The sequence below is a fragment of the Pseudophryne corroboree genome, chromosome 11, assembly GCF_028390025.1.
Source record: "Pseudophryne corroboree isolate aPseCor3 chromosome 11, aPseCor3.hap2, whole genome shotgun sequence".
NCBI classification, from domain to species: Eukaryota; Metazoa; Chordata; class Amphibia; order Anura; family Myobatrachidae; genus Pseudophryne; species Pseudophryne corroboree.
In genome coordinates this window covers 252,595,372-252,667,460 of record NC_086454.1, presented here as the reverse complement: position 1 = coordinate 252,667,460, position 72,089 = coordinate 252,595,372, and positions in this window count along the sequence as shown.

Sequence of the window (72,089 nt, the reverse complement as noted above, 5' to 3'; positions counted from 1 at the left end):
GTCTCCACCCCCCCAGTGTTCTGTGAAGTTTCACCCCCCCATTGTTCTGTGAAGCGTCACCCCCCAGTGTTCTGTGAAGCGTCACCCCCCAGTGTTCTGTGAAGCGTCCCCCCCCCCCCCCGTGTTCGGTGAAGCATCACCCCCCCCAGCAGGGTCGGTGCTAGGGTGTTCGGCGCCCTCCTGCAAACGATCAATTTTGCGCCTTTCTACAAATACAAATGTGACCGATCTCATCCTCAGAGCTATAACTAGACATTCCCCCCCCCCCCCCCCCCTCAAGATCCATAAATACAAGGTCATAAAAAAATTACATAAAATATAGGGGCGTAAAATAATTATGACGCACAGTAGTCTCCATCATTCAAAATTACACCACACAGTAGTACCACTTATATACATTACGCCAGGTAGTGCCCCTTATATACATTACGCCAGATACAGCCCCCTTTTACATATTGCACCAGGTAGAGCCAGTCACACATTATTCCAGGTAGAGCACCCTTTTACACTTTGCGCCAGGTAGAGCACGCTTTTACACATGCCACTTCCCCCAGCAGGGGGAAGCGCCAAAAATATAGGGGCCACAGAATAGTACCAATTCACATTACACTGCACAGTAATGTTCGCTAGTCACATTACACTGCACAGTAGTGTTCGCTAGTCACATTACACCTCATAGCAGTGTCCATTAGTCACATTACACCGCACAGTAGTGTTCGCTAGTCACATTACACAGCACAGTAGTGTTCGCTAGTCACATTACACCTCATAGTAGTTTCCATTAGTCATATTACACCGCACAGTAGTGTTCGCTAGTCACATTACACCGCACAGTAGTGTTCGCTAGTCACATTACACCGCACAGTAGTGTCCGTTGGTCACAGTACACCGCACAGTAGAGTCCGTTAGTCACGGTACACAGCATAGTAGTGTCGGTTAGTCACATTACACTGCACAGTAGTGTTCACTAGTCACATTACACTGCACAGTAGTGTTCGCTAGTCACATTACACCACATAGTAGTGTCAGTTAGTCACATTACACCGCATAGTAGTGTTCACTAGTCACATTACACTGCACAGTAGTGTCCGTTACTCACATTATACTGCACAGTAGTGTCCGTTACGCACATTACACTGCACAGTAGTGTCCGTTACCCACATTATGCTGCACAGTAGTGTCCGTTACTCACATAACACCGCACAGTAGTGTTCGCTAGTCACATTACACATCATAGTAGTGTCCATTACACACAGTACACTGCACAGTAGTGTCTGTTAGTCACATTACACTGCATAGTAGTGTCCATTAGTCACATTACACCGCATAGTAGTGTTCACTAGTCACATTACACTGCACAGTATTGATCGCTAGTCACATTACACTGCACAGTATTGTTCGCTCGTCACATTACACCACATAGTATGTCCTTTAGTCACATTACACTGCACAGTAGTGTCCGTCAGTCACATTACACAGCACAGGTTTGTCTGTCAGTCACATTACACAGCACAGTAGTGTCCGTCAGTCACATTACACAGCACAGTAATGTCCGTCAGTTACATTACACAGCACAGTAATGTCCGTCAGTCACATTACACAGCACAGTATTGTCCGTCAGTCACATTACACAGCACAGTAGTGTCCTTTAGTCATATTACACAGCACAGTAGTGTCCGTCAGTCACATTACACAGCACAGTAGTATCCGTCAGTCACATTACACCGCACAGTAGTGTCCGTCAGTCACATTACACAGCACAGTAGTGTCCGTCAGTCACATTACACAGCACAGTAGTGTCCGTCAGTCACATTACACCGCACAGTAGTGTCCGTCAGTCACATTACACAGCACAGTAGTGTGCGTCAGTCACATTACACCGCATAGCAGTGTCTGAAAAAAAGAAGAAAAAAAAAGGCGGCTGACATCACAGCCAGGGGTCAATCTTACATCAGATGCATCGGCAATGTAATTGCGGATGCATCGGCAGGTGGCGCTACACATGCTGGGCAGCCTTGCTTTGTGCTGGGCGGCCCTGAGCATGTGCAGAGATGAACGCAGATCCGGCTGCGTATTCAGCGATCTGCGTTCATCTCTGAATGACCCCCTATGCCAGGTACAGCCCTCGTTGCCTCCACAGTGCGGCCCCGGTACCTGCAGGAGGTCCCGGCTCGGGCGCTGCTCCTCCTCTCTCTTCTTCTCCGGTTTCTTGCAGGCTCCGTTACTCCAATGGCTCTTTAGTATGCTGTCAGTGACGAGGGGAAGGGAGCGGGTACTAATTACTTGGGCCTGGGACTGATGGAGGGGCCCGGAGGGGGCCCTGGTCCCCTACACTCCCACCTTACTGGACAGCAGCAGCAGCTCTCATCTTGGCAGCACAGCACATGCTGCAGTGTGCTGTGCTGCAGTGGGGCAGAGAGGCTGCTGCTGCTGCTAATACTGATCCACTCACTGTGTGTTCCTGTATGGGTGAGTGGGGGGAGTGTGATCACAGTGATCACACCCCCCCCTCTAAATGATCCTGGCTGAGGGCTGGGGGGCTCAGGGATCGGTCACTGCACCCACCCTGCACTGTGCAGCAAGGACTTTAAAAAGAAACACCCGAAAGGGGCGTGGCCACGGCTCCCGCGATTAGGCCACGCCCCCACCCTCTAAGCAGACCGGGAATCGGGATGTCAGCGGCGCAGTGTGTGGGCTGAGGCCGCACACTGCATATACACTTTGGGGAGGAATACACATACTCTAGGGAGGAGGAGGGGGAGGGAGCCGCTCTGCACGCTGCCAGCGCCGCTACCTGTCATCCACTGTGACAGGCGCAGCGGCAGCTGGCAGCAGCAGGGATGCAGAGCAGGGAGAGGTTGAGCGCCTCTTCAGTTTGGCGCCTCCCTGCACTGCATCCCTTTGCTGAGCGGCTTGCACTGGCTCTGCCCCCCAGTGTTCTGTGAAGCGTCACCCCCCCAGTGTTCCGTGTTCTGTCACTTTGTCACCCCCCCAGTGTTCTGTGAATTGTCACCCCCCAGTGTTCCGTGTTCTGTAAAGTGTCACCCCCCCCAGTGTTCTGTGAAGTATCTCCACCCCTCCCAGTGTTCTGTGAAGCGTCACCACCCCAGTGTTCCGTGTTCTGTCACTTTGTCACCCCCCCAGTGTTCTGTGAAATGTCACCCCCCCAGTTTCTGTGTTCTGTAAAGTGTCACCCCCCCAGTGTTCCGTGTTCTGTAAAGTGTCACCCCCCCAGTGTTCTGTGAAGTGTCACCCCCCCAGTGTACTGTGAAGTGTCTCCACCTCCCCAGTGTTCTGTGAAGTGTCACCCTCCAGTGTTCGGTGAAGCGTCAAACCCCCAGTGTTCTGTGAATCGTCACCCCCCCAGTGTACTGTGAAGTGTCTCCACCCCCCCAGTGTTCTGTGAAGTGTCACCCCCCCAGTGTTCTGTGAAGTGTCACCCACCCAGTGTTCTGTGAAGCATCACCCCCCCAGTGTTCTGTGAAGCATCACCCCCCCAGTGTTCTGTGAAGCGTCACCCCCAGTGTTCTGTGAAGCGTCACCCCCCCAGTGTTCTGTGAAGCGTCACCCCCCGAGTGTTCTGTGAAGCATCACCCCCCCAGTGTTCTGTGAAGCGTCACCCCCCAGTGTTCTGTGAAGAAGTGTTTCACCCCCCCCAGTGTTCTGTGAAGTGTCACCCCCCATTATGTTAGTGTCACCCCCCCCAGTGTTCTGTCACTGTGCCTCCCCCCAGGGCCCTGTCACTGTGCCTACTCCCCCAGTGTTCTGTCACTTTGTCACCCCCCAATGTTCTGTCACTGTGCCTCCCCCCCAGTGTTCTGTCACTTTGTCACCCCCAGTGTTCTGTCACTTTGTCACCCCCAGTGTTCTGTCACTGTGTCACACCCACCTCTGTGTGTTCTGTCTCAGTCACTGTGTCACCCCCCCCTGTCTGTGTTCTGTGTCTGTACAGGTCAGGGCCGTAACTAGGTGTGTGCCGATGGTGCCTTGACCATAGCGCAAGTGCAGTGAAGGCGCACCATCTGGCAGCACACCCCTACCAACGGCTGTTTTGGTCAGTGATGGAGTAGTGAAATTTACGCTGTCCGCCAGTGCCTGCCTCTGTAAGCGTCGGGGTGTGCGCCATTTGGTGTTACCCTTTGTGCAGTAATTCTGGTTGTGAGCTCCGCCGCCACCTCTGAAGTGGAGAGGGAGCGCTCCTTCAGTCACCTGGTCCCATATAGGAGCCGCCGCTGCCTCTATTGATGCTGCCAGGGAGACCCGCCGCCGCCACCTCTGAAGTGGAGAGAGAGAACGCTCCTTCAGCTGCCTGGTGCCATATAGGAGCCACTGCTGCCTCTACTGTGACACCTGCCGCAGCCTGAGCACTGGAGAGGGGACTGTGAGCGCCAGTAAATGAGCGTCTGCGACTGGTAGTCCTGGATGCCGCATCGCCCTAACAGGTGACTTGAGACGCACACACATACACACTCTTACTCACTCTCACTCTCTGTTGCTGTAATATGTAACAAAGGGTGACTCTGCTGCTATAATGTGTAAAACGGGACTCTGCTGCTGTAATATGTAAAATGGTACTCTATGTGCCGTACTGTGTAAAATACCTGCCTAATGTGTAAAAGGGGACTCTACCTGCCGTACTGTGTAAAAGGGAGCTATGTGGACACGCCCCTTCCCCATAAAGCCACACTCCTATATTTTGGCGTGCGCATTGGCCCAGTTTTATATTTGGGGGGAGGGGGCGCCGATGCTGTTTTTTTGAATACCGCGCTAAAATGTCTAGTTACGGCACTGGTACAGGAGCCTCACCCCTCCACGTCATGCGGGTCAACCTGCCTCACAGGCACCATGCAGAAGCAATGCCTGGCACACGCTGTCAACTCCGGCACGCTGTCCCTTTGTGAAGTATGGGAGGTAGGGCGCAAATTTATAGTTTGCAGGGGGGCGCCGAACACCCTAGCACTGGCCCTGCCCCTATAAGTCTAGATCCGCCACTGGTATAAGTCCACTCTGACCTCTGCCTGCACTGTGCTCCCGGCCACCACCAGACTGTAATGCCAGCCTGTCTGCAGGGAGGGGGAAAGAAGCTGGAAGAAATGGTGACATGGAGCCTGCCCTGATTGCAGCAGTCAGACAGATCTCTGTGTACCACTATCAGGTACTGCAGTTTGCAGGACATTTTTTTAAAGATTGAGAGCTGCAGTGCCAGTGTAACATGGAGATCTGGATGGGGGGTGTAACAGTATGCAGAAGAGGAATACTCTCAGTTCAATTTCCTCCACCCCACTTTGCCGACCATGAGAATTATTTAGTGCAGCGCTGTAGTATAGCCACAGCTCCCACACAAATAAAAGGGACAGTGGGCAGGTGGCGCTAGACTTATACCCTTAGCCCACCTCCCCCTGTCCCCCTCTAATGGTGCTGGACTGCGGAGGGAATAAGGAGCTGGTGGCGCACCGAGAGCAGACACCACTGAGAGATGAGGCAAGTGGGGTGGGGGTGACATTTATTATGTGTAAAAGGGGCATTGCTTCCATGGACATGTGTATAAGCAGCACTGCTACAATGGACATTATTATGTGTATAAGCGGCACTGCTACCATGGGCATTATGTGTATATGCAGCACTGCTACAGTGGGCATTATGTATACAAGCGGTACTGATACCGTGCTAATTATGTGTATAAGCACCACTGATACTGTGCCCATTATGTGTATAAGTGGCACTGTTACTGTGGGCATTATTATGTGTTTAAGCGGCACTGCTACCGTGGACATTATGTGTGTATAAGCGGCACTGCTATCGTGGCTATTATGTGTTTATAAGCGGCACTGCTACCGTGGCCATTATGTGTATAAGCGCCACTGCTACCGTTGGCATTATTATTTGTACAAATGGCACTGATACCGTGGGTATTGTTATGTATGTAAGCAGATATACAGAAATGGGTTCTCTGCGCACTGAGGTGTTAATCTGAGGCGGGGTATGCTGCTGGTAATGAGGGTATATATTCGGTTTAAAATTCAATCAGTGATTGGGGCACGCTCCTCTGGGAAGACCCTAACAGGTCGAAACGCGTTGGAGCTACCCATCTATACTACATTGGACTGAGGACGAATGTTCACTGCAAAGAAGGACAGTACTGCTAATCTTTTCCGCAAACCATCCGGTCACGTGATCTGGAGTTCCGGAAGCAACCGGTTGCCAGGCGACGGAAGAAGCCCGAGACAGCGTAGAGTGGAAGGCGGAGTGGAAGGGAGAAGGTAAGTCCATGTAGGAGGAGGAGAGGCGCGGCCAGCCGCTCGGAGAGCTCCGGCCGGGTCCACTTCGCCTCCGTGACAGGCGCACACCCCAGGTCATCGGCCCCGCAGAGCGGGCCTGATTCGGGCGCTCTACTGTGGGACGTGCTGCAGGAGGAATAGCGCCAGTCCAGGGTCCTTATTCTCCACTCTAACCAAAGCATACACTACCGCTGTCAACTGTTCATCACTTCACAAGAGAATCCTTCACTTCAGAGCACAGATTAGCGGGACGCCGCAATCTGTATAGACTTGTAAACCGTTTGGACTTTAGTACATAATATCATTATTATTTTTTTGTGGCATTTTTCTTTTTCTTTTTTTCTTTTTCTTTTTCTTTTTTTTGACTTTACAAAGATTACAGCATTTGTTCTTTCAATTGAACCTTGCACTTCAGAATTTAAGCTCAAACCAGGAGCGTGCCCCAATCACTGATTGACTATTAAACCGAATTTATACCTTTTGGGAAAGAAAGTATCTCAGCATCTTAGAACAAACAACCTTAAGTATATTACCTGCTTTTTCATTATTGATTTTAGTTTCACTTTATAACCGTATCATTCAGTGGCGTGCAGTGAGGTCAGTGGCTGGTGAGGCACTACAGCCATAATGTCCGCCGAATCCTGCCGATGACCCCTAAAACTTTGGACAGGGGTTCCCCGTATTTAGACAACCAGCACCGGGCTCTTAGTCCGGTCCTGGTTCCAAAAATATGGGGGACAAAAGATGTAGGGGTCCCCCGTATTTTTAAAACCAGCACCGGGCTCCACAAGCCAGAGAGATAATGCCACAGCCGGGGTACACATTTATGTAGGTCCCAGCGGCCGTGGCATTACCCCCACAACTAGTCACCCCTGGCCGGGGTTCCCTGGAGGAGTGGGGACCCCTTAAATCAAGGGGTTCCCCCCCTCCAGGCACCCAAGGGACAGAGGTGAAGCCCAAGGCTGTCCCCAGCACAAGTGTGTAAAAAAAAAAATATATTTTTTTGTTGTGGAACCACAAGGCCCAGCAAGCCTCCCCCGCTTGCTGGTACTTGCAGAACCTCAAGTACCAGCATGCGTGGAAATAACGGGCCTGCTGGTACGTGTAGTTCTACAACAACAAAAAATATCCAAATAAAAACACAACACACACACCTTGAAAGTAAAAATTTATTAAAACACGCTTACACACTCACACATACTTACCTACATCCCACGCCGATCACGTCCACTTGTCCATGTAGAAACCAATAGGGGTACCTGTAAAAATTAAAATTATACTAAAAATGAGAGAGAGATTACTTACATACATCTCACGCCGATTACGTCCACTTGTCCAGTAGAATCCAATAGGGGTACCTGTAAAAATTCAAATTATACTTACAAACTTTAACACAGGAGGGGGGAAGAGAGAGAGAGAACGAACACACACACACACACACACACACACACACACACACACCACTGGACCCCTCGGATAAAGGTGCTGTTTCTGCCCTGCAACTGCTACGGCGGAGGGAGCTTACCAGCAGCTCGTCTTCATCGGGGCGGCGCGGGGAGACAGCGACACACGAGGGGGAGGTGGAAGGCACCAAACATGCGTGTTGGTGTCCAGGAACTGGCCCCCTCACATCCCGCTGGGGTCACGGAGGATGTTGATGTGCGGCCAGGGGCGTATCTATACCTTCGTGGGCCCCATAGCAAAGTTTTGAAATGCCCCCCCGTGCTCCGCGATAGCTACAAGGAAGTGGGAGGGGCAGCAAGGGAGATGGAGTGGATCAGAGGCTGGAACTTGATGAAGAAGGGCAAAAGTTGGATCTAGGAGCTCACCCCCGAAGCTCCTCCTTCCCTCCTGACCCCAGGAGCTTAAGGCACACTCACCTGGGGATACAACCTGTAAGTCCCACTATCTCACTGCCAGGTGAGAGGTGTAGGTCCCGTCCCGGGTCATCAGTGGAGAACTGGACGACAGTACAACCCGTCTCCTGCCTTCCGTATCACTTCAACTCCAGTGGCAGCGGACAGGTCCAGAGCCGCTGTGGAGTAGGTCTCACCTACAGATGGTGAGATCGGTGGTGGTCACGCCGCACAGACAGCCAAGATCCGGGCTCCCTCACAGCTCACCGCTTTGTGAGGCCAGCAGTTAGACGGGAGCAGCTAGAAGGAGCGGGCCGGAGGAGCACACCGCGGGTGGACAGGCAGCACTCCACTTTCCAGAGGGTCAGGAGCAGAAGACTGGTGTGCGGGTCCGGTGTGGGGAAGGTGTTCAAAGCCCGGTGAGTGCTGGGTTGCGGGAGTTTGCAGCACAGCTTCCAGATCAGGTGTCAGCAAGATTGGAGGCGCTCAGGGCCCGCTAGCGGCTTGCGGTGGGTCGGTAGCGGCGGCATCTCTGGCTGGTCTCAGGGACTGGGCACCCGAGTGGAGTCATGCACTGCAGCTTGATTGGGTGCAGGGGAGCAGTGGGCCCTGCAGACATCTGGGGCACCATAGCAGCTGTACCTATGATGGTTAGGTTACGCCACTGCGCGCGGCTGCTGCTGGAGTCACTGAAGCAAAATGAGGACAGGAAGGTGAGAACTGCTGATGCTGCATTAGGTGATTGGACCAGCGGATCCAGCCCTGGATCCGCTGTCCAATCACATCTGCCCCTGTCAACGCGGCACTAAGACTAGTGCCGCTTTGTCGACTTTTTTCAATGGGCTTTTACAGCCCAGTGCTTGGCCCCGCCCCCCACTTTATTCACATTCCTACTGGCAACGGGAGGCACTGTTATCAGTGCCTCTGAAACTATTACCTGTATTAAAATGAATATAATAATATAACAAAGATACTTATGACACAGAATATGTGTCATAAGTATCTTCCTTGTATTATTTTACTCCTTAATGACAGGGGAGGCACTGCCTCCCCTGCCTCCCCTGACTGCACGTCCCTGGTATCATTCACCACTACAAATAGGGTTTGAGCGCTGGTTCCCTGTGGATTTATCCACATCTGTATACTTACCATGTATGTAAGCAGCACTGATACCGTGTCCATTATTATGTGTATAAGTGGCACTGTTACCTTGGGTATTATTTTGTATATAAGCGGCACTGATACTGTGGGCATGTGTATAAGGGGCGCAACGGTGTAGCATAGCGTGAATATAGGGCACTACTCTGTGGTGTAACATGAAATAGAGGCACTATGGGGTTCATTCTGAGTTGATCACTACGGATTTTCGCAGCGCAGCGATCATGTCAAAACGGGGCTGATCTGCGCATGCAGAGCAATGTGCATGCGCATCGTACGGGTACAACAGCCGACATGCTTTTGCACAGGATCTAGCGACGCTTTGAGTCGCACTGGCGGTCGCAAGAAGATTGACAGGAAGTGGGAGATCCTGGGTGTCAACTGACCATTTTCTGGGAGTGTTTGGAAAAATGCAGGCGTGGTTAGGCGTTTGCAGGGCGGGTATCTGGCGTCAATACCACGTCACTCGTCGCAGCAATCATCGCACAGAATAAGTAATTACAGGGCTGGTCTTGTTTTGCACAAAATGTGTTTGCAGGCGCTCTGCTGCACAAGCGATCGCACTCCTGCTATGTTAAAATACATTCCCCCGTGGGCGGCGACTATGCGTTTGCACGGCTGCTAAAACTAGCTAGCGAGCGACCAACTCGGAATGAGGGCCTATGTACAGTGTAATGACAATAAGGGGGAAATTCAAAGTTTGAAAAGTCGGTTGGGTGTTTGTGTATTAGATAGGAAAAAACAGACACCCAACTGACTTTTTAAACAATTGAATATCCCTCTAAGAGTGTGCTACTGTGTTGCATAATTTGTATTGGAGGTACTATTGTGTGGCCACGCCCTTTCAATGTGATGCCGCACACCTTTTTTGTGACACACGCCTTCTGCGTGCACTATTCCTTTAGACAGTATGGGGGTTAGGGCACAAATTTGTAGTTTACGGGGGGTGCCTAACACCCTACCATTGCCCCTGCCTCTGCTCAACGGGAGGGGAGTCAGTGGCGGGGGAAATGAGTTCCACCACCTCTCCAGAACCACTTTAAGCCCTGGTAGGGACAGATAACACACAAAGAGGAGGGGAATGGGGAAGAAATTGGAGACAAGAAGGCTAACAGAAGGTGAAAGACAGACAGGTGATTGATAGATGAAGGCATACACACAGATAGGGAACAGACAGTAGAAAGTGGAACAATTGTCAAAGCATGGGGAAGCGAATTGCTCAGAATTGTTCACCCAGTGGAAATGCAGTAAAGGTAGGGTCAGGTGGTACAGCAGTAAGCTGTGCTCCCTATTTAAACAGGGTGGCAGCATGCTTCCAATTGTGGCTGTCCCATTGGTGCAGAAGCCCTGCATCAAGTGACTGGCCGAAGCTTGGCAGATAAAAGGGGAGAGAGGCAGAAACTGTGCAGAAGGAGAAAGGCAGAAGGTGGTCAGTGAATAGACAGAAGGAAACATGCATAAGGGCAGTGGTGCAAGTGTGCGGGAATTTAGCCATGGGTACACTGTACCCACACCGACGGGCCGCCGCACCTTGCCGCTCCCCGTCCCTACCTCCCTCTGCACCTCCCTGCCGCTCACTGTCGCACCGCCGCTGATGTGAGGGGAGGAGAGCGCAGCCTGCGCCTCTCCTGCCCCTCAGTGTCTTCGTTTAATTCAGCGCCGCCCGTGAGCCAATAAAAGCTCACGGACCAGCAGCCAAGGCTGCCGGACCGCGAGCTTTGATTGGCTCACGGATCGGCGCTGAATTGAACTCAGCCACCTGCACCCGCCGGACACTGAGGGGAAGGAGAGGCGCAGGCTGCACTCTCCTCCCCTCACACACGGGAGACAGCAACGGCAGCAGCAGCGGTGAGCAGCAGAGGGGGAGCTTCATGGGGTGTACCTGGCACTTGGGGAATGTATACCTGGCAATGGGGGCATATCTGGCAAAGGGGGCATATCTGGCAAAGGGGGGACATGTGTATCTGGCACTAGGGGCATATGTGGCACTGCGAGGACTTGTGTATCTGGCACTGGGGGCATATGTGGCACTGCGGGGACATGTGTATCTGGCACTGGGGGCATATGTGGCCCTGCGGGAATATGTGTATCTGGCACTGGGAGCATATCTGGCACTGGGGGCATATCTGGCAATGGGGGGACATGTGTATCTGGCACTGGGGGCATATCTGGCACTGGGAGGACATGTGTATCTGGCACTGGGGGCATTTCTGTATCTGGCACTGGGGGCATATCTGGCACTGTGGGTGCATTTCTGTATCTGGCACTGGGGGCAATCTATATCTGACACAGTGGGGGCATTTGTGTATCTGGCACTGTGGGGCAATGTGTATCTGGCACTGTGAGGCATTGTGTATCTGGCACAGTGAGGCAATGTATATCTGGCACTGTGGAGCAATGTATATCTGGCACTGTGGAGCAATGTATATCTGGCACTGTGGGGCAATATATATCTGGCACTGTGGGGCAACGTGTATCTGGCACTATTGGGGTCATATGTGTATCTGCCACTCCCCCCATATGTGTACCACGCCCCCATTTCATTGGCCACGCCCCATATGGCATTCGGCCACACCCATTTATTTGCGCACACAGTACCTGTAAGACATTTTTTCTACTTGCACCACTGCATAAGGGAGAATGATATAGGTGTGAAAATGAGAAGAGAGGCTGGGAGAAACATGCAGGAGATGGACTGAGAGGGAGGAGGAGACGCACGCAGAAGATGGACTAAGAGAGCAAACATATTCAGAAGATGGACTTAGTGGGGGAGATAGACTAAGGGTTTCATTCAATTCAACGCGGATTGTATAGCACCGGGAGGGAGCTTCTGGAGCTATTCAATGCAGAGTGATGCTAAGTCTGAGAATACATGTATTCCTGGACTAAATAAGGTGTTTAGTCGCGAGAATGGGCATTCTCCGACTAAACTGCCTCGCCGTGGTGCTGTTTGCACAGCGTTAGATAACAAAGCAGCACTGCCGACCTAGTTTTGTTGATTTTTGGCTCGCACCCTTAGAAGGGTGCAAGAAGAAATCCTCTAGTTAGGGACAGCATCGCTCTGAATTGAATAGCACCAGGAGCTCCCTCCCAGCGCTATTCAATCCGTGTTGAACTGAATTGACCCCTTAGAAGCAGAGACAAATGAAGAAGATGGACTGAGATATGAGTGTGCAGAGGATTAAATGTCACCCCAGTTTTAATTTAACTACTTCTGTTACAACACAATACTTTCTAAACTTTTAATGTGTTAGGTCCAGCTAATTTGACATGCTCTGCCTTTTGTTGGTGTAACTCCGCCTACATTCAATGTTGAAGTAATCCCGCCTACTTTGGTATTGGCTCCGCCTGCAGTTAATTTGGTGCCGCCCACATGAGGCCACTTCTAGAAACTTTTCCAGGGCCACTTTTGTTTCCCAATCCGTCCCTGTCTCTATTACATATTCAGCCACACATATAGGCACATAATTATACACATCTATACAATACACACTGTAACACACATAGGGGGTAATTCAGATCTGATCGCTGGGCTGCTAATTTTACTGTCCTGCGATCAGATAGTTGCCCCCTCCAGGGGGAGTGTAAATTCACTGTGCAAGTGTGCGGCCTCTTCCTGCAAACACCTTGCAAACGCCCGTGCGACCGGATTTTTCTCCTAACCCCTTCGCTGACCAGCAATGCCTGTTGTTGTTGTCCGACGCGCGTGTGCATTGCGGTACATACGGATGCACAATTAGGACCTGATTGCCCGCTGTGCGAAAACACACAGCAGAGAGCAGATCTGAATTACCCCCATAGTCATAAACATATACACATGCAGCCACATGTTTACACATATATACGCGCTGTCACACATTACACCTACACTGTAACTGTAGCTGTTAACTGTAGTGATAAAACTGTATTTACTTGTGAATGATCGGTGCTCAGCAAGACTTCTGCAGCATTCAGAGATAGTACATTATCATGTGATGGACAGTAGCGCAGGAAAATAGAAGGAATTTTATAATGGGGTTGCTGCTTGTAGCTTTATACAGTGAAGAAATAGAGTTTGCATTGTGCATTGCTGGTTTTAGACTTTTAAGGCTCCATTAAAAGTCTGATTCTTAATTTGTACAATAATTTCTTGCTTTAACAATTATAATGTCTGCTCACAGAATAATTGGACAGGAAGAAGTTGGGAAAAAAGAGCAAGTGTATCACCTGTCTAGAGCACCATATGTCGAGTTGTTTTTCCAAGTTTGTTACACTCGTGCTTTTGTATACAGCACAGAATGGCTAGATCCATTAGATGTCTATAATTATAATTGTAGGTGGACCACACACAGCCTAACATAAATAGTAAGGCCATTCAGGGTTACCCTGATCAAGAGAGAATAATAAGAAAACAATAGGCGTGTTCAAATAGTGTACTATGGGGGTAATTCCAAGTTGATCGCAGCAGGAAATTTTTTAGCATTTGACCAAAACCTTGTGCACTGCAGGGGAGGCAGATATAACATGTGCAGAGAGAGTTAGATTTGGGTGGGTTATTTTAATTCTGTGCAGGGTAATACTGGCTGTTTTATTTTTACACTGCAAATTAGATTGCAGATTGAACACACCACACCCAAATCTAACTCTCTCTACACATGTTATATCTGCCTCCCCTGCAGTGCACATGGTTTTGCCCAACTGCTAAAAAAATTCCTGCTGCGATCAACTTGGAATTACCCCCTATGGGCCAGATTTCTCAAGACTTGGAGAGTGATAAATTATACGGTGATAAAGTACCAACCAACCAGCTCTTAACTGCCATGTTACAGGCTATGGGGCAGATGTATTAACCTGGAGATGGCATAAGGAAGTGATAAACCAGTGATATGTGCAAGGTGATAAAGGTAGCAGCCAATCAGATCCTAACTGTTAATTTACATATTGGAGCTGATTGGCTGGTGCCTTTATCATCTTGCACATATCACTGGTTTATCACTTCCTTATGCCTTCTCCAGGTTAATACATCTGCCCCTGTGTTTGAAAAATGACAGTTAGGAGCTGATTGGTTGGTACTTTATTACTCTCCAAAGTTTGATCATTATGGGCCTATGGGGCAGATGTATTAACCTGGAGAGGGCATAAGGAAATGATAAACCAGTGATATGTGCAAGGTGATAAAGGCACCAGCCAATCAGATCCTAACTGTTAATTTACATCTTGGAGCTGATTGGCTGGTGCCTTTATCACCTTGCACATATCACTGGTTTATCACTTCCTTATGCCTTCTCTAGGTTAATACATCTGCCCCTATGTCTTTAATATTTTTCCAGGTGTTGGAGTAAATTATATATACCATGAAGGCAGATTTCCATTGTAGTGTATATGAATTATTGTTAATGGGGCAGTGTGCTGGACTAGCATACGCAAACATCTAGCATGTGAAGTCATTTGCGGAATATGTAGCAAACTTTGGAGATAGATAAAATTAAGAGATAAAGGAGTCCAGGTACAGTACTATGCTAAAATAAGGGGTAACAAACAAAATAAGTAGAGAACAAGCATGTACACCTAAAACTTCTCAATACGTACTAAAGCAATTTCTCTGCATTTTGGCTGTTGCACTAAGTGAATGCTAGATTTTCATGCTGCCATACACCCCTATGGCAGCACTAAGGGGGTAATTCAGAGTTGATCGCAGCAGCAAGTTTGTTAGCAGTTGGGCAAAACCATGTGAACTGCAGGGAGTGCAGATATAACATGTGCAGAGAGAGTTAGATTTGGGTGTGGTGCGTTCAAACTGAAATCTTAATTGCAATGTAGAAATAAAGCAGCCAGTATTTACCCTGCACAGAAACAAAATAACCCACCCAAATCTAACTCTCTCTGCAAATGTTATATCTTCCACACATGCAGTGCACATGGGCCCTCATTCCGAGTTGTTCGCTCGCAAGCTGCTTTTAGCAGCATTGCACACGCTAAGCCGCCGCCTACTGGGAGTGAATCTTAGCTTATCAAAATTGCGAATGAAAGATTCGCAATATTGCGAAAAGACTTCTCTGTGCAGTTTCTGAGTAGCTCGAGACTTACTCTTCCAGTGCGATCAGTTCAGTGCTTGTCGTTCCTGGTTTGACGTCACAAACACACCCAGCGTTCGCCCAGACACTCCTCTGTTTCTCCAGCCACTCCCGCGTTTTTCCCAGAAACGGTAGCGTTTTTTCACACACTCCCATAAAACGACCAGTTTCCGACCAGAAACACCCACTTCCTGTCAATTACATTACGATCACCGGAACGAAGAAAAAACCTTGTAATGCCGTGAGTAAAATTCCTAACTGCATAGCAAATTTACTTGGCGCAGTCGCACTGCGGACATTGCGCATGCGCATTAGCGACTAATCGCTCCGTTGCGAGAAAAAAAAACGAGCGAACAACTCGGAATGACACCCATGGTTTTGCCCAACTGCTAACAAATTTGCTGCTGTGATCAGCTCTGAATTATTCCCCAAGTGTCTTAGCTGTTGCTAAAATCTCAGGTCACTTATTGTACTGTCAGCTGCCTTTTCTGGTGAAATAGTGCAGCCATTAAGGCAATCCTGGCTATAGTGTGCTATATTCTAAGACACCATGTAGGAAAGTATAGTGATGTCAGATTGTCAGAAACACAGGTGCCCCCACAGTGCCAGATACACATAAAATGCTCCCACAGTGCCAGATACACATAAAATGTATTATTTATTTATTAGCAGTTTCTTATATAGCACAGCATATTCCGTTGCGCTTTACAATTAGAACAACAGTTATAGAACAAAACTGGGCAAAGACAGACAGACATAGAGGTAGGAAGGCCCTGCTCGCAAGCTTACAATCTATAGGGAAATAGGCATAGATACACAAGGATAGATGCTACTTGTTACATGGGTGATCTTCAGTATGCCGAATGTCGGGATCCCGGCGCACAGTATACCGGCGCCGGGATCCCGACACCCGTCATACCGACAGCTATTCTCCCTGGTGGGGGTCCACGACCCCCCTGGAGGGAGAATAAATAGTGTGCGTAGCGCGCCACTGTGCCCGCAGCGTGGCAAGCGCAGCGAGCCCGCAAGGGGCTCCTTTACGCTCGCCACACTGTCGGTATGCTCCCGGCGCCGGTATGCTGGTCGCTGGGAGCCTGGCCGACGGCATACCACACTACACCCCTGTTACATAATGGTCCACCAGATTGCTAGGTTCTTAGTGGGTTGTATGATATGATCACCCAGCAATGTTGGAAGACAAAATGTGAGGTTATGTGGACTGTACAGAGAGGATGTAACTGGATAGGGAAGCATTGAAGGTTATGTGGGTGGGTCTGGAAAATGCTCCTACAGTGCCAGATACGCAGGTGCCCCCCAGTGCCAGATACACATAAAATGCTCCAACAGTGTCAGATACACATAAAATGCTCCCCCAGTGCCAGATACACATAAAATGCCCCCACAGTGTCAGATACACATAAAATGCTCCCCCAGTGCCAGATACACATAAAATACTCCCCACAGTGCCAGATACACATAAAATACTCCCACAGTGCCAGATACACATAAAATGCCCCCACAGTGTCAGATACACATAAAATGCTCCCCCAGTGCCAGATACACATAAAATTCTCCTACAGTGCCATATACACATAAAATGCTCCCACAGTGCCAGATACACATAAAATACTCCCACAGTGCCAGATACACATAAAATACTCCCCACAGTGCCAGATACACATTAATACTCCCACAGTGCCAGATACATGTGCCCCCATAGTGCCAAATATACATAAAATGCTCCCACAGTGCATATACACATAAAATGCTCCCATAGTGCCAGATACACAGGTGTTCCCACAGTGCCAGATACACAGGGTCCCCATAGTGCCAGATACACAGGTGCCCCCAGTGCCAGATACACGTGCCCTAAGTGCCAGATACACGTGCCCCCACAGTGCCAGATACACAGGTGCCCCCACAGTGCCAGATACACAGGTGCACCCAGTGCCAGATACACATAAAATGCTCCCACAGTGCAAAATACTCATGCCCCCTGTAGTTCTGCTCACCGCCGTGGCCTCTCCTGCTGCTGCCACCACCTCCGCCACTGCTTCTGTGTGAGGAGAGGAGAGCACAGTGTACGCCTCTCCTTCCCCTCACTCCCATCTGCAGTGGCCCCCTGCCTGAATCCAGCCTCCGGTCCATCAGCTCTGATTTGCTGACAGACCGGCGGCTGATTTAAAATTACGGCCAGCTACCGGTCGCCCTTATGAGTCAAGGAACATGCCTGGAGCTGGCCCTGTGGCAGCTGCAGTACTAGTAGTTAGAGTGACGCACCAATAGAGATATATTTTTTGCTTTGGATCACATACAGAGGATATATAGCAGTAGTGTACGGCAGTACACAGCCCCTTAGAGAACAACACCTGGTCCTATACACAGCCACAGTGTACTATATGCAGTTCACGGTTTACTATGCAGATCCCTAACACAATGACAGTCACAGCACACCTACACAAGCAGCACCCCAGGTTAACTACACTCTCCTGCTGCAACCCCTCTGCTCTCTCCTGCCCCCCTTCCCGATTACAGCACAGAATACAACACATCCGTACTACGCACTCTCCAAGTCCGATGTAAAGATTGAGCCAATCACCAGGACTATATATAGAATCCAAAACCCACGAGAGCCGACAGCGGGATGATGACGTTTGCCTCGTTTTCGGATCCGAGTTATGCAAAAAAAACAAAGCCTTACTCGGATCCGGGCTCGGTTCTCAAAGTTCGCTCATCCCTACTTTCTAGACATGTTCATTACCCCAAAATGCTTATTTGTAAAGTTGGAAAATCTTGCTACCCTACCAAGTTAAATTACTGTACTTACAGCTATATCTAAATTAACAATACATTTAGTTAGAATTAAGTTTAGCCATGAGTTTGTGTAAATCTAGAATTTATGTACTTGCAGTGGTGCAAGTAGAACTTTTTTCTTAATGGTACAGATAGCAAAAATGGGCGTGTCCAAGTGTCATGAGGGGGCGTGGTCACATGAAACTAGGGGAGTGGCTACATGACAATAGGGGCATGGCGACATTATGCCACACACCGTAATGCCCCTTACACATTATGCTAAATACCATAATGCCCATTACACATTATGCCACACACCGTAATGCTTATTACACATTATGCCACACACCCTAATGTCCATTACACATTATGCCAGACACCGTAACACCCATTACACATTATGCCACACCCCGTTATTCCTAGTACATGTTATACTACACACCGTAATGCCTATTACATATTATGCCACACACAGTTATGCCACTGACACCATTTTACAAAAATGCTCCTTATAATTTATGCCACTGTGGTGGGCTGGTGGTACTGTGTACCACCACCATATTTCTTAATGGTACTCCGTACCACCCCATGCCACCCCACTTTCAGCACTGTGTACTTGTATCTTAATGTGGTGATTACTTTATTAAGTGGAAATTTACTTTGAAAAACTTCTCTTGAACAAATAGGGTTGGGATGTGAGCCTGGCAGATGGGATGCCAGCAGTCACAATACCGATGCCGGCATCCCAATGTTCACAATCCTGACAAGGGTGAGGTAATGATTCTACCTCCCCCCACTCAACTATCCCTAACACTCTGTTACCACAGCCTAACCTGAATCTCACCACTTAAAGCCTAACTCTAACCTCCCATGTAGCGCCTAAACCTAACCCCCCCTTTCCGCAACTTAACCCCCCCCCCCTTAGTGCCTAAACCTAACCCCCACCCCCCAATGGTGCCTAATCCTACCCCTACCTCCCTGCAGCTAACTCTAATGCCCCTGGGTGACACCTAAACCTAACCCTTCCCCCACAGCCAAATCCTAGCCCTCCCAGCTATACTTATCTTCTTTATCCCGGCTGTCGGTATCACTGCATCAGGACGCTGACCTGATTGGGATTCCGGCGTCAGTGTTTTGATGGTGTTCTGTTGGGATTCCTGCGTCAGTATTTCGGCTGAACATATATCGAACAAACCTGCAGTTGCTCAAACCACATATTGGGATTTGAAAACTGTGAGATTAAATAGATGTCACAAATCAAATCTAACCCATCTGAAACCACATTCATGTTTTTTACAATTGGCAAGCAATCACATTAACCAATGTACTGTATAAATCTATGGCAAGGTGTTGTTTTTAGCATGCACTATAGATCAATCTGCATGTTGTTTGAGGCAACTGACCTGTCAGAACTAACAAAATAATAAACTGTTAAATAAAGAAATAAAGGGGGTAATTCCAAGTTGATCGCAGCAGGAAATTTTTTAGCAGTTGGGCAAAACCATGTGCACTGCAGGGGGGGCAGATATAACATGTGCAGAGAGAGATAGATTTGGGTGTGGTGAGTTCAATCTGCAATCTAAATTGCAGTGTAAAAATAAAGCAACCAGTAATTATTAGAGATGTGCACTTTAAATTTTTCGGGTTTTGTGTTTTGGTTTTGGGTTCGGTTCCGCGGCCGTGTTTTGGGTTCGACCGCGTTTTGGCAAAACCTCACCAAATTTTTTTTGTCGGATTCGGGTGTGTTTTGGATTCGGGTGTTTTTTTCAAAAAACACTAAAAAACAGATTAAATCATAGAATTTGGGGGTCATTTTGATCCCAAAGTATTATTAACCTCAAAACCATAATTTCCACTCATTTTCAGTCTATTCTGAATACCTCACACCTCACAATATTATTTTTAGTCCTAAAATTTGCACCGAGGTCGCTGGATGACTAAGCTAAGCGACCCTAGTGGCCGACACAAACACCGGGCCCATCTAGGAGTGGCACTGCAGTGTCACGCAGGATGGCCCTTCCAAAAAACACTCCCCAAACAGCACATGACGCAAAGAAAAAAAGAGGTGCAATGAGGTAGCTGTGTGAGTAAGATAAGCGACCCTAGTGGCCGACACAAACACCGGGCCCATCTAGGAGTGGCACTGCAGTGTCACGCAGGATGGCCCTTCCAAAAAACACTCCCCAAATAGCACATGACGCAAAGAAAAAAAGAGGCGCAATGAGGTAGCTGTGTGAGTAAGATAAGCGACCCTAGTGGCCGACACAAACACCGGGCCCATCTAGGAGTGGCACTGCAGTGTCACGCAGGATGGCCCTTCCAAAAAACACTCCCCAAACAGCACATGACGCAAAGAAAAAAAGAGGCGCAATGAGGTAGCTGTGTGAGTAAGATAAGCGACCCTAGTGGCCGACACAAACACCGGGCCCATCTAGGAGTGGCACTGCAGTGTCACGCAGGATGGCCCTTCCAAAAAAACTCCCCAAACAGCACATGATGCAAAGAAAAAAAGAGGCGCAATGAGGTAGCTGTGTGAGTAAGATAAGCGACCCTAGTGGCCGACACAAACACCGGGCCCATCTAGGAGTGGCACTGCAGTGTCACGCAGGATGGCCCTTCCAAAAAACACTCCCCAAACAGCACATGACGCAAAGAAAAAAAGAGGCGCAATGAGGTAGCTGTGTGAGTAAGATAAGCGACCCTAGTGGCCGACACAAACACCGGGCCCATCTAGGAGTGGCACTGCAGTGTCACGCAGGATGGCCCTTCCAAAAAACACTCCCCAAACAGCACATGACGCAAAGAAAAAAAGAGGCGCAATGAGGTAGCTGTGTGAGTAAGATAAGCGACCCTAGTGGCCGACACAAACACCTGGCCCATCTAGGAGTGGCACTGCAGTGTCACGCAGGATGGCCCTTCCAAAAAACACTCCCCAAACAGCACATGACGCAAAGAAAAATTAAAGAAAAAAGAGGTGCAAGATGGAATTGTCCTTGGGCCCTCCCACCCACCCTTATGTTGTATAAACAGGACATGCACACTTTAACCAACCCATCATTTCAGTGACAGGGTCTGCCACACGACTGTGACTGAAATGACGGGTTGGTTTGGACCCCCACCAAAAAAGAAGCAATTAATCTCTCCTTGCACAAACTGGCTCTACAGAGGCAAGATGTCCACCTCATCATCATCCTTCGATATATCACCGTGTACATCCCCCTCCTCACAGATTATCAATTCGTCCCCACTGGAATCCACCATCTCAGCTCCCTGTGTACTTTGTGGAGGCAATTGCTGCTGGTCAATGTCTCCACGGAGGAATTGATTATAATTCATTTTAATGAACATCATCTTCTCCACATTTTCTGGAAGTAACCTCGTACGCCAATTGCTGACAAGGTGAGCGGCGGCACTAAACACTCTTTCGGAGTACACACTTGTGGGAAGGCAACTTAGGTAGAATAAAGCCAGTTTGTGCAAGGGCCTCCAAATTGCCTCTTTTTCCTGCCAGTATAAGTACGGACTGTGTGACGTGCCTACTTGGATGCGGTCACTCATATAATCCTCCACCATTCTTTCAATGGGGAGAGAATCATATGCAGTGACAGTAGACGACATGTCCGTAATCGTTGACAGGTCCTTCAGTCCGGACCAGATGTCAGCATCAGCAGTCGCTCCAGACTGCCCTGCATCACCGCCAGCGAGTGGGCTCGGAATTCTGAGCCTTTTCCTCGCACCCCCAGTTGCGGGAGAATGTGAAGGAGGAGATGTTGACAGGTCGCGTTCCGCTTGACTTGATAATTTTCTCACCAGCAGGTCTTTGAACCCCAGCAGACTTGTGTCTGCCGGAAAGAGAGATCCAAGGTAGGTTTTAAATCTAGGATCGAGCACGGTGGCCAAAATGTAGTGCTCTGATTTCAACAGATTGACCACCCGTGAATCCTTGTTAAGCGAATTAAGGGCTCCATCCACAAGTCCCACATGCCTAGCGGAATCGCTCCGTGTTAGCTCCTCCTTCAATGTCTCCAGCTTCTTCTGCAAAAGCCTGATGAGGGGAATGACCTGACTCAGGCTGGCAGTGTCTGAACTGACTTCACGTGTGGCAAGTTCATAGGGCAGCAGAACCTTGCACAACGTTGAAATCATTCTCCACTGCGCTTGAGACAGGTGCATTCCACCTCCTATATCGTGCTGAATTGTATAGGCTTGAATGGCCTTTTGCTGCTCCTCCAACCTCTGAAGCATATATAGGGTTGAATTCCACCTCGTTACCACTTTTTGCTTCAGATGATGGCAGGGCAGGTTCAGGCGTTTTTGGTGTTGCTCCAGTCTTCTGTACGTGGTGCCTGTACGCCGAAAGTGTCCCGCAATTCTTCTGGCCACCGACAGCATCTCTTGCACGCCCCTGTCGTTTTTAAAAAAAATCTGCACCACCAAATTCAAGGTATGTGCAAAACATGGGACGTGCTGGAATTTACCCAGATTTAATGCACACACAATATTGCTGGCGTTGTCCGATGCCACAAATCCACAGGAGAGTCCAATTGGGGTAAGCCATTCCGCGATGATTTTCCTCAGTTGCCGTAAGAGGTTTTCAGGTGTGTGCGTATTCTTGAAACCGGTGATACAAAGCGTAGCCTGCCTAGAAAAGAGTTGGCGTTTGCGAGATGCTGCTACTGGTGCCGCCGCTGCTGTTCTTGCGGCGGGAGTCCATACATCTACCCAGTGGGCTGTCACAGTCATATAGTCCTGACCCTGCCCTGCTCCACTTGTCCACATGTCCGTGGTTAAGTGGACATTGGGTACAGCTGCATTTTTTAGGACACAGGTGACTCTTTTTCTGAGGTCTGTGTACATTTTCGGTATCGCCTGCCTAGAGAAATGGAACCTAGATGGTATTTGGTACCGGGGACACAGTACCTCCAACAAGTCTCTAGTTGGCTCTGCAGTAATGATGGATACCGGAACCACGTTTCTCACCACCCAGGATGCCAAGGCCTCAGTTATCCGCTTTACAGCAAGATGACTGCTGTGATATTTCATCTTCCTCGCAAAGGACTGTTGGACAGTCAATTGCTTGGTGGAAGTAGTAAAAGTGGTCTTACGATTTCCCCTCTGGGATGACCATCGACTCCCAGCAGCAACAACAGCAGCGCCAGCAGCAGTAGGCGTTACACGCAAGGATGCATCAGAGGAATCCCAGGCAGGAGAGGAATCATCAGAATTGCCAGTGACATGGCCTGCAGGACTATTGGCATTCCTGGGGAAGGAGGAAATTGACACTGAGGGAGTTGGTGGGGTGGTTTGCGTGAGCTTGGTTACAAGAGGAAGGGATTTACTGGTCAGTGGACTGCTTCCGCTGTCGCCCAAAGTTTTTGAACTTGTCACTGACTTATTATGAATGCGCTGCAGGTGACGTATAAGGGAGGATGTTCCGAGGTGGTTAACGTCCTTACCCCTACTTATTACAGCTTGACAAAGGCAACACACGGCTTGACAAATGTTGTCCGCATTTCTGGTGAAATACTTCCACACCGAAGAGCTGATTTTTTTGGTATTTTCACCAGGCATGTCAACGGCCCTATTCCTCCCACGGACAACAGGTGTCTCCCCGGGTGCCTGACTTAAACAAACCACCTCACCATCAGAATCCTCCTTGTCAATTTCCTCCCCAGCGCCAGCAACACCCATATCCTCCTCATCCTGGTGTACTTCAACACTGACATCTTCAATCTGACTATCAGGAACTGGACTGCGGGTGCTCCTTCCAGCACTTGCAGGGGGCGTGCAAATGGTGGAAGGCGCATGCTCTTCACGTCCAGTGTTGGGAAGGTCAGGCATCGCAACCGACACAATTGGACTCTCCTTGTGGATTTGGGATTTCGAAGAACGCACAGTTCTTTGCGGTGCTTTTGCCAGCTTGATTCTTTTCATTTTTCTAGCGAGAGGCTGAGTGCTTCCATCCTCATGTGAAGCTGAACCACTAGCCATGAACATAGGCCAGGGCCTCAGCCGTTCCTTGCCACTCCGTGTGGTAAATGGCATATTGGCAAGTTTACGCTTCTCCTCCGACAATTTTATTTTAGATTTTGGAGTCCTTTTTTTACTGATATTTGGTGTTTTGGATTTTACATGCTCTGTACTATGACATTGGGCATCGGCCTTGGCAGACGACGTTGCTGGCATTTCATCGTCTCGGCCATGACTAGTGGCAGCAGCTTCAGCACGAGGTGGAAGTGGATCTTGATCTTTCCCTAATTTTGGAACCTCAACATTTTTGTTCTCCATATTTTAATAGGCACAACTAAAAGACACAGAGGTAGCTACAGCCGTGGACTAGCGTACTGTGTCTGCTGCTAATATAGACTGGATGATAATGAGATGAAATCAATATATATTATATCACACTAGTACTGCAGCCGGACAGGTAGATATATTTATTATGTAATGACTGATGACGGACCTGCTGGACACTGTCAGCTCAGCAGCACCGCAGACTGCTACAGTAAGCTACTATAGTAGTATGTATAAAGAAGAAAAAAAAACCACGGGTAGGTGGTATACAATTATGGATGGACGAGCGACTGCCGACACAGAGGTAGCTACAGCCGTGGACTACCGTACTGTGTCTGCTGCTAATATAGACTGGATGATAATGAGATGAAATCAATATATATATATATATAATATCACACTAGTACTGCAGCCGGACAGGTAGATATATTTATTATGTAATGACTGATGACGGACCTGCTGGACACTGTCAGCTCAGCAGCACCGCAGACTGCTACAGTAAGCTACTATAGTAGTATGTATAAAGAAGAAAGAAAAAAAAAAAACACGGGTAGGTGGTATACAATTATGGATGGACGAGTGACTGCCGACACAGAGGTAGCTACAGCCGTGGACTACCGTACTGTGTCTGCTGCTAATATAGACTGGATGATAATGAGATGAAATCAATATATATATATATATATATATATATAATATCACACTAGTACTGCAGCCGGACAGGTAGATATATTTATTATGTAATGACTGATGACGGACCTGCTGGACACTGTCAGCTCAGCAGCACCGCAGACTGCTACAGTTAGCTACTATAGTAGTATGTATAAAGAAGAAAGAAAAAAAAAAAACACGGGTAGGTGGTATACAATTATGGATGGACGAGCGACTGCCGACACAGAGGTATCTACAGCCGTGGACTACCGTACTGTGTCTGCTGCTAATATAGACTGGATGATAATGAGATGAAATCAATATATATATATATATAATATCACACTAGTACTGCAGCCGGACAGGTAGATATATTTATTATGTAATGACTGATGACGGACCTGCTGGACACTGTCAGCTCAGCAGCACCGCAGACTGCTACAGTAAGCTACTATAGTAGTATGTATAAAGAAGAAAGAAAAAAACAAAACCACGGGTAGGTGGTATACAATTATGGATGGACGAACGACTGCCGACACAGAGGTAGCTACAGCCGTGGACTACCGTACTGTGTCTGCTGCTAATATAGACTGGATGATAATGAGATGAAATCAATATATATATATATAATATCACTAGTACTGCAGCCGGACAGGTATATATATTTATTATGTAATGACTGATGACGGACCTGCTGGACACTGTCAGCTCAGCAGCACCGCAGACTGCTACAGTAAGCTACTATAGTAGTATGTATAAAGAAGAAGAAAGAAAAAAAAAATGGGTAGGTGGTAAACAATATTATATATATATTATATACAATTATATATATATTATATATATTAAACTGGTGGTGATTATTAAACTGGTGGTCAGGTCACTGGTCACACTATCAGCAACTTGCAAGTAGTACTCCTAAGCAGACAATCACAATATATATTATACTGGTGGTCAGTGTGGTCACAATGGCAGTGTGGCACTCTGGCAGCAAAAGTGTGCACTGTACATTATATGTACTCCTGAGTCCTGCTCTCAGACTCTAACTGCTCCCCACTGTCAGTGTCTCCCCCACAAGTCAGATATACATTATACAGTCACACTATCTATCTATCACTTCAGCAAGTAGTAGTACTCCTCCTAATGCTCCCCAAAATTACTACTGTGTCTCTCTCTACTCTAGTCTCACTCTCTTCTCTATAAATGGAGAGGACGCCAGCCACGTCCTCTCCCTATGAATCTCAATGCACGTGTGAAAATGGCGGCGACGCGCGGCTCCTTATATAGAATCCGAGTCTCGCGATAGAATCCGAGCCTCGCGAGAATCCGACAGCGGGATGATGAAGTTCGGGCGCGCTCGGGTTAACCGAGCAAGGCGGGAAGATCCGAGTCGCTCGGCTCAGTGTAAAAAAAAATGAAGTTCGGGCGGGTTCGGATTCCGAGGAACCGAACCCGCTCATCTCTAGTAATTATACCCTGCACAGAAACAAAATAACCCACCCAAATCCAACTCTCTCTGCACATGTTATATCTGCCCCCACCCCCTGCAGTGCACATGGTTTTGCCCAACTGCTAAAAAAAATTCCTGCTGCGATCAACTTGGAATTACCCCCAATATGTCCACTTATTCCCATTTTCTAAAATTCTAACCTACTCAGCATCAGGGGACCCAAAAGAATGATTGAGACCACATACTTAGAAAAACAGACTCAGGTGGTCATTCCGAGTTGATTGCTCGCTGGCAGTTTTTAGCAGCCGTGCAAATGCTATGCCGCCGCCCACTGGGAGTGTATTTTAGCTTAGCAGAAGTGAGAACGATTGTAACGCAGAGCGGCTACAAAATAATTTTGTGCAGTTTCAGAATAGCTTCAAACCTACTCAGCGCTTGCGATCACTTCAGACCATTCAGTTCCGGATTTGATGTCACAAACACGCCCTGCGTTTGCCCAGCCACGCCTGCGTTTTTGCTGGCACGCCTGCGTTTTTCCGAACACTCCCTGAAAACGGTCAGTTGCCACCCAGAAATGCCCACTTCATGTCAATCACTCTGCGGCAACCAGTGTGACTGAAAAGCATCGCTAGATCCTGTGTGAAACTACATCATTCGTTGTAATAGTACATCACACGTGCGCATTGCACAGCGTACGCATGCGCAGAAGTGCCCTTTTTTAGCCTCATCGCTGCACAGCGAATGAATGCAACTAGCGAACAACTCAAAATTACCACCTCAGTGCCAAAGAACTGAGAACTGGGCTGTTCTTGGTAACATTTTAGCAAGTTTCAGTTTTTGCTACAAAGTTTTCATGAACACGCTGCAAATGATGTAACAGGGAGGATGTTCCCAGATGGTTGAGGTCCCTACCTCTACTTACTGTGGTTTTACAAACACTACAGATGGCTTGACAATTGATGTCAGGAGTTGTGTAAAAATAATTCCACACATAAGAGGTGGATTTTTTTTTTGTTTTATACCTGGGCATGACAATGGCCTTTTTCTTATCTTGGGCAAGAACTGCTTTCAGTGGTGCCCGACATTCACAAACAACATCCTCATCATCGGCAGCCTCTTCATCAATATCACCATTAGCGCTGGCATCAGCTACACAAATATCTGCCTCATCCTGTTGCACTTCCATAGTAGAATCCTCTATCTCTATGTCAGGCTTGTCAACATGTTACTTGTGCTGCTCATCTCCACATTTGCATTGGATGCAGAAATGGTGGAAGGAGGCTCCTCTTCGAGTGCAGTGTTGGAAATGTCAGACTCACACATTGCACTCGCAGAAACCCTTAGACTCTCCTTGGGGATTTTTGACAATTCTGAAACTGAATGCACAGTTGTTTCCGCTGCCTTAGTGGTTTTTTAATTTTTTTCACATGTCTTCTAGACTCTGAGGGGTATATTTACTAAAGTGTGGTATTTTAGAAGTGGAGATGTTGCCCATAGCGACCAATCAGTTCCCACTTTACATTTATCTAGCTGCTTCTAGAAGATAATAGCTAGAATCTGATCGGTTGCTATGGGCAACATCTCCACTTCTAACAAACTCACACCTTAGTAAATATACCCTGAGTGAGCAGGGTGTACATCATCATGAGAGGCAGTAGAAGATGCCTCAATGACAGTTGCAGAAACACCACTCATAAATAAAGGAAATGGCCTTAGCCATTCCTTGCCATTTTGTGCGGTGAATGGCATGTTGGCAATTTTATGTTTTTCTGCAGCAAATGTTCTCTTTATAAGAGGTGTTTTTTTCTTTATGTAAAATATTGGTTCTTTCATCTTAGATGGCTTGCCTTAAACCTTCCATGTCCTTGGGCAGGGCTGGCCAAACCAGTCCTCGATATCTACCAAAGGTTCACATTTTCCAGACCACCTAGCTGGTGCACAGGTGTAGTCATTACTAATTAAGATGTGTTGCATTCATTCCTAACTGACAATTCTACAGATCTCCAGGATGCCTGGAAAACATGAACTGTTGGTAGATCTTGAGGACTGGTTGGGCCAGCCCTGCCCTTTGGCATCAGCTTTACTATATGACATTGAATGACTAGTATGATCATGACTGGTGGCAACAGCTGCAAAGTACTTGGCTGCCATTCCAGCTGCTATATCAATTAATCATCATGATCCATATTGATGCACTGCACAATTATTACCGCAGTGGCTCTTGATTGGACTTACTGACTGTTAGATAAGGTAGCACAGCATGCCTGTGTTGGTTGAATGCACTTTACATTTACATTTACACAGTACTTTCTAATACAAATAACAAAAAAATGTTTATTTATTTTTTGGAGGTTATAACAGACAACACCGTTGCACTGCACAAATATTATGGTAGTGGCCCATGACCGGACCCACTGACCGTTAGATAAGGTACTGTAGCCCTGCCTTCCAGTGTTGGCTGAATACACACAAGTCTGAAAAAAAAGTGTATTTTTTATTTTTACAGAGATAGTGACAGTGACCAGTAGTGACAACCACAATGGCACAAACACAGCCTTTTTATTTTTTTACAATGTTCCCACTACCCTGAACACACCAGGCTCCCTTTCTCCACTCCATAAACAGTGTCCCTGCCTGAATATACAGACTTGAAGGGACCTGTGACTATGCACTACTGTATTCACAGTGTCTCACACACACACAATGAAATACTCCCTACTCCACACAGACAGTGTCCTTGCCTATGCAGACTTGAAGGGACATTGACTTTGCACGATAGTAGCTGCTGCTATCCAACTAACTTTCACTGAGAGTCCTGCTTACACTGCCTACTCCGTCAGATGTCACTTGTGAAATGGTCCCCTAATGCAGAGAGGGACTTTTATATGCAAGCCAAAACATGTGAGATCTGACAATGAGAAGATGAGATTTGCCTTGTTTTGGGATGTGTGTTAGGTGGGAAAACCAGCTATACCAGCTGTACCAGCTATACAGGCATCTAAGCATGGATAGCTGGTACTGCTCCGCATCCCAGCATCTAAGGCTATATAGCTGGGATGTAATCCTGACATAGCTGGAACTACTTCACATTCCAACACTATAGTAACCTACTCTAAACGTTCATCCATCCTGCATGAAGAAGAGTCATATTAAGTTGCCTAGCTTCCAACCCAGCCTTCCACACTCCACTCCCATGGCAACTCCTAGACAAAACCCACAAACTAACCCAAACCTGACAGCAGGGTCACAGTAAAGGTTGCTGCTTCCATCCTGGTAAAGGTGGCTGTCTGGCTTCAATGTAAGGAGCAGGACAGAGTGCTGGTACAGACTCCTCTCTAACAGACATGGTAAGGGATAGTATAGAGAGTAGGAGGACATAGCTGAGACAGTCCTTTAAATCTGAAGCCAAGTAGCAACTAGAAAACATCCAGTTGTTGGAGCCTGGTACAAACCTCAGACAACAGGTCAGTGGAATAACACCTGCCACTTGCCCAATACACATTGTGTAGTGAGAGAGGAGACGGAACCGTCCACAGCCCAGCACACAGCAGCATGATTAGCAATGATGTGTGGGCCACTTCACTGCTATACAGGGTGGTTGCAAGCTCACAGGCTCCTACACAGGCTAAATCTGTGTAAAAAATATGGAAACAAAAATGTGTGGGGTCCCCATTTCCTGGGCTCTTTGAGACGGTCCTGGTTGTAAAAATACAGGGGGGAAAATGTGTAAAGTCCCCCTATATTTTAATAACCAACACCGTTCTCTTGAACAAGTCCTGGTTTCAAAAATATGGAGAAAAAATGACATAGGGGTCCCCCATATTTTTTAAACCAGCACTAGTCCCAACTAGCCAGGGAGGTAATGCCACAGCAAGGAGACACACTTATATTGGTCCCCTTGCCGTAACATTAACCCCCTAACTAGTCAGTCCTGACTTGGGTTCTCTGGGGGCGGGGTAACCAAATAAGCAGTCACCCCCTCCAGGCACTCAAGACCAGGGCTGAAGTGAGTGCGGAGTTGATAGTCTGTAGGATTTTTATTTTGTTTTTAAAAAAATATTGTCTTTTACAGGAGGAGAAACAATTCTAGGTAAATTCCCATGTTTCAGTGTTGTCTATGGAAATTACATCCAAGTTTTGCCGATGGTGTATTTGATTGTATATCCATAACCACCCATGTTTTGTACTTCTGTTTGAACAAACACTCTCTTAGTAAATCTCCATGTTTTAAAAAATGCCCTAACACTCCCTTGTTTGACAACTCAGACAAGCACAGAGCTTAGTAAATGTACCCCTCAGAGTATAGGCAGCAGCAGTAAGTGCATGTACAATGGAGATTAACCAGGCTAATCTATAAGGCGCCCATAACTTTATTGTGATTACATAAACCTTTCTTAAGCTAGCTTATCACTAAAATAAAACGACACGCACACTGAAATAAAGACAGGGACATGGTAGCTGGAGTTAAAGGTCAGACGATGTTTATTGATCGCTGACCAACTCTTTAAACTATAATTATAATTGAATTGTAATTAATTTAGATTGTAGAGTTAAATTTAGATTGGAGGATGGCAAAGGAAAGTCGCTACCAGACACCAGCTCCAGTCACCTAGATGAAAACCAACAAACCAAGGAGGGGAGTACCCAAACCCCGCCTCCTTCCTGCATAACCCGCATTGTGCTGGCCTCACCACTCTTTTCTCTGGCAAACGTTCGGTTCCCGCAGGGGAACGTCTAAATGTCCAACCGCAAGAGAAGGACACACCTGCTGTCCTTCTAAAGAGGGTGCCCCACAATGACCACTTATGCCTTTTTGACCGCTAATTGGTAGCAACTTCCCGCCAATCTGGCTTTCAATAGCCAACTGAAGGAAACAAAATAAAGCAAATGTAATCAGGGAGGGCGGGAGGGCATACAATAAATGGCAAGAGGAAGTCTGAGGCACATGATCCTGCCCTATATACTAACATAAGACCAACCCCTTAAAGCTTGATAGACAACCCTCTAATCCTATAGGAAAAAACCACTGGAAATATGATCTGCCTAGCAACTGCTTAGTCATCAAATAACCATTCAACAAAAGTTGGGCTCTTATATGGCCTCAGGCTTATGCAGCCTTCAGCTAATCTAAGGCGCCCATAACTTTATTGTGATTACATAAACCTTTCTTAAGCTAGCTTATCACTAAAATAAAACGACACGCACACTGAAATAAAGACACGGACACGGTAGCTGGAGTTAAAGGTCAGACGATATTTATTGATCGCTGACCAACTCTTTAAACTATAATTGTAATTGAATTGGAATTAATTTAGATTGTAGAGTTAAATTTAGATTGGAGGATGGCAAATGAAAGTCGCTACCAGACACCAGCTCCAGTCACCTAGATGAAAACCAACAAACCAAGGAGGGGAGTACCCAAACCCCGCCTCCTTCCTGCATAACCCGCATTGTGCTGGCCTCACCACTCTTTTCTCTGGCAAACGTTCGGTTCCCGCAGGGGAACATCTAAATGTCCAAATGCAAGAGAAGGACACACCTGCCGTCCTTCTAAAGAGGGTGCCACACAATGACCACTTATGCCTGTTTGACCGCTGGTTGGTAGCGACTTCCCGCCACCAAAGGTTTACAAAACAACCACCGCCATCCGAAACAAGCAAATAATAACAAACTAAGAACAAACTAAAGAGCCCTAACGAAAAGGACCAAAAACATCCCCCAGGAAAACCTGCACTCCGTCCGGAGAAAGATGCACCCCATCCTCCTTGTAGAACTGCCGATTGTGCAGCACAAGTAAAGGATGCCTGACAGCTACTCCACCTATGGCCCTAACAAACAGAGACACTGCTGAGTTCACCTTCTTGCGAGCCTTCTCCAGAGCCGAGAAACGCACCGCACCACGCCAATGAAAACGCGGAACTATCTCCGACCACACAATACGGACTCCCGGCCAGTGACAACGAATTGCCACCAAATCCGCCTTAATGGACAAAATTAAATCTATGCCCTTAACTCGGCCCAAATCATTTCCACCTAAATGTGGGATAATACAACTGGGGCGACCCCAGCGGCGCTCACGGTGAAAAAGGAGCCGCAACAAATCACCCCACAGCATGCCCCTGACACCTAACCAACGCAACTCCCTGGACCCAAAAACATCAGCTGCCCTAAGTGCCATGGGATGCCTCACCGCCCAAAAAATATAAGAATGGCAAACCAGCCATACATGCTCCCCAAAATCAACGACAGCTGAAAAAGAAAAACACCCTAACATCAGAAATGTGAACACAAAAAAAAACACATATAATGCAATAAACAGAAATAACCCAAGTGAAGAAGAAAACTCAAAAAAACCTCCTGTGGACCTTAAGAGAACAGCCAATTGAAATTAGGCCCCCTCGGAGGAAAATGTAAAAATTCACTTCACACCCTCGATTCCTGAACGGTAAGCGTTCAAAAACCGACGAGCTAACGAGTTATTGGGTTAGCGCAACAGGCGCACCTACATCTTATCAAAACGGACATAAGACTTATAGGAGGCAGACTTCCAACGGCCCAGCTCCCGAATAGCCGCCGGGGATGAACCCGTAGCCGCTGCATGCGAAAGGAATGGATACCGAAGTACGCCCCGCACAAGCCCAACGCCTCCAAACATTTCTTAAACACCGCAGCAAATTGAAACTTCGCCAGTGGGCCAGCGTGCGCATGCACCAGCAACTGGTCGCCCCCCGAAGGCCTCAAACGGAGATACTCCTGCGCCAACCGCAGCGGGCAAACACTCACTTCCTTCTGTGCCTCCAAGGACACCCAGTGACCCCGACCTGTTTGATCTGTCTTGGACCGCACAATCCTACAGAGCAACAGGCCATCCTGCAGGCGCACATTCTCGTAAAGCATACCCGACTCACGAGATGACTTTCTGCACGCCACTAACTCGCTCACTCGGAAAGCCCCAAAGAAAGCTAGGGCATACGCACAACTAAACATGGCTACCTCGAACTCCGAGGTCGCAATTCGAGGCAGCACACCCAGCAACTCCATTAGAAGATGCAAAGTCACGGGTCTACGGGAGTCCGCGGGCGCCGGTGCATCCTAGCCCATCCTTTAAGTGCTCTGGAAAGGACAAAAGACCCGGTGGGGTCCGTCATCCCGTGGAGCCGAGAGTGAAAGGAAATGCCCGCAAGGGCAGAAGACATGGCCGCTTTTGACCTACCCTTTTGATAATATTCCCAAACCAAGGCCATCAAAAACGTCAGCCGGGCACTCACCTGCCACGCCGTACCTACTTTGAAAGGCCGACCAATCACGCCAGGCCGCATCATACGCACTGAGCATGGAAGGAGCCAACGCACACCTGGCCAGAGCAGCTAACCCGATTCAACAATCTGCCAGACAGAAGGCGGGCACGGTAAACCCTCCGCCGCCGCTCCCGGAACCAACGCCCGGAACTTATCAAATTGGAACCGAGACAATGCATCCGCAATTCCGTTGTCGATTCCGGGAACGTGACAGGACCTGAAATTAATATTGCGCCGCAAGCAAACTAACACTAGATGCCGTAGAAGCTGCAAAGCCTGAGGAGAGGAAGAACGCTGATTATTGATAGCGTGTACCACCCCCAAGTTGTCGCAACGGAACAAGATGTCCCGATTCGCGAACTGGCCGGCCCACAACTCAAGAGCAACTATGATCGGGAACAACTCCAGCAAGAGGAGGTTCTTGGTGAAACCCCGCGCTACCCAAGAGGACGGCCAGGCAGCAGCGCACCATGGCCCGGCAAAAAATGCCCCAAAGCCCTGACTGACCGAGGCATCCGTGAACAACTGGAGCCAACTGTTGGAACAACAAGGGGGAGGCCACAAAACCTCCCTGTTGAAGGACACCAGGAAAGAAACTCAAATCCGCAAATCATCCTTGATCTCGCGGGAAAGGTACACGGTGTGATGCTGCCGGACCGTCCCCGCCGTGGCCCGCTCAAGTTTGCGACAGAAAACCCTACCCATGGGGATAATCCGGCACGCAAAGTTGAACGAACCCAGCAAAGACTGTACCTGCTTAAGCCGAACCCTGCGCTTGCCTAAACAATTGTGAATTAAACCCAACAGCTTACGCACTTTATCCTCGGGGAGGCGACAGCAATCCGCCACCGTGTCTATTTCAATTCCTAAATAGCTAAGACAAGTGCAGGGGCCTTCACACTTGTCCTGTGCGACGGGAACCCCCAAACTTTCAAACAAGGACCTAGCCACCAACAGAATATCTCCACAGATCGAACTGCCCCCTGGGCCCATAAAGAGAAAATCGTCCAGGTAGTGAGCCACCCCGAGTTGGCCGGAGGCGGCCTGGATGCACCAGTGCAAAAACATGCTAAATCTTTCAAAATAGGCGCAGGAGACCGAACAGCCCATGGGGAGACACCGATCCACGTAAAACTCGTCCCCCAGTTTGAAACCCAGAAACCGCAGGGAATCCGGATGCAGGGGAAGTAACCGAAAAGCCGACTCCACGTCCAATTTCGCCAACAGGCCCCCCGGACCACAGTCCTGCACCAAGCGCAGAGCGTCATCAAAAGACTGATAACGCACCCTGCACACGGCCTGAGGAATGGAGTCATTAACCGAAACGCCCGGAGGATGTGACAAGTGCTGTATCAGGCGGAACTTGCCCGGGGCCTTCTTGGGCACCACCCCAATGGGGGAGATGCACAAGGAGGGCATAGGGGGAAAGGCGTAGGGCCCACACATGCGCCCAAAGCCGATCTCCGCGTCCACTTTCCGCTGGACCTCCTGTGGGAATTCGCGAGCCGACCTCAAATTCTGGCGCGCCACCACGTGCACCGAATCCGAAATGGGCAGACGAAAACCATGCCGAAAACCCTCCAAAAGGAACGACGCTGCCGACTTGTCGGGGTATAAACTCTGCCAGCGCCGCAATTCAGGAACTCGAATCGGGGAGAAGGCCTTACTTGCCAACTCCCCCGGCCTCGGCTGGAGCGGAGGGCTTACCGCTCGCCGCCGAGGTGCAGTCTTTGGCCGGGTGACTGGCCCCGCACAACTTACACGAGTGGCGAAAATGACAATTTACTCCCCTGATGCATTTTGCCTATTTGTAGGCAAAACACTTTCCTTTCCCCACCAAGCGGGACCCCAAAACCCCGGCCGCCACAGGCTTCTTGACCGCGGCGTCCGGAGCGGGCTTGACCTACTGTGTGACCTCCAACCACACCTCGACATCCTTAAAACCCGCCGGCAGAATGAGGTTACCATCCTGATTACGACGGAATTTCTCGTCGTAATCCCACCAAGCGGAACCTTTGGATTTTAAGTACATGTCATGCACCAAAAACAGGTATTTGACCAAATTGGAACACTCAGCGGGCCGCGATTCTGTGTAGCAAGCCGTAAAAAAACAAGAACCCCCGCAACCACTGGTGAAAATTGCAGAAAGCACTCTCCCCAATGCCTCCCTGTTTCTTAGCTGCGTCAAAACCCTGCCGCATCTCATCCGTAAGGGTGAAGATGTCAACGTACTTTCCCTTCCTAATTTTTTCTCGCATCTGCTTACGAACCCCCTGGGTAACTGCTGTGTTGGCGCAATGCACCATCTCCGTATAACAGGGGAAAGGGGGTCAGGGGGAACTGCCAACGCCGGCGCTGTCACCTTTCGTGATTCCTTCGCCATGTGCCGCGCGATAAGTCTAGCTAGTTTACGCGGGCGCCACGGAGAACCTGAAGAAACACTGCTAGACGTGGAGGAAAAAGAGCTAGACGAACAGTGTGAAGTAATAGCGTGCTCACCAGTGCCTGAAGGACCCGGAACAGCATCGTCCGTTGCACCCGACTCCGGTGGCGGCGGAACTTTCCCCGTCGGTGCCGCGGCCACTGCCCTCTCCTACCTCCGGCCCCTCCGTGATGAAGACCCGGAACCAGCCAGCACCTGCGAGGAGGAAACAGAAGGGACAACAGGCGCAGGAGAAACCAGCACATGAACAGCAATGGGGGTAACAGGCGGGGGAGGGGGCAAGGCCCAGTCGCTCTGCAGAGGGGGGCCAGCGGGAAGCGGCGGGGGAGGACCCCCAACGGAGGGGTACAAAAAGGCGTGGGGGAAGGCAGACCCGACCCCCGTAGCGCCACCAATGGTGTAAGCAGGCCGCCACGCAGGAGGTGGAATGTAACCGACCCAGAAAATCCCGACGAAACCGGATGGAACTGAGTAGGTGCAGGGGGCGGCAGCAAAAAGTGCACCAACGGGTTCGCCCCAGCCGGGGACGACTCGGCATGCGAGCCCGCAAAGGCAGGGGGGGGAACCGCAACCCGGGGGCCGCCGACCGACCACGTGGGCCGGACGCCCACGGCCGAGCTTGCAAAGTACGGTGAAAATTGCGGGGAGGACGGCACCGGGAGGCCTATGAAAGGCGCTCCGGAAGACGCGGGAAACACCTGCGCCAGAGGCCAGGGAAGGCCACTGGGGAAAAACTGACCCCCAGCGAACCCGTGAGGCGCGGCAAACGAAAGAGGAGGGCCGGGCAGGTGGAATGCCGCCGCAATGGATGACTGAGTTGCCACCAGCTGCAACGCCCCCAGCGGGCCGGGGGAGCCGCCTGGAGCCCAACGCCCGGGGACGCAGACGCGGGAAGATGTGCAACGAGTGACCGGGAGCCCAGCAAAATGGCTCCCGCTGCGGGATCCCCACACGGGAACCCCCACCCCGAAACTGTCGGAGGGGCGGGCGTCGCAGCATTCCCAGCCATACTCCCCGCCCCGAAAACCCCAGGGCCTGCCCCAGTCACCCCATCCCCAACCCTATATGCGGGCGAAAAAGGCCCCCCCGTAGGGATGGGCTCCACCGCATCCGCCGCAGCCCATTGTACAGAGGGCACAGGACCCTGCTGCCCCACATTCACTGACCCTCCTTGTATAACCCGAGCGCGCCCGAATGTCATCATCCCGCTGTCGGATTCTCGCGAGGCTCGGATTCTATCGCGAGACTCGGATTCTATATAAGGAGCCGCGCGTCGCCGTCATTTTCACATGTGCATTGAGATTGATAGGGAGAGGACGTGGCTGGCGTCCTCTCCGTTACAATAGATAGAGACACTTGAGTTGATTTACTACTAACTTAGTAATTTTGGGGAGCATTAGGAGTACTCAGAGTGCAGAGTTTTGCTAATAGTTACTAGTGACCACCACCAGTTTTATTTATTATTTAATATAATCCGTTCTCTGCCTGAAAAAAATGATACACAGTCACATACCATATCTGTGCTCAGCCTCAGTGTGCTGCATGATAATATCATCTATGTATATCTGACTGTGCTGAGTGCTCACTGCTCACACAGCTTAATTGTGGGGGAGACTGGGGTGCAGTTATAGCAGGAGTACAGTGCACACTTTTGCTGCCAGTGTGACTGACCAGTGACCACCAGTATATTGTCTGCCTGAAAAAGTTAAACACTCCTGTGGTGTGTTTTTTTTTATTCTATAAACGCATTCTGCTGACAGTGTCCAGCAGGTCCGTCATTCATTATATTATATAAATATTTACCTGCAGTAGTGTTATATTTTTTTTGTTCATCTCTATCATCTTTATCATCTCTATATTAGCAGACGCAGTACGGTAGTCCACGGCTGTGGCTACCTCTGTTTCGTCAGTGCTCGTCCATAATTGTATACCTACCTGTGGTGGTTTTTTTTTTTCTATCTTCTTCATACTAGTAGTTTAGGAGTCTGCTGACAGTGTCCAGCAGGTCCGTCATTATATTATATATACCTGCAGTAGTGATATATATATATATTTTTTTTATATCATTATCATCTCTATACTAGCAGACGCAGTACGGTAGTCCACGGCTGTAGCTACCTCTGTGTCGTCAGTGCTCGTCCATAATTGTATACCTACCTGTGGTGGGTTTTTTTTTTCTATCTTCTTCATACTAGTAGTTTAGGAGTCTGCTGACAGTGTCCAGCAGGTCCGTCATTATATTATATATACCTGCAGTAGTGATATATATATATTTTTTATATCATTATCATCTCTATACTAGCAGACGCAGTACGGTAGTCCACGGCTGTAGCTACCTCTGTGTCGTCAGTGCTCGTCCATAATTGTATACCTACCTGTGGTGGTTTTTTTTTTCTATCTTCTTCATACTAGTAGTTTAGGAGTCTGCTGACAGTGTCCAGCAGGTCCGTCATTATATTATATATACCTGCAGTAGTGATATATATATATTTTTTATATCATTATCATCTCTATACTAGCAGACGCAGTACGGTAGTCCACGGCTGTAGCTACCTCTGTGTCGTCAGTCACTCGTCATCCATAAGTATACTAGCATCCATCCATCTCCATTGTTTACCTGAGGTGCCTTTTAGTTGTGCCTATTAAAATATGGAGAACAAAAATGTTGAGGTTCCAAAAATAGGGAAAGATCAAGATCCACTTCCACCTCGTGCTGAAGCTGCTGCCACTACTCATGGCCGAGACGATGAAATTCCATCAACGTCGTCTGCCAAGGCCGATGCCCAATGTCATAGTACAGAGCATGTAAAATCCAAAACACAAAATATCAGTAAAAAAAGGACTCAAAAATCTAAAATAAAATCGTCGGAGGAGAAGCGTAAACTTGCCAATATGCCATTTACCACACGGAGTGGCAAGGAACGGCTGAGGCCCTGGCCTATGTTCATGGCTAGTGGTTCAGCTTCACATGAGGATGGAAGCACTCAGCCTCTCGCTAGAAAAATGAAAAGACTTAAGCTGGCAAAAGCACAGCAAAGAACTGTGCGTTCTTCGAAATCACAAATCCACAAGGAGAGTCCAATTGTGTCGGTTGCGATGCCTGACCTTCCCAACACTGGACGTGAAGAGCATGCGCCTTCCACCATTTGCACGCCCCCTGCAAGTGCTGGAAGGAGCACCCGCAGTCCAGTTCCTGATAGTCAGATTGAAGATGTCAGTGTTGAAGTACACCAGGATGAGGAGGATATGGGTGTTGCTGGCGCTGGGGAGGAAATTGACAAGGAGGATTCTGATGGTGAGGTGGTTTGTTTAAGTCAGGCACCCGGGGAGACACCTGTTGTCCGTGGGAGGAATATGGCCATTGACATGCCTGGTGAAAATACCAAAAAAATCAGCTCTTCGGTGTGGAAGTATTTCAACAGAAATGCGGACAACAGGTGTCAAGCCGTGTGTTGCCTTTGTCAAGCTGTAATAAGTAGGGGTAAGGACGTTAACCACCTTGGAACATCCTCCCTTATACGTCACCTGCAGCGCATTCATCATAAGTCAGTGACAAGTTCAAAAACTTTGGGCGACAGCGGAAGCAGTCCACTGACCAGTAAATCCCTTCCTCTTGTAACCAAGCTCACGCAAACCACCCCACCAACTCCCTCAGTGTCAATTTCCTCCTTCCCCAGGAATGCCAATAGTCCTGCAGGCCATGTCACTGGCAATTCTGACGAGTCCTCTCCTGCCTGGGATTCCTCCGATGCATCCTTGAGTGTAACGCCTACTGCTGCTGGCGCTGCTGTTGTTGCTGCTGGGAGTCGATGGTCATCCCAGAGGGGAAGTCGTAAGACCACTTTTACTACTTCCACCAAGCAATTGACTGTCCAACAGTCCTTTGCGAGGAAGATGAAATATCACAGCAGTCATCCTGCTGCAAAGCGGATAACTGAGGCCTTGGCATCCTGGGCGGTGAGAAACGTGGTTCCGGTATCCATCATTACTGCAGAGCCAACTATAGACTTGTTTGAGGTACTGTGTCCCCGGTACCAAATACCATCTAGGTTCCATTTCTCTAGGCAGGCGATACCGAAAATGTACACAGACCTCAGAAAAAGACTCACCAGTGTCCTAAAAAATGCAGTCGTACCCAATGTCCACTTAACCACGGACATGTGGACAAGTGGAGCAGGGCAGACTCAGGACTATATGACTGTGACAGCCCACTGGGTAGATGTATTGACTCCCACCACAAGAACAGCAGCGGCGGCACCAGTAGCAGCATCTCGCAAACGCCAACTCTTTCCTAGGCAGGCTACGCTTTGTATCACCGCTTTCCAGAATACGCACACAGCTGAAAACCTCTTACGGCAACTGAGGAAAATCATCGCAGAATGGCTTACCCCAATTGGACTCTCCTGTGGATTTGTGGCATCGGACAACGCCAGCAATATTGTGTGTGCATTAAATCTGGGCAAATTCCAGCACGTCCCATGTTTTGCACATACCTTGAATTTGGTGGTGCAGAATTATTTAAAAAACGACAGAGGCGTGCAAGAGATGCTGTCGGTGGCCAGAAGAATTGCGGGACACTTTCGGCGTACAGGCACCACGTACAGAAGACTGGAGCAACACCAAAAACGCCTGAACCTGCCCTGCCATCATCTGAAGCAAGAAGTGGTAACGAGGTGGAATTCAACCCTCTATATGCTTCAGAGGTTGGAGGAGCAGCAAAAGGCCATTCAAGCCTATACAACTGACCACGATATAGGAGGTGGAATGCACCTGTCTCAAGCGCAGTGGAGAATGATTTCAACGTTGTGCAAGGTTCTGCAACCTTTTGAACTTGCCACACGTGAAGTTAGTTCAGACACTGCCAGCCTGAGTCAGGTCATTCCCCTCATCAGGCTTTTGCAGAAGAAGCTGGAGACATTGAAGGAGGAGCTAACACTGAGCGATTCCGCTAGGCATGTGGGACTTGTGGATGGAGCCCTTAATTCGCTTAACAAGGATTCACGGGTGGTCAATCTGTTGAAATCAGAGCACTACATTTTGGCCACCGTGCTCGATCCTAGATTTAAAACCTATGTTGTATCTCTCTTTCCGGCAGACACAAGTCTGCAGGGGTTCAAAGAACTGCTGGTGAGAAAATTGTCAAGTCAAGCGGAACGCGACCTGTCAACATCTCCTCCTTCACATTCTCCCGCAACTGGGGGTGCGAGGAAAAGGCTCAGCATTCCGAGCCCACCCGCTGGCGGTGATGCAGGGCAGTCTGGAGCGACTGCTGATGCTGACATCTGGTCCGGACTGAAGGACCTGCCAACGATTACGGACATGTCGTTTACTGTCACTGCATATGATTCTCTCATCATTGAAAGAATGGTGGAGGATTATATGAGTGACCGCATCCAAGTAGGCACGTCAGACAGTCCGTACGTATACTGGCAGGAAAAAGAGGCAATTTGGAGGCCCTTGCACAAACTGGCTTTATTCTACCTAAGTTGCCCTCCCACAAGTGTGTACTCCGAAAGAGTGTTTAGTGCCGCCGCTCACCTTGTCAGCAATCAGCGTACGAGGTTACTTCCAGAAAATGTGGAGAAGATGATGTTCATTAAAATGAATTATAATCAATTCCTCCATGGAGACATTCACCAGCAGCAATTGCCTCCACAAAGTACACAGGGAGCTGTGATGGTGGATTCCAGTGGGGACGAATTGATAATCTGTGAGGAGGGGGATGTACTCGGTGATGAATCGGAGGATGATGATGAGGTGGACATCTTGCCTCTGTAGAGCCAGTTTGTGCAAGGAGAGATTAATTGCTTCTTTTTTGGTGGGGGTCCAAACCAACCCGTCATTTCAGTCACAGTCGTGTGGCAGACCCTGTCACTGAAATGATGGGTTGGTTAAAGTGTGCATGTCCTGTTTTGTTTATACAACATAAGGGTGGGTGGGAGGGCCCAAGGACAATTCCATCTTGCACCTCTTTTTTCTTTCATTTTTCTTTGCGTCATGTGCTGTTTGGGGAGTGTTTTTTGGAAGGGCCATCCTGCGTGACACTGCAGTGACACTCCTAGATGGGCCAGGTGTTTGTGTAGGCCACTAGGGTCGCTTATCTTAGTCACACAGCTACCTCCTTGTGCCTCTTTTTTTTCTTCTTTGCGTCATGTGCTGTTTGGGGAGTATTTTTTGGAAGGGCCATCCTGCGTGACACTGCAGTGCCACTCCTAGATGGGCCAGGTGTTTGTGTCGGCCACTAGGGTCACTTATCTTAGTCACACAGCTACCTCATTGCGCCTCTTTTTTTTCTTCTTTGCGTCATGTGCTCTTTGGGGAGTATTTTTTGGAAGGGCCATCTGGCCTGACACTGCAGTGCCACTCCTAGATGGGCCAGGTGTTTGTGTCGGCCACTAGGGTCGCTTAGCTTACTCACACAGCTACCTCATTGCGCCTCTTTTTTTCTTTGCGTCATGTGCTGTTTGGGGAGTGTTTTTTGGAAGGGCCATCCTACGTGACACTGCAGTGCCACTCCTAGATGGGCCAGGTGTTTGTGTCGGCCACTTGGGTCGCTGAGCTTAGTCACACAGCTACCTCATTGCGCCTCTTTTTTTCTTTGCGTCATGTGCTGTTTGGGGAGTGTTTTTTGGAAGGGCCATCCTGCGTGACACTGCAGTGCCACTCCTAGATGGGCCAGGTGTTTGTGTCGGCCACTTGGGTCGCTGAGCTTAGTCATCCAGCGACCTCGGTGCAAATTTTAGGACTAAAAATAATATTGTGAGGTGTGAGGTGTTCAGAATAGACTGAAAATGAGTGGAAATTATGGTTATTGAGGTTAATAATACTTTGGGATCAAAATGACCCCCAAATTCTATGATTTAAGCTGTTTTTTAGGGTTTTTTGAAAAAAACACCCGAATCCAAAACACACCCGAATCCGACAAAAAAAATTCGGTGAGGTTTTGCCAAAACGTGTTCGAACCCAAAACACGGCCACGGAACCGAACCCAAAACCAAAACACAAAACCCAAAAAATGTCCGGTGCACATCTCTAGTTAACATGCAGTAAATTTCAAACAATTACTGCATTTTGTTACTAAATAGACCCTTGAGACTGCCAGAGTTATCACTCCTTGCTGGCTAAGGCAGAGTTTCCCAAACGTGGTCCTCAAGGCACCACAACGGCCCTGGTTTTAAATGTATCCATGCTTGGCCACAGGTGACTTAATTAGCACCTTGGTCAATTTGATTTAACCATCTGTGCTGAGCCATGGATATACTTAATACCTGGACTGTTAGGGTGCCTTGCTTCCACAATGAATATAGGCAGATCAGCAAAATGTCATCATCACTATCTCGAAAGGTTATGTGAAGATTGAGAACAGTAGCGGCTCTTGCAGCGGGAAACGGGAATTTTGCCCGGGGGCGCCGCAGGCCTGGGGGCGCCGCTACCGCCGCCACCTGTCTCTTCCCACTGGTGCCGTGCAGTGCACCTGATGTCATTGTGCACCGCACGGCATTGTGGGAGTGGTGTCAGACGCTAGAGGTCATAATTGACCTCTATTGTCTGTGTGCAGCGCTATGGGACAGACGTCATGACGTCTCTCTCATAGATCCGAGGAGCGGCAGCCAGAGACGGAGGACAGCAGCAATAGTGTAGTAGCAAGAGCTGGGCTGGTGAGTATTTTTTTGTAAGCGCAGCTACCTGGGGCACAGCAATGGGGCACAACTACTGAGGGCACAGCAACAGGGGGCACATCTACTGAGGACACAGCAACAGGTGGCACATCTACTGAGGACACAGCAACAGGTGGCACATCTACTGAGGACACAGCAACAGGGGGCAAAACTACAAGGGCACAACTACTGAAGGCACAGCAACAGAGGGCACAACTACATGGGCACAGCAACAAGGTGCACAACTACTGAGGGCACAGAAACAGGGGGCAAAACTACAGGGGCACAACTACTGAGGGCACAGCAACAGGGGGCACAACTACTGAGGACACAGCAACAGGGGGCACATCTACTGAGGACACAACAACAGGGGACAAAACTACAAGGGTACAACTACTGAAGGCACAGCAACAGGGGGCACAACTACATGGGCACAGCAACAGGGTGCACAACTACTGAGGGCACAGCAACAGGGTGCAAAACTACAGGGGCACAACTACTGAGGGCACAGCAACAGGGGGCACAACTACTGAGGGCACAGCAACAGGGGGCACAGCAACGGGGCACAACTACAGAGGGCACATCTGCTGAGGGCACAGCAACAGGGGGCACATCTACTGAGGGCACAGCAATGGGGCACAACTACTGAGGGCACAGCAACAGGGGGCACAACTACTGAGGGCGCAGCAACAGTGGGTAAAACTACAGGGGCACAGCAATAGGGGGCAAAACTACAGGGGCACAACTACAGGGGCACAGCAACAGGGGGAACAGCTACTGAGGGCACAGCAACAGGGGGAAAACTACAGGGGTACAACTACTGAGGGCACAGCAACAGGTGGCACAACTACTGAGGGCACAGCAACAGAGGGCAAAACTACTGAGGGCACAGCAACAGGGGGCAAAACTACAGGGGTACAACTACTGAGGGCACAGCAACAGGGGGCACAACTACTGAGGGCACAGCAACAGAGGGCAAAACTACTGAGGGCACAGCAACAGAGGGCAAAACTACTGAGGGCACAGCAACAGGGGGCTAAACTACAGGGGTACAACTACTGAGGGCACAGCAACAGGGGGCACAACTACTGAGGGCACAGCAACAGAGGGCAAAACTACTGAGGGCACAGCAACAGAGGGCAAAACTACTGAGGGCACAGCAACAGGGAGCTAAACTACAGGGGCACGACTATTGAGGGCACAGCAACAGGGGGGAAACTACTGAGGGCAAAACTACAGGGTGCACAGCAACAGGCAAAACTACAGGGGCACAAGTAATGAGGGCACAGCTACAGGGGGCACATCTACTGGGGGCACAGCAACAGGGGGTATAACTCTACTGGGGGCACAACTACCCCTTTCCTATGAAGCCACGCCCCTATTTGCCCACGTGCCGTAGGCGCACACTAACCCTGTTTTGCCTTTCAGGGATGGGGGGGGTGCGCCAAAGGAAACTTTCGCCCTGGGCGCCACAAGGTCTAGAACCGTCCCTGATTGAGAAGCAGGAAAAACAGTTGATTACAAATAATACAAATACTGTATGTTTTGCAATGAACATGTAATATCTTAAACAGTAATAGTGTAAAGTATGTGTTTTATTATAAGTAGTGTCTAAATGTTATCATCCAAAGTGTTATGTGCACAAATACAAATAACTCATCTACCGCCTGAAATGATAATTTTTAATTTCACACAACCGACATAAGAACACATTATGGGGTATATGCAATTGCGGTCGAATTTCAGAAATAGTCGAATTCCGGAACTTTTTCGCCCCCAAAAAAAATTCGCCTATGCAGTACAGTACTTTTTCGCAAAAAAACGGACATTCAAAATTCGACTTTAGGAAATTCGACTTTTTTCGCATTCGACTTTTCTGCAATGGTACAAATGCTGCAATTCGCCCCAAGCATATTCAATTCAAGTTTGGAAATTCGACAGCAGTGCTTTTCGACCGCAAATTCGACTATTTCAGTCCGCCTCAGTTGGCTGGCGGGATCTAAAAAAAAATTTTTAGTACATGATTTTTTTTAATATTTGAGGATTGCTAGTAGCATATCTATTTATATTTGAAAGGATTATCTAGTTGGTTTGTCTTTTTTTGCTTCACAAGTATTATTTAATTGATTTTTTAAAGGAATATTTTTTTCTTCAATCTCCTGAGGGAAATTTACCCATGATTCCACAGTTTTACCCAGGATACACTTCTGCAAAGCCCCTCCTATCTCCTCACTCCCAGGTTTGAGACTACAGGGAGAGGAGCCATTACAGTCAGCTCTGTGGAATCGTTTTTTTAGGAAAATTCCTGCGTTTTAAAACACATTCCTATTTTTGTACTGACTACAATGATGGAGCCTTTTTCTGACCAGATTGTGATGTTCATGCTGGCTGCAAGCATGATGGAGGAAGAAAGTGCTGATGAACATCAGGATCCAGGTCAGCAAATGTCTGCATTGGGTGAGCCAGTATTGCGGGTTTCATTTCCACGTCCACGCCAGTATCGCACTAGGCGTGAACTGGAGGATCTCAGCGAGTTCGAGGTGATACAAAATTATCGCTTATCGACTCGCGACATATATTCGCTGTACGCTCTGTTGGAGGCCGACCTGGAACCTCGGGCACGGACAAATCGTGCAATCAGCGGTTTTCAGAAACTGCTGGGGACGTTACATTTTTTGGCGTCAGGCACATTCCAGCCTACACTGTCTCAAACATGCGGTTTTTCACAGTCGACACTGTCGCGCTGTATAACCCAGGTCATTAGGGCTTTCCGCAAATTGACGATCCAGTACATCACATTTCCAGAGACGGACAGCGAATGTCGTGAGATAAAATTAGGCTTTTTCAACAAATACAAATTTCCCAATGTGCTGGGCGCGATTGACTGTACCCACGTGCAGATCAGACCGCCACGGAATTCAGAGGAATGTTTTCGGAACCGAAAACAGTTCCATTCCCTGAATGTGCAGGCGGTCTGTGATGTAAACATGAGATTTTTGAACATTTTTGTGGGATTTCCTGGATCATCTCACGACTCCTTCATCATAAGCCAGTCATCGCTGTTTGACAAGTTCGAAACAGGAAACATGCCTGGTGGCTGGCTGTTAGGTATGTATTTCAATTTTTTTGATTTTTATTATTTTATTTTTTTTATTATTTTTTACAAGTACCTAACATTTTTTTTATATTTTCTATAGGCGAATGCGGGTTATCCAAACAAACCGTGGCTCTTGACCCCATTGTCTAATCCTGTCGGTAGAGCAGAAAAACTTTACCAAGAGACACACATTGCATCGAGGCAAATAATTGAACGTGCCTTCGGTGTACTTAAAAGCTGGTTTCGATGTTTAGACACTTCCGGCAGTGCTCTTTTGTACTCACCGGCGAAGGTTTGCGGCATGGTAAATGCATGTTGTATTTTACACAACATATGTGTCGCAAACCGTTTGCCGGTGACTCTTCGTCGCAGTGCTTTCCGACGCGGGAACCGGTCTTCTGCTCTACCGGTGGGTATGGACGAAGGAGAGGATTCCCGGCGGACATTGATCCAAAAATTTTTTGCAGTTGCCTGTGAGTATACTGACAACATTTGTATTATCGTGTAAACTGACATTGGAATATTTTTTAAAAAACCTCTTCATTTATGTATTTCAGAGTTTTACATCCTGTTGATGTATATCCCCAGGCCATGTTTGTACAGTTCGTTCCCCCCTGTTTTATCCTGTTGTTGGGTTACCGCAAATATTTGACCCTTTTATCCAACTCTACCATGGGCGACCCTACTGGTGATGTGGACCTGACCCTCCGCCATGTAGAAGACAACCCCCCCTCAGGTGAGATGTATTGACCAAAACTCCCTTGTCCAAAATCACCCCGGCATGTCCAAAGTGCAGCCCTCCGGCATTTGCAAGACTGCACATCCAAACATTCCCTGATACACCAATGCTCGTCAGGGAATGTTTGGATGTGTAGTGACGCAAGTGCCGGAGGGTTGCATTTGGGCCGCTGTAACCTGCTTGTGTTGTGTGGACTGTATGTACCTCTTTTTTCCAGTCCCAGGGTGACACTATCACCCATATCTGGAAGCTCAAACTGTTCTCTTCCACAGGTCCTGCGATGTATCTTCCCAAGTGGCGTGGATGTGAAGAGACACGACATTTCACCTGATGTTCCATGGGCGACCTACTGGTGATGTGGACCTGACCCTCCGCCATGTAGCAGACAACCCCCCCTCAGGTGAGATGTATTGACCAAAACTCCCTTGTCCAAAATCACCCCGGCATGTCCAAAGTGCAGCCCTCCGGCATTTGCAAGACTGCACATCCAAACATTCCCTGATACACCAATGCTCGTCAGGGAATGTTTGGATGTGTAGTGACGCAAGTGCCGGAGGGTTGCATTTGGGCCGCTGTAACCCGCTTGTGTTGTGTGGACTGTATGTACCTCTTTTTTCCAGTCCCAGGGTGACACTATCACCCATATCTGTAAGCTCAAACTGTTCTCTTCCACAGGTCCTGCGATGTATCTTCCCAAGTGGCGTGGATGTGAAGAGACACGACATTTCACCTGATGTTCCATGGGCGCAGTGCCGTTTCTAGCGGCGGGCGAGCCGTGCAACCGCACGGGGCGCCCGCCGCGGCACTTTGTGACTACTTCTCTCCTCCCTCTCTCTTCCCCCGAGCGCTCCTGCTCGGGGGGCGGGGCTTCGCGGAATGACGCGTTTGCGCCGTGACGTCACGACGCAAACGTGTCATTTCGCGAAGCCCCGCCCCCCGAGCAGGAGCGCTCGGTGGAAGAGAGAGGGAGGAGAGGAGGACTGGAGATAACCATCGACAGAGGAGGCGGCCGGCGCGCGGGACCCGAAGAGCGGCAAGTTGTAAGTATTCTCTCTCTCTCTCTCTCTCTCTCTCTCTCCCCCTCTCTCTCTCCCCCTCCCTCCCCCCACTTGACACCTGCCGCACTGTGTAAAATGGGGATACCTGCCGCACTGTGTAAAATGGGGATACCTGCCGCACTGTGTAAAATGGGGATACCTGCCGCACTGTGTAAAATGGGGATACCTGCCGCACTGTGTAAAATGGGGGCACCTGCCGCACTGTGTAAATGTGGATACCTGCCGCACTGTGTAAAATGGGGGCACCTGCCGCACTGTGTAAAATGGGGGCACCTGCCGCACTGTGTAAAATGGGGATACCTGCCGCACTGTGTAAAATGGGGATACCTGCCGCACTGTGTAAAATGGGGGCACCTGCCGCACTGTGTAAATGGGGATATCTGCCTGCGTACTGTGTAAAATGGGGACACCTGCCTGCCGCACTTTGTAAAATGGGGACACCTGCCTGCCGCACTTAGTAAAATGGGGACACCTGCCTGCCGCGCTGTGTAATATGGGGACACTTGCCTGGTGTAATGTGTAAAAAGGGGACTTTTTTATTTTTATTTTTTCCCCCTGTGGTGGGTGTGATATCAGACGAGGCCACGCCCACTGTAATGAAACCACGCCCATTTCAATCAGGCCACACAGCCTTGTCGGGAGCGCGCGCACCTTAGGCGCGCGCATGCTTTTTTCTGGCTATATAGGGGGGGGGCCACGCAATTTTTTTTATAGCAATGGGGGGGGGGGGGCGCATTTTGAAATCTCGCACTGGGAGCAAAATTGTCTAGAAACGGCCCTGCATGGGCGACCTACTTACGTACAATCCAACTGCATTTCAAATTTTAATAAAAACCACAGGAAACTTCTATTTTTAAAAGTTTATTAAAGAAAAAAAAAGGAATTTATTTTTTAAATAAAATTTGAAAGTTAATTTAAAAAAAAAAAGTAGTTTGTTCTTCTTTACATTCTTTTCTTGTGTATATAGATATCTGTGGGGGGAAAAAAAAAAAAAAGTATATTAAAGTAAAGACACACTAAATTCATGTTCATTTCTTTTCAATGAAAATTTGTGGAACAACACAGCCCAGCATGACCCATTGCTGGACTGTGTGGTTCTACAAAGGCATGCGGTTCAAAGTGAAATAGTGGCGTCAGTGGTCAGCACTTTGAAACGCTAACATTTGTGGAACAACACAGCCCAGCATGACCCATTGCTGGACTGTGTGGTTCTACAAAGGCATGCGGTTCAAAGTGAAATAGTGGCGTCAGTGGTCAGCACTTTGAAACGCTAACATTTGTGGAACAACACAGCCCAGCATGACCCATTGCTGGACTGTGTGGATCTACAAAGGCATGCGGTTCAAAGTGAAATAGTGGCGTCAGTGGTCAGCACTTTGAAACGCTAACATTTGTGGAACAACACAGCCCAGCATGACCCATTGCTGGACTGTGTGGTTCTACAAAGGCATGCGGTTCAAAGTGAAATAGTGGCGTCAGTGGTCAGCACTTTGAAACGCTAACATTTGTGGAACAACACAGCCCAGCATGACCCATTGCTGGACTGTGTGGTTCTACAAAGGCATGCGGTTCAAAGTGAAATAGTGGCGTCAGTGGTCAGCACTTTGAAACGCTAACATTTGTGGAACAACACAGCCCAGCATGACCCATTGCTGGACTGTGTGGATCTACAAAGGCATGCGGTTCAAAGTGAAATAGTGGCGTCAGTGGTCAGCACTTTGAAACGCTAACATTTGTGGAACAACACAGCCCAGCATGACCCATTGCTGGACTGTGTGGTTCTACAAAGGCATGCGGGCCAAAGTTTCTTGAATAGATACATTGAAACATGGTTCTACTCACCTTGGTACGCACAACACGAACTTATGCCGTCCACTTCATTTTTCCCACCAATCCTATGAATAAGTCAAAAACACAGACTAGTGAATAGTAAATTCACACAATGAAAGCCTACTGTACACCATTACAAAAAGGATTTTTGGAAGAAAAAAAAGTGGTATCAGAATAGCTCTTTGGCCCATCATACATGTAGCCACAAGGAGCTTTCATCCGTTACCACACGCGCCCGCATACATGCCCGCGCATGTATGCCTACACAAAGCTCCTTGGTAGTACCCGGTCACGGGTGGGGAAGCCCAGCACAGAAAACAATAGTAAGAAGAAAAAAAAACTAATGGGAGGGGAAGAAAGGGATACATGAAAAACATTTATAAGTAAATAAAACAATACGACCGGGTTTATGGTGGAAGTCTGTCCGGATTATCTTCTTCCCCCTGATAGGGCGTGGATGTCCTGGGAGGCTGGGTAGTACGTTGACTGGGCCTCTGTGCCCATGCGGCTGTAGATTGTGCGGCCGGTGGTGGAGGCATCTGGGGGGTGGGGTACATCCCTGTATATCCCTGGTACATCTGTGACTGTCTGTACTGTGATGGGACTTGAGGAAGGGTACGAGGCGTCCTTGTGGCTTGCGACGGCGGATATGGTGGATCACCAGCGTGTTGATGAGCTGGTCCTGGGAGCTTATCATAGATCATCTGCAGTGTGGTTGCGATGACCTGTTGGCTGGATGAGGATTGTCGATGACTCTCCGACATGTTTTTATTGCTTTCTGCCAGACATGAGCTGTTGTCCACGAGCCGGGTCATGGATTCGGCCAGAATGTGAAGGACGTTCATACTCTCCCTATGATCTTGCATTCTGACCTGTAGCATTGTGGCCGTGCTGTCGGAAAGAGTCTTCTGCAGTTCAAGCAGACTGTTTGACATCTTCTCCATTGTCCTCTCAATGTTGTCCAGTCTGCTTCCCACGACATTTGTGTACGTATCCTGGTGGGTCCCAATCTCCGATGCCAGGGTGTGAACCCTCTGAACAGTTGAGGGATTCTGCCCTTTCTGGATGTCTGCCACCACTTGGATTTGGGCAGCTGAAAAGAAAATTAGAAAATATTATACACATTCATCATACATTTGTTTGAAGGCTCACAATTTAATTTACTCACACAGGGATGTAGCAACTGCAGCCTCCTGCACTTCCACCTCTTCATCCTCTGATGAATCCTGTAGGAGGAGATCCGGCCTGAAGTAGGAACCAATCCACGAAGCTAGTCCGCTGCTGGTCCGTGGCACCACTGTTTGCAAAATAATTTTTTGGGGAAAGTTAATAAACTTTACACATCTGCTGACCCCCCCCCACACACACAAAATAAATACAAACCTTCTCCATCCTGTGATGCCGCTGCTCCAGGAGCTCCACTTGTCCTCGTTTCGGAAGACTTTTCAAGGGTCTGGCTGGATACGTCTGCACGGCTGTCCTCAAACCCAAGAAAAGTTTCGTCTGTTAACCCTGTAGACTCAAACAGATCGGGTGATGGGTCCACAAGGGTTGTGTCTTGAGGCTCTTCAGTCACAGTCCCAGAGCTCCTGGAGAGACGACGATCTGGTGATGGCATGCGCGCAGGAGCTGTAGTTTGGCGCCCATATTGTGGTGTGGTCGCCGACGGTGTCTGCCGCACAGGTGATAGTCTGTGCGCTGACGTCGTCTGGTGCACAGGTGACAAACTGCGCAATGACGAACTGTGGCGCACAGGTGACGATCTGTGCGCTCGCGATGCTTGCGGCGCAGTTGATGGTCCGCGCGCTGCTGCCGATGCCTGCTGCACAGGTGATGGTCCGTGCGCTGGCGATGTCCTGTGCGCAGGTGATGTCCTCTGGGCAGGCCTGTCTGAAAAAAAAAAAAAAATCACATTAGCACATACAAAAATTTAAAAGGGAAGTACAGCTCATGTGAATGTATTCTTACCATCAGACCTCCTTTTGGACGTCTTGTCTCCCGCCTTCTTCCGTCTTCTGGGCGGTTCTTCCTCCTAGGGAAAGCCAGCAGGACGGCTGGAGTCCACACCTCCGCGAACTCCTTCGACCATGGCAGGGTTCATGCGCCTTCTAATAACGTTCTCCCAGGGTAGCCACTTCAGATTGAGAGCCGGGCCACCTCCCGTAGCTGTCTCATGTCGGCGCTGAATCCCCATCTTCTTCTTGGTCTGTCTGCGGCAATCACTGTACCGCTTCAAGCAATTTCTGGTGCTCCGGCGGTTTCCAGATATTGCAGTGACTTGACTCGCAATGGATTCCCAGATGCTTCGCTTTGTCCTAGCTGATGTTGACTGTGCCCTTGGTCCATACAAAATGTTGTAGGACCTGTCGACGCAATCCACTAGGGTATAGTTTTCCGCCTCAGTGTATCTGGGTCCACGTGGCTTTTTCGGTCCTGCATCTTCACCAGAGGCTTCCTCCTCCGACTGCTCCTCTGGCTGGCTTCTTGCCTTTAGGGATTAAAAAAAAAAAAAAAAACTTTTAATAAGATCGGAATGTACCTGTGAGTGTCAGTATCCCTGGCATTGCGCACATATACCAGTAGGTGTGCATGGCAGTTCGCAAACTACAGTGGGTAAAGTTTGATGCTATTTGTGTCTGCAGGTGTGGTTAGTACCTTTCTACTAGGCTTTTTCTTGGACTTCTCATGGGCCCTTGACGACCGCGGCTGGTCACTACATGCCTGGTCGGTCGTATCCTCCTCCTGGGCTGGCTCCCACTCCTCGTTGCTATGCAGGGATAGATCCGAGGGGGTGGGGGAAGGGGCGGATCGGGTCTGCTTGTCCTTTGACATCTCTGTTATAAAATAAAAAAAATTATTAAAATAAATATACATACATACATACATACATACATACATGTATGAATGGCTGACCCACACAAAATGGCTGACCCACACAAAATGGCTGACCCACACAAAATGGCTGACCAACACAAAATGGCTGACCCACACAAAATGTCGACCAGACTGCCGACCAAACTTGCTCCAAATCACCCCAAAATGGCCAGAAAGCATCCCAGCACACTCAGGAGGTACACCACAGCTAAATTAGGAGGGAAAACACATGTTTGCCAAACAGTCAACAGCACATGTCGACCAGACTGTCGACCAAACTTGCTCCAAATCACCCCAAAATGGCCAGAAAGCATCCCAGCACACTCAGGAGGTACACCACAGCTAAATTAGAAGGGAAAACATATGTTTGCCAAACAGCCGACAGCACATGTCGACCAGACTGTCGACCAAACTTGCTCCAAATCACCCCAAAATGGCCAGAAAGCATCCCAGCACACTCAGGAGGTACACCACAGCTAAATTAGGAGGGAAAACACATGTTTGCCAAACAGCCGATAGCACATGTCGACCAGACTGTCGACCAAACTTGCTCCAAATCACCCCAAAATGGCCAGAAAGCATCCCAGCACACTCAGGAGTTACACCACAGCTAAATTAGGAGGGAAAACACATGTTTGCCAAACAGCCGACAGCACATGTCGACCAGACTGTCGACCAAACTTGCTCCAAATCACCCCAAAATGGCCAGAAAGCATCCCAGCACACTCAGGAGGTACACTACAGCTAAATTAGGAGGGAAAACACATGTTTGCCAAACAGCCGACAGCACATGTCGACCAGACTGTCGACCAAACTTGCTCCAAATCACCCCAAAATGGCCAGAAAGCATCCCAGCACACTCAGGAGGTACACCACAGCTAAATTAGGAGGGAAAACACATGTTTTCCAAACAGCCGACAGCACATGTCGACCAGACTGTCGACCAAACTTGCTCCAAATCACCCCAAAATGGCCAGAAAGCATCCCAGCACACTCAGGAGGTACACCACAGCTAAATTAGGAGGGAAAACACATGTTTGCCAAACAGCCGACAGCACATGTCGACCAAACTTGCTCCAAATCACCCCAAAATGGCCAGAAAGCATCCCAGCACACTCAGGAGGTACACCACAGCTAAATTAGGAGGGAAAACACATGTTTGCCAAACAGTCAACAGCACATGTCGACCAGACTGTCGACCAAACTTGCTCCAAATAACCCCAAAATGGCCAGAAAGCATCCCAGCACACTCAGGAGGTACACCACAGCTGAATTAGGAGGGAAAACACATGTTTGCCAAACAGTCGACAGCACATGTCGACCAGACTGTCGACCAAACTTGCTCCAAATCACCCCAAAATGGCCAGAAAGCATCCCAGCACACTCAGGAGGTACACCACAGCTAAATTAGGAGGGAAAACACATGTTTTCCAAACAGCCGACAGCACATGTCGACCAGACTGTCGACCAAACTTGCTCCAAATCACCCCAAAATGGCCAGAAAGCATCCCAGCACACTCAGGAGGTACACCACAGCTAAATTAGGAGGGAAAACACATGTTTGCCAAACAGCCGACAGCACATGTCGACCAAACTTGCTCCAAATCACCCCAAAATGGCCAGAAAGCATCCCAGCACACTCAGGAGGTACACCACAGCTAAATTAGGAGGGAAAACACATGTTTGCCAAACAGTCAACAGCACATGTCGACCAGACTGTCGACCAAACTTGCTCCAAATAACCCCAAAATGGCCAGAAAGCATCCCAGCACACTCAGGAGGTACACCACAGCTAAATTAGGAGGGAAAACACATGTTTGCCAAACAGTCGACAGCACATGTCGACCAGACTGTCGACCAAACTTGCTCCAAATCACCCCAAAATGGCCAGAAAGCATCCCAGCACACTCAGGAGGTACACCACAGCTAAATTAGGAGGGAAAACACATGTTTGCCAAACAGCCGACAGCACATGTCGACCAGACTGTCGACCAAACTTGCTCCAAATCACCCCAAAATGGCCAGAAAGCATCCCAGCACACTCAGGAGGTACACCACAGCTAAATTAGGAGGGAAAACACATGTTTGCCAAACAGTCGACAGCACATGTCGACCAGACTGTCGACCAAACTTGCTCCAGATCACCCCAAAATGGCCAGAAAACATCCCTGCACACTCAGGAGGTACACCACAGCTAAATTAGGAGGGAAAACACATGTTTGCCAAACAGTCAACAGCACATGTCGACCAAACTTGCTCCAAATCACCCCAAAATGGCCAGAAAGCATCCCAGCACACTCAGGAGGTACACCAATGCTAATAGAAGACCCAAAAAGTCATTTAAAGAAGAAAAAAAAAGTGAAAAACTACCCCAAAACACAAGTCTCCCCCAAAAAATGCAGCAACACAAGCAGGAGCTATACACATACCTGCACAAATACACAAACACCCCATGTACACCTCATGGCAACCCCCACTACACAAACACATACATGCAACACCAGACCCACATGTGGTACTTACCTACAAATGTTGTAAAAGCTCCTAAAATGTAGAGATGAGCGGGTTCGGTTCCTCGGAATCCGAACCCGCCCGAACTTCAGCTTTTTTTACACGGATCCGAGCGATTCGGATCTTCCCGCCTTGCTCGGTTAACCCGAGCGCGCCCGAACGTCATCATGACGCTGTCGGATTCTCGCGAGGCTCGGATTCTATCGCAAGACTCGGATTCTATATAAGGAGCCGTGCGTCGCCGCCATTTTCACACGTGCTTTGAGATTGATAGGGAGAGGACGTGGCTGGCGTCCTCTCCATTTAGATTAGAAGAGAGAGAGTGAGATTGAGACAGAGACACTTGATTTACTGGAGCTTAGGAGTACTAGAGAGTGCAGAGTTTACTAGTGACTGACCACTGACCAGTGACCACCAGTGCAGTTTTATTTAATATAATCCGTTCTCTGCCTGAAAAAAACGATACACAGTGACTCAGTCACATACCATATCTGTGCTCAGCCCAGTGTGCTGCATCATCTATGTATAATATCTGACTGTGCTCACACAGCTTAATTGTGGGGGAGACTGGGGAGCAGTTATAGGTTATAGCAGGAGCCAGGAGTACATATTATTAAAATTAAACAGTGCACACTTTTGCTGCAGGAGTGCCACTGCCAGTGTGACTGACCAGTGACCTGACCACACTGACCACCAGTATAGTATACTATATTGTGATTGCCTGAAAAAGTTAAACACTCGTCGTGTGACTTGTGTGGTGTTTTTTTATTCTATAAAAAACTCATTCTGCTGACAGACAGTGTCCAGCAGGTCCGTCATTATATAATATATACCTGTCCGGCTGCAGTAGTGATATATATATATATTTTTTATATCATTATTTATCATCCAGTCGCAGCAGACACAGTACGGTAGTTCACGGCTGTAGCTACCTCTGTGTCGGCACTCGGCAGTCCATCCATAATTGTATACCACCTACCCGTGGTTTTTTTTTTCTTTCTTCTTTATACATACTACATCTCATTATCATCCAGTCTATATTAGCAGCAGACACAGTACAGTACGGTAGTCCACGGCTGTAGCTACCTCTGTGTCGGCACTCGGCAGTCCATCCATAATTGTATACCACCTACCCGTGGTTTTTTTTTTCTTCTTTATACATACTACATCTCATTATCATCCAGTCTATATTAGCAGCAGACACAGTACAGTACGGTAGTCCACGGCTGTAGCTACCTCTGTGTCGGCACTCGGCAGTCCATCCATAATTGTATACCACCTACCCGTGGTTTTTTTTTTCTTCTTTATACATACTACATCTCATTATCATCCAGTCTATATTAGCAGCAGACACAGTACAGTACGGTAGTCCACGGCTGTAGCTACCTCTGTGTCGGCACTCGGCAGTCCATCCATAATTGTATACCACCTACCCGTGGTTTTTTTTTCTTTCTTCTTTATACATACTACATCTCATTATCAACCAGTCTATATTAGCAGCAGACACAGTACAGTACGGTAGTCCACGGCTGTAGCTACCTCTGTGTCGGCACTCGGCAGTCCGTCCATAATTGTATACCACCTACCCGTGGTTTTTTTTTCTTTCTTCTTTATACATACTACATCTCATTATCATCCAGTCTATATTAGCAGCAGACACAGTACAGTACGGTAGTCCACGGCTGTAGCTACCTCTGTGTCGGCACTCGGCAGTCCATCCATAATTGTATACCACCTACCCGTGGTTTTTTTTTTCTTCTTTATACATACTACATCTCATTATCATCCAGTCTATATTAGCAGCAGACACAGTACAGTACGGTAGTCCACGGCTGTAGCTACCTCTGTGTCGGCACTCGGCAGTCCATCCATAATTGTATACCACCTACCCGTGGTTTTTTTTTCCTTCTTTATACATACTACATCTCATTATCATCCAGTCTATATTAGCAGCAGACACAGTACAGTACGGTAGTCCACGGCTGTAGCTACCTCTGTGTCGGCACTCGGCAGTCCATCCATAATTGTATACCACCTACCCGTGTTTTTTTTTCTTTCTTCTTTATACATACTACATCTCATTATCATCCAGTCTATATTAGCAGCAGACACAGTACAGTACGGTAGTCCACGGCTGTAGCTACCTCTGTGTCGGCACTCGGCAGTCCGTCCATAATTGTATACCACCTACCCGTGGTTTTTTTTTCTTTCTTCTTTATACATACATACTACATCTCATTATCAACCAGTCTATATTAGCAGCAGACACAGTACAGTACGGTAGTCCACGGCTGTAGCTACCTCTGTGTCGGCACTCGGCAGTCCATCCATAATTGTATACCACCTACCCGTGGTTTTTTTTTCTTCTTTATACATACTACATCTCATTATCATCCAGTCTATATTAGCAGCAGACACAGTACAGTACGGTAGTCCACGGCTGTAGCTACCTCTGTGTCGGCACTCGGCAGTCCATCCATAATTGTATACTAGTATCCATCCATCTCCATTGTTTACCTGAGGTGCCTTTTAGTTGTGCCTATTAAAATATGGAGAACAAAAATGTTGAGGTTCCAAAATTAGGGAAAGATCAAGATCCACTTCCACCTCGTGCTGAAGCTGCTGCCACTAGTCATGGCCGAGACGATGAAATGCCAGCAACGTCGTCTGCCAAGGCCGATGCCCAATGTCATAGTACAGAGCATGTCAAATCCAAAACACCAAATATCAGTAAAAAAAGGACTCCAAAACCTAAAATAAAATTGTCGGAGGAGAAGCGTAAACTTGCCAATATGCCATTTACCACACGGAGTGGCAAGGAACGGCTGAGGCCCTGGCCTATGTTCATGGCTAGTGGTTCAGCTTCACATGAGGATGGAAGCACTCAGCCTCTCGCTAGAAAAATGAAAAGACTCAAGCTGGAAAAAGCACAGCAAAGAACTGTGCGTTCTTCGAAATCCCAAATCCACAAGGAGAGTCCAATTGTGTCGGTTGTGATGCCTGACCTTCCCAACACTGGACGTGAAGAGCATGCGCCTTCCACCATTTGCACGCCCCCTGCAAGTGCTGGAAGGAGCACCCGCAGTCCAGTTCCTGATAGTCAGATTGAAGATGTCAGTGTTGAAGTACACCAGGATGAGGAGGATATGGGTGTTGCTGGCGCTGGGGAGGAAATTGACCAGGAGGATTCTGATGGTGAGGTGGTTTGTTTAAGTCAGGCACCCGGGGAGACACCTGTTGTCCGTGGGAGGAATATGGCCGTTGACATGCCTGGTGAAAATACCAAAAAATTCAGCTCTTCGGTGTGGAAGTATTTCACCAGAAATGCAGACAACATTTGTCAAGCCGTGTGTTCCCTTTGTCAAGCTGTAATAAGTAGGGGTAAGGACGTTAACCACCTCGGAACATCCTCCCTTATACGTCACCTGCAGCGCATTCATAATAAGTCAGTGACAAGTTCAAAAACTTTGGCCGACAGCGGAAGCAGTCCACTGACCAGTAAATCCCTTCCTCTTGTAACCAAGCTCACGCAAACCACCCCACCAACTCCCTCAGTGTCAATTTCCTCCTTCCCCAGGAATGCCAATAGTCCTGCAGGCCATGTCACTGGCAATTCTGATGATTCCTCTCCTGCCTGGGATTCCTCCGATGCATCCTTGCGTGTAACGCCTACTGCTGCTGGCGCTGCTGTTGTTGCTGCTGGGAGTCGATGGTCATCCCAGAGGGGAAGTCGTAAGACCACTTTTACTACTTCCACCAAGCAATTGACTGTCCAACAGTCCTTTGGGAGGAAGATGAAATATCACAGCAGTCATCCTACTGCAAAGCGGATAACTGAGGCCTTGGCATCCTGGGTGGTGAGAAACGTGGTTCCGGTATCCATCATTACTGCAGAGCCAACTAGAGACTTGTTGGAGGTACTGTGTCCCCGGTACCAAATACCATCTAGGTTCCATTTCTCTAGGCAGGCGATACCAAAAATGTACACAGACCTCAGAAAAAGAGTCACCAGTGTCCTAAAAAATGCAGCTGTACCCAATGTCCACTTAACCACGGACATGTGGACAAGTGGAGCAGGGCAGGGTCAGGACTATATGACTGTGACAGCCCACTGGGTAGATGTATGGACTCCCGCCGCAAGAACAGCAGCGGCGGCACCAGTAGCAGCATCTCGCAAACGCCAACTCTTTCCTAGGCAGGCTACGCTTTGTATCACCGGTTTCCAGAATACGCACACAGCTGAAAACCTCTTACGGCAACTGAGGAAGATCATCGCGGAATAGCTTACCCCAATTGGACTCTCCTGTGGATTTGTGGCATCGGACAACGCCAGCAATATTGTGTGTGCATTAAATATGGGCAAATTCCAGCACGTCCCATGTTTTGCACATACCTTGAATTTGGTGGTGCAGAATTTTTTAAAAAACGACAGGGGCGTGCAAGAGATGCTGTCGGTGGCCAGAAGAATTGCGGGACACTTTCGGCGTACAGGCACCACGTACAGAAGACTGGAGCACCACCAAAAAGTACTGAACCTGCCCTGCCATCATCTGAAGCAAGAAGTGGTAACGAGGTGGAATTCAACCCTCTATATGCTTCAGAGGTTGGAGGAGCAGCAAAAGGCCATTCAAGCCTATACAATTGAGCACGATATAGGAGGTGGAATGCACCTGTCTCAAGCGCAGTGGAGAATGATTTCAACGTTGTGCAAGGTTCTGATGCCCTTTGAACTTGCCACACGTGAAGTCAGTTCAGACACTGCCAGCCTGAGTCAGGTCATTCCCCTCATCAGGCTTTTTCAGAAGAAGCTGGAGACATTGAAGGAGGAGCTAACACGGAGCGATTCCGCTAGGCATGTGGGACTTGTGGATGGAGCCCTTAATTCGCTTAACAAGGATTCACGGGTGGTCAATCTGTTGAAATCAGAGCACTACATTTTGGCCACCATGCTCGATCCTAGATTTAAAGCCTACCTTGGATCTCTCTTTCCGGCAGACACAAGTCTGCTGGGGTTGAAAGACCTGCTGGTGAGAAAATTGTCAAGTCAAGCGGAACGCGACCTGTCAACATCTCCTCCTTCACATTCTCCCGCAACAGGGGGTGCGAGGAAAAGGCTCAGAATTCCGAGCCCACCCGCTGGCGGTGATGCAGGGCAGTCTGGAGCGACTGCTGATGCTGACATCTGGTCCGGACTGAAGGACCTGACAACGATTACGGACATGTCGTCTACTGTCACTGCATATGATTCTCTCAACATTGAAAGAATGGTGGAGGATTATATGAGTGACTGCATCCAAGTAGGCACGTCACACAGTACGTACTTATACTGGCAGGAAAAAGAGGCAATTTGGAGGCCCTTGCACAAACTGGCTTTATTCTACCTAAGTTGCCCTCCCACAAGTGTGTACTCCGAAAGAGTGTTTAGTGCCGCCGCTCACCTTGTCAGCAATCGGCGTACGAGGTTACATCCAGAAAATGTGGAGAAGATGATGTTCATTAAAATGAATTATAATCAATTCCTCCGCGGAAACATTGACCAGCAGCAATTGCCTCCACAAAGTACACAGGGAGCTGAGATGGTGGATTCCAGTGGGGACGAATTGATAATCTGTGAGGAGGGGGATGTACACGGTGTTATATCGGAGGATGATGATGAGGTGGACATCTTGCCTCTGTAGAGCCAGTTTGTGCAAGGAGAGATTAATTGCTTCTTTTTTGGGGGGGGTCCAAACCAACCCGTCATATCAGTCACAGTCGTGTGGCAGACCCTGTCACTGAAATGATGGGTTGGTTAAAGTGTGCATGTCCTGTTTTGTTTATACAACATAAGGGTGGGTGGGAGGGCCCAAGGACAATTCCATCTTGCACCTCTTTTTTCTTTTATTTTTCTTTGCGTCATGTGCTGTTTGGGGAGGGTTTTTTGGAAGGGCCATCCTGCGTGACACTGCAGTGCCACTCCTAGATGGGCCCGGTGTTTGTGTCGGCCACTAGGGTCGCTTATCTTACTCACACAGTCAGCTACCTCATTGCGCCTCTTTTTTTCTTTGCGTCATGTGCTGTTTGGGGAGGGTTTTTTGGAAGGGACATCCTGCGTGACACTGCAGTGCCACTCCTAGATGGGCCCGGTGTTTGTGTCGGCCACTAGGGTCGCTTATCTTACTCACACAGTCAGCTACCTCATTGCGCCTCTTTTTTTCTTTGCGTCCTGTGCTGTTTGGGGAGGGTTTTTTGGAAGGGACATCCTGCGTGACACTGCAGTGCCACTCCTAGATGGGCCCGGTGTTTGTGTCGGCCACTAGGGTCGCTTATCTTACTCACACAGCTACCTCATTGCGCCTCTTTTTTTCTTTGCGTCATGTGCTGTTTGGGGAGGGTTTTTTGGAAGGGACATCCTGCGTGACACTGCAGTGCCACTCCTAGATGGGCCCGGTGTTTGTGTCGGCCACTAGGGTCGCTTATCTTACTCACACAGTCAGCTACCTCATTGCGCCTCTTTTTTTCTTTGCGTCATGTGCTGTTTGGGGAGGGTTTTTTGGAAGGGACATCCTGCGTGACACTGCAGTGCCACTCCTAGATGGGCCCGGTGTTTGTGTCGGCCACTAGGGTCGCTTATCTTACTCACACAGCTACCTCATTGCGCCTCTTTTTTTCTTTGCGTCATGTGCTGTTTGGGGAGGGTTTTTTGGAAATGTCATCCTGCGTGACACTGCAGTGCCACTCCTAGATGGGCCCGGTGTTTGTGTCGGCTACTAGGGTCGCTTATCTTACTCACACAGCGACCTCGGTGCAAATTTTAGGACTAAAAATAATATTGTGAGGTGTGAGGTATTCAGAATAGACTGAAAATGAGTGGAAATTATGGTTTTTGAGGTTAATAATAATTTGGGATCAAAATGACCCCCACATTCTATGATTTAAGCTGTTTTTTAGGGTTTTTTGAAAAAAAACACCCGAATCCAAAACACACCCGAATCCGACAAAAAAAATTCGGTGAGGTTTTGCCAAAACGCGGTCGAACCCAAAACACGGCCGCGGAACCGAACCCAAAACCAAAACACAAAACCCGAAAAATTTCCGGCGCTCATCTCTACTAAAATGGCTCTCCTCCGGGGTAACAGGTATCCTCCTGACTGTCCTGGAATAAAGCCTGCTGGGGTGTCCAAACGATATCCACAGCAAACAACCAAATTGCTAGCTCTGCACCAGTGCCGGTTCAAGGGCGCAGAGCGCCCCGGGCAGGAAAGGGGCGTGGCCTAATACAGGGGGCGTGGTGAGTCACGCCCCCTGTACATTGAAAGCGCCGCTTGAATGCTGAGCGGTGCGCGATGACGTCATCGCGCACCGCACAGCAAAAGGTCTTCTCCACGAAGAGAAACTAGACGCTATGCGTCTAGTTCCCTTCTTGGAGAGGACCTTTGCTGTGCGGTGCGCGATGACGTCATCGCGCACCGCTCAGCAGTTACTCTCCACGAAGGGAAACTAGACGCATAGCGTCTAGTTCCCTTCACAGGAGGCGCCGAGGACGGGGACGGCAGCGGGCAGCGGAGGCGGACTGGGGACACAGCGGGCAGCAGTGGCGGATCTTGCCACGGTGCGGCGCCCTCCGGATGGCGCCAGCGCCCTCCGGAAGGCGGCGCCCCGGGCAAAAGTCCTGCTTGCCCGTGGCAAGAACCGCCACTGCTCTGCACCTCCTCACACCTCTCTGCAGGTTCACAAAATGGCTGCAGAGCACGCAGCAAACAAGCCCTAATAAAGGGCTGCTTTCGGCGGGAAGTCGAATTCGGGACGCCCACTACTCGCCGATTGGCCGTTATCCGCCTGGGGGTGGGTCGAATCCGTTTTACATTGCATATGGTGAATTCATGGTCCCGGCGGAAGGGCTGCGGCTGGCGAGTGCGGGCGAATTTTAAAGGGGCGGAAAAAATGACGCGATTCGCCCGCTATTGCATATACCCCTATATGTCTATTAGCAAATGGTTTAGGATGGATTAGAACAGCCACTGTTTAGTTATACAGTATGTTTCATACATTTAAACAGCTCGCCCATGTCAGGCTGATAGTGTTTCTGTATGTTTTGTTTTGTTTTTTTCAATATATTTAATAACTTTCTTTTTTTTTATTGATTTTTGAAAGCTGTATATTACAGCCACAAGATGTGATCTTATTATCAACAAAATGTATCATCAAGTACAGATATAAGGAAGATTTGGGTAGAAGGAAAGAAAGAAAACAGAACTGAACGAGATGGATATAGGGAATAGAGGACTCATAAAGCAAGGAAAATAACTCACTTTACAGATAACAAAAGGCTAATTAAACATCAAAAATATTATAAAATTAGCTAGGGATGTTCGCCGGCCCCTGTCATTGGGTTTTTGTTTTGGATCTGTGCCTCCTTCGTGTTTTAGATATGTATTTGTTTTTTTCCAAAACTGCCCTTGTGGGTTTTAGTTTTGGTTTTGGATCTGTATTTTTTTTTTTTTTTAAATCATAAAAACTGCTAAAATCATAGAATGTTGGCCTGTTTTTGTTCCTACATTGTTATTAACCTCAATAACATTAATTTCCACTCATTTCCAGTCAATTTTGACCACCCCACAGCTTACAATTTTGTTTTTCATTTGTGTGATGCCCTGGGGTGGTATGGCTGGGGTGATTTGGGGGTGCTCTGCGCACCAGAGGCGAACCCCTATAATGTTAGGGACCTGTCCAACGAGGTCACCGTGAAGCAGGTGGGCAGGCTCATATATTGACAATATATGCCAAAAACCTCAGATATGATGGATGTTATAATTATAATGTAATGGTCTATGGTGCACCTGCACCCTTGTTCCTATATTGTAGTACTAAGTCCCAGCAAGGTAGCCCATCCCATTATAAGAAGCTAGGGTGTGTAGTCCAGGCCCCCTCCCACAATATATTCTATATTATGTGTGTATGTATACACACCTGAGGGCTTAAAACACCCTCATTCTGGATTAGCACCCCACTCACTGCCTCTCATGCTTTTAAACAGGGAACTAACATATGCTGACTGCACACAAGCCATAGGTAAGATCCTTTCATTTATATATAAAGTCAGTTTGGGGGTGAACTTTTTGGAGCGTGGAGCTCCTCGGATTGCTCTGGCTGGATCCCTTTGGGGCATCACCACCTTATACTTATTTCAAAAACCTATATCACCTTGTGTTTGTTATTATTTATGTAGCATTTTTCACATATCTTTTACACTTGAAACACTGATTAGCTAACTTCCCGTTAGAGATGAACGGGTTCGGTTCCTCTGAATCCGAACCCGCCCGAACTTCAGGTTTTTTACACCGGTCCGAGCAGGCTCGGATCTTCCCGCCTTGCTCGGCTAACCCAAGCGCGCCCGAACGTCATCATCACGCTGTCGGATTCTCGCGAGGCTCGGATTCTATCGCGAGACTCGGATTCTATATAAGGAGCCGCGCGTCGCCGCCATTTTCACACGTGCATTGAGAGTCATAGGGAGAGGACGTGGCTGGCGTCCTCTCCGTTTAGAGAAGAGAGAGACACAGTATTTTCGGGGAGCATTATTAGGAGGAGTACTACTGTATACTACTATACTACTTGCTGAAGTGATATTTATAGATTAGATAGTGTGACTGTAAGTGTATTATCTGACTTGTGGGGGAGACACTGACAGTGGGGAGCAGTTAGAGTCTGAGAGCAGGACTCAGGAGTACATATAACGTACAGTGCACACTTTTGCTGCCAGAGTCAGTGCCACACTGCCATTGTTGTGACCACACTGACCACCAGTATAATAATATATTTTGTGATTGTCTGCTTAGGCCTCGGAGTACTAGTTGCAAGTTGCAACGTGACCTGTCCTGAAGTGACCACCAGTTTAATAATCAATCACCACCAGTTTAATATATATATATATATATATATATATATATATATATATATAATTGTATATAATATATATATATATATATAATATTGTATACCACCTAGCCGTGGTTTTTTTTTTTTCATTCTTCTTTATACATACTACTATAGTAGCTTACTGTAGCAGTCTGCGGTGCTGTGCTGACCTGACAGTGTCCAGCAGGTCCGTCATCAGTCATTACATAATAAATATATATAGTACCTGTCCGGCTGCAGTACTAGTGATATTATATTGATTTCATCTCATTATCAATAATTTATCATCCAGTCTAGACTCTATATTAGCAGCAGACACAGTACGTTAGTCCACGGCTGTAGCTACCTCTGTGTCGGCACTCGGCAGTCCATCCATAATTGTATACCACCTACCCGTGGTTTTTTTTTTTCTTTCTTCTTTGTACATACTACTATAGAGTATAGTAGCTTACTGTAGCAGTCTGCGGTGCTGCTGAGCTGACAGTGTCCAGCAGGTCCGTCATCAGTCATCATTACCTAATAAATATATTATCTACCTGTCCGGCTGCAGTACTAGTGATATTATATATACATACATATATATATTGATTTCATCTCATTATCAATCATCCAGTCTATATTAGCAGCAGACACAGTACGTTAGTCCACGGCTGTAGCTACCTCTGTGTCGGCACTCAGCAGTCCATCCATAATTGTATACCACCTACCCGTGGTTTTTTTTTTTCCGTTCTTCTTTGTACATACTACTATAGTATAGTAGCTTACTGTAGCAGTCTGCGGTGCTGCTGAGCTGACAGTGTCCAGCAGGTCCGTCATCAGTCATCATTACCTAATAAATATATTATCTACCTGTCCGGCTGCAGTACTAGTGATATTATATACACATACATATATATATTGATTTCATCTCATTATCAATCATCCAGTCTATATTAGCAGCAGACACAGTACGTTAGTCCACGGCTGTAGCTACCTCTGTGTCGGCACTCGGCAGTCCATCCATAATTGTATACCACCTACCCGTGGTTTTTTTTTTTCTTTCTTCTTTGTACATACTACTATAGAGTATAGTAGCTTACTGTAGCAGTCTGCGGTGCTGCTGAGCTGACAGTGTCCAGCAGGTCCGTCATCAGTCATCATTACCTAATAAATATATTATCTACCTGTCCGGCTGCAGTACTAGTGATATTATATATACATACATATATATATTGATTTCATCTCATTATCAATCATCCAGTCTATATTAGCAGCAGACACATTACGTTAGTCCACGGCTGTAGCTACCTCTGTGTCGGCACTCAGCAGTCCATCCATAATTGTATACCACCTACCCGTGTTTTTTTTTTTCTTTCTTCTTTGTACATACTACTATAGTATAGTAGCTTACTGTAGCAGTCTGCGGTGCTGCTGAGCTGACAGTGTCCAGCAGGTCCGTCATCAGTCATCATTACCTAATAAATATATTATCTACCTGTCCGGCTGCAGTACTAGTGATATTATATATACATACATATATATATTGATTTCATCTCATTATCAATCATCCAGTCTATATTAGCAGCAGACACAGTACGTTAGTCCACGGCTGTAGCTACCTCTGTGTCGGCACTCGGCAGTCCATCCATAATTGTATACCACCTACCCGTGGTTTTTTTTTTTTCTTTCTTCTTTGTACATACTACTATAGAGTATAGTAGCTTACTGTAGCAGTCTGCGGTGCTGCTGAGCTGACAGTGTCCAGCAGGTCCGTCATCAGTCATCATTACCTAATAAATATATTATCTACCTGTCCGGCTGCAGTACTAGTGATATTATATATACATACATATATATATTGATTTCATCTCATTATCAATCATCCAGTCTATATTAGCAGCAGACACAGTACGTTAGTCCACGGCTGTAGCTACCTCTGTGTCGGCACTCAGCAGTCCATCCATAATTGTATACCACCTACCCGTGGTTTTTTTTTTTCTTTCTTCTTTGTACATACTACTATAGTATAGTAGCTTACTGTAGCAGTCTGCGGTGCTGCTGAGCTGACAGTGTCCAGCAGGTCCGTCATCAGTCATCATTACCTAATAAATATATTATCTACCTGTCCGGCTGCAGTACTAGTGATATTATATATACATACATATATATATTGATTTCATCTCATTATCAATCATCCAGTCTATATTAGCAGCAGACACAGTACGTTAGTCCACGGCTGTAGCTACCTCTGTGTCGGCACTCGGCAGTCCATCCATAATTGTATACCACCTACCCGTGGTTTTTTTTTTTTCTTTCTTCTTTGTACATACTACTATAGAGTATAGTAGCTTACAGTAGCAGTCTGCGGTGCTGCTGAGCTGACAGTGTCCAGCAGGTCAGTCATCATTACCTAATAAATATATTATCTACCTGTCCGGCTGCAGTACTAGTGATATTATATATACATACATATATATATTGATTTCATCTCATTAACAATCATCCAGTCTATATTAGCAGCAGACACAGTACGTTAGTCCACGGCTGTAGCTACCTCTGTGTCGGCACTCGGCAGTCCATCCATAATTGTATACCACCTACCCGTGGTTTTTTTTTTTTCTTTCTTCTTTGTACATACTACTATAGAGTATAGTAGCTTACAGTAGCAGTCTGCGGTGCTGCTGAGCTGACAGTGTCCAGCAGGTCCGTCATCAGTCATCATTACCTAATAAATATATTATCTACCTGTCCGGCTGCAGTACTAGTGATATTATATATACATACATATATATATTGATTTCATCTCATTATCAATCATCCAGTCTATATTAGCAGCAGACACAGTACGTTAGTCCACGGCTGTAGCTACCTCTGTGTCGGCACTCGGCAGTCCATCCATAATTGTATACCACCTACCCGTGGTTTTTTTTTTTTCTTTCTTCTTTGTACATACTACTATAGAGTATAGTAGCTTACAGTAGCAGTCTGCGGTGCTGCTGAGCTGACAGTGTCCAGCAGGTCCGTCATCAGTCATCATTACCTAATAAATATATTATCTACCTGTCCGGCTGCAGTACTAGTGATATTATATATACATACATATATATATTGATTTCATCTCATTATCAATCATCCAGTCTATATTAGCAGCAGACACAGTACGTTAGTCCACGGCTGTAGCTACCTCTGTGTCGGCACTCAGCAGTCCATCAATAATTGTATACCACCTACCCGTGGTTTTTTTTTTCTTTCTTCTTTGTACATACTACTATAGTATAGTAGCTTACTGTAGCAGTCTGCGGTGCTGCTGAGCTGACAGTGTCCAGCAGGTCCGTCATCAGTCATCATTACCTAATAAATATATTATCTACCTGTCCGGCTGCAGTACTAGTGATATTATATATACATACATATATATATTGATTTCATCTCATTATCAATCATCCAGTCTATATTAGCAGCAGACACCGTACGTTAGTCCACGGCTGTAGCTACCTCTGTGTCGGCACTCGGCAGTCCATCCATAATTGTATACCACCTACCCGTGGTTTTTTTTTTTCTTTCTTCTTTGTACATACTACTATAGAGTATAGTAGCTTACTGTAGCAGTCTGCGGTGCTGCTGAGCTGACAGTGTCCAGCAGGTCTGTCATCAGTCATCATTACCTAATAAATATATTATCTTCCTGTCCGGCTGCAGTACTAGTGATATTATATATACATACATATATATATTGATTTCATCTCATTATCAATCATCCAGTCTATATTAGCAGCAGACACAGTATGTTAGTCCACGGCTGTAGCTACCTCTGTGTCGGCACTCAGCAGTCCATCCATAATTGTATACCACCTACCCGTGGTTTTTTTTTTTTTCGTTCTTCTTTGTACATACTACTATAGTATAGTAGCTTACTGTAGCAGTCTGCGGTGCTGCTGAGCTGACAGTGTCCAGCAGGTCCGTCATCAGTCATCATTACCTAATAAATATATTATCTACCTGTCCGGCTGCAGTACTAGTGATATTATATATACATACATATATATATTGATATCATCTCATTATCAATCATCCAGTCTATATTAGCAGCAGACACAGTACGTTAGTCCACGGCTGTAGCTACCTCTGTGTCGGCACTCGGCAGTCCATCCATAATTGTATACCACCTACCCGTGGTTTTTTTTTCCTTTCTTCTTTGTACATACTACTATAGAGTATAGTAGCTTACTGTAGCAGTCTGCGGTGCTGCTGAGCTGACAGTGTCCAGCAGGTCCGTCATCAGTCATCATTACCTAATAAATATATTATCTACCTGTCCGGCTGCAGTACTAGTGATATTATATATACATACATATATATATTGATTTCATCTCATTATCAATCATCCAGTCTATATTAGCAGCAGACACAGTACGTTAGTCCACGGCTGTAGCTACCTCTGTGTCGGCACTCAGCAGTCCATCCATAATTGTATACCACCTACCCGTGGTTTTTTTTTTTTCGTTCTTCTTTGTACATACTACTATAGTATAGTAGCTTACTGTAGCAGTCTGCGGTGCTGCTGAGCTGACAGTGTCCAGCAGGTCCGTCATCAGTCATCATTACCTAATAAATATATTATCTACCTGTCCGGCTGCAGTACTAGTGATATTATATATACATACATATATATATTGATATCATCTCATTATCAATCATCCAGTCTATATTAGCAGCAGACACAGTACGTTAGTCCACGGCTGTAGCTACCTCTGTGTCGGCACTCGGCAGTCCATCCATAATTGTATACCACCTACCCGTGTTTTTTTTTCCTTTCTTCTTTGTACATACTACTATAGAGTATAGTAGCTTACTGTAGCAGTCTGCGGTGCTGCTGAGCTGACAGTGTCCAGCAGGTCCGTCATCAGTCATCATTACCTAATAAATATATTATCTACCTGTCCGGCTGCAGTACTAGTGATATTATATATACATACATATATATATTGATTTCATCTCATTATCAATCATCCAGTCTATATTAGCAGCAGACACAGTACGTTAGTCCACGGCTGTAGCTACCTCTGTGTCGGCACTCGGCAGTCCATCCATAAGTATACTAGTATCCATCCATCTCCATTGTTTACCTGAGGTGCCTTTTAGTTGTGCCTATTAAAATATGGAGAACAAACTTGTTGAGGTTCCAAAATTAGGGAAAGATCAAGATCCACTTCCACCTCGTGCTGAAGCTGCTGCCACTAGTCATGGCCGAGACGATGAAATGCCAGCAACGTCGTCTGCCAAGGCCGATGCCCAATGTCATAGTACAGAGCATGTCAAATCCAAAACACCAAATATCAGTAAAAAAAGGACTCCAAAACCTAAAATAAAATTGTCGGAGGAGAAGCGTAAACTTGCCAATATGCCATTTACCACACGGAGTGGCAAGGAACGGCTGAGGCCCTGGCCTATGTTCATGGCTAGTGGTTCAGCTTCACATGAGGATGGAAGCACTCAGCCTCTCGCTAGAAAAATGAAAAGACTCAAGCTGGCAAAAGCACCGCAAAGAACTGTGCGTTCTTCGAAATCCCAAATCCACAAGGAGAGTCCAATTGTGTCGGTTGCGATGCCTGACCTTCCCAACACTGGACGTGAAGAGCACGCGCCTTCCACCATTTGCACGCCCCCTGCAAGTGCTGGAAGGAGCACCCGCAGTCCAGTTCCTGATAGTCAGATTGAAGATGTCAGTGTTGAAGTACACCAGGATGAGGAGGATATGGGTGTTGCTGGCGCTGGGGAGGAAATTGACCAGGAGGATTCTGATGGTGAGGTGGTTTGTTTAAGTCAGGCACCCGGGGAGACACCTGTTGTCCGTGGGAGGAATATGGCCACTGACATGCCTGGTGAAAATACCAAAAAAATCAGCTCTTCGGTGTGGAAGTATTTCAACAGAAATGCGGACAACAGGTGTCAAGCCGTGTGTTGCCTTTGTCAAGCTGTAATAAGTAGGGGTAAGGACGTTAACCACCTCGGAACATCCTCCCTTATACGTCACCTGCAGCGCATTCATAATAAGTCAGTGACAAGTTCAAAAACTTTGGGTGACAGCGGAAGCAGTCCACTGACCAGTAAATCCCTTCCTCTTGTAACCAAGCTCACGCAAACCACCCCACCAACTCCCTCAGTGTCAATTTCC